The sequence below is a fragment of the Nicotiana attenuata genome, chromosome 5, assembly GCF_001879085.1.
Source record: "Nicotiana attenuata strain UT chromosome 5, NIATTr2, whole genome shotgun sequence".
NCBI lineage: Eukaryota > Viridiplantae > Streptophyta > Magnoliopsida > Solanales > Solanaceae > Nicotiana > Nicotiana attenuata.
The window spans coordinates 45,062,908-45,134,996 of NC_031993.1; the positions used below are offsets into that span (position 1 = coordinate 45,062,908).

General features: G+C 41.7%; 1 protein-coding gene across 3 annotated transcripts in view; it reads right to left on the reverse strand.

The window, feature by feature from the left end:
- The window catches only part of LOC109225746 (MADS-box protein AGL42-like), a 32,979-nt gene extending 32,541 nt beyond the window's left edge, over positions 1–438 (reverse strand). The window contains exons 1-2 of one of the 3 annotated variants that reach the window (XM_019390516.1): positions 253–438; positions 1–69 (exon numbers count right to left, since the gene is read on the reverse strand). The exon at positions 1–69 is cut by the window's left edge and continues 1 nt beyond it. In XM_019390516.1, the coding sequence (XP_019246061.1) occupies positions 1–69; positions 253–271 (88 nt within the window). In that variant the 5' untranslated portion in view covers positions 272–438. Of the gene's footprint in view, positions 70–183 lie in introns of all 3 variants that reach the window. The other 2 variants (XM_019390517.1, XM_019390518.1) reach the window with 2 other exon arrangements.

Here is a 72,089-nt window from a genome sequence, read left to right on the forward strand (position 1 = left end):
AAAGAATATCAAGAAATTGAGATAGCTTGTTAGTATTAAGCTTGGGGACTGAACAAGATCTCGAACAAGCTGACAGTTGAATATCGAACAAAAGATGGTTAGAAGAAGAAATTTTGTGAAAGAAATAGTAAGAGCCCAAAACCCTAAAAATATCTAAATCAAAAACTGAAGCTTCCAGCTGACCTTACAGAAGAAGAATAAAGCCAGAAAAGTTGAAAAACCCTAGCTTTGAGAGTAGAAGATAACATTCACCTTGAAAAGAATGAAGCATAAGAAACTTTACCCAAAAGCAAAAGAAGCCCAAAAAAGGGATTTTGCTGGAAAATGGAAATAGGATGGAAAGAATATATAAGCAACTGGATTCGAAGAAGAAAAAACACTAACAGACGGACAATGACATGAAATTTGGGTTATTCGTCGTTGATGTATCAATCTCTTTATTTTGAGACCAGAGAGAGTCCGATATTTCCTAATTCATCGTATTTCTCTTGTTCCCTTTGTCCTTCACTATCAGTCCTAGCCACAAAAAAGGAAAAGCACAAAAAAAGTAAACATAAGAAAGTCCCAGTCCGAGCAAAAGCACTCATTGTTACCTTGTTTTGGTAAATAAAACAAATAGACATTAATCATACAGAAACGGTATTGTGGAGCCAGAATGGGAGTACCAAATTATTTTATACTGCAAAAAAAAAAAAGGTTCTAACTTCTAAACATAACTAAAAAAGGCAGCCCGATGCAGTAAGCTCCCGCTATGTGCGGGGTCTGGGGAAGGGCCGGACCATAAGGATTTATTGTATTCAGCCTTACCCTGCATTTCTGTAAGAGGTTGTTTCCACGAAATCAAAATGAAATTTTTTTGTTCATTTAAGTTATACTTCTGTAAACGAATTTATACTATGAATGTAATTTAATCAAATATAAAAGGTTTATTTATTTATTTTTCTGGTTAATATACCACGTTTGACATGAAAATTACCCGTCGTTATAGATCAATTTAATCTTATATACTAGTAATATTTCTTACTATGCCTCTATTCAAAACAAGCTAGAGGTCTCTCTATGAATTACGTTACTCCATTTATACTAGTCTTATGCCAATTCAATTTAACCAGGTAATATAAGAAAAATTTCAATATCACCATAAATATTTTTGGGGGTGTTAAATAAAAAAAAGGGTTTATGTATAATTAGTGTAACATCTAAACCAAATAGGAGTATGAATAGGGTGGGGTTTAGAAGTGATTAATTTTTAGGGTGGTAATGGCTTATTGATGTGAACGCGTCAACATCATTGTACCACGATCCGGTGTATCAACAAATAATGGATTGACACGCATAATATCTATTTATGTTTGGCACTTAGGGCCAATGAGAGTAAAGTCTGTCACGTTGCTGCCATTAACTTCGTTTGGTGCGTCCATTCACTTTGGTGCTAAGACTACCCTTTAGTTAACTATGCTATGTTGTGCAGTTGTGCTTTATATCCTAGACCTCAATATTCCAATCCATAGTGTAATCGATAATGGTGGATTGTTGGTGGGCCAAACGGTATTTTTCTTTTACTAGTATGATGTTTCGGTCTGGTTTAGAGATCTCCATATCTTGTTACATGTCTCGTCAAGGGTGAAAAGTGCATATTTTAAATATATTTGTATATTATTTCTTAAGTGAGTTGTTGGAGATCGCATGATTTTTGAAATAAAAATATGCTCATTACTTGTGTTTTTTATGTGTAGGAATGAACTTGCGCGGAAAAGAATTAAATTGGAGAAAAATTGGCGAAAAAAAAGAGCTGGAGAGAAAAGTCTTGGACATCGAAGCGAGGTTTGCTTCGCCAGATCGAGACCGAAGCAGAAAAATCAGCAATTGGGAGTGGCCTGGATGCGCGTCTGGACGCGCCTCCAGCTTCTCTAATCCGAAATAGGAGAAGTCAAATCTACCCCAATTCAACCCTACTTCATATAAATATGATAGTTAGCCACTTTTTGAAGGAGAGAAGACTTTGGGAATCAGGCAGAACACGCTTGGAGCAAGGAGAAGGATTCAACTTCACGTTTTTTCTCTTTCTTCCTATTTTTCCATTGTTATGAATTCTAGTGTTGTATTTTTACATACTAACATGAGTAGCTAATTTCTTATCTAGGGTTTTGATAGAACCTTTTGGAGGATGAGTTGTTGTTAGGTTTTTAAGTAATTGAGTCTTTGAATTTCTTGACTTGTTTAACTAAATGCTTATTTCAGTTGATAGAATGGTCATCTATTGACAATTCCTATTTATTAAGATTGCTTGGAAAATATAACGGTCCGGGCGGTAGTTTTGAGTATTTTAGTCCCGGTTCTCTAATTTATGCTTTCTCTATATTATATTGTGGTTACCTGACTTGTCGGATTTTTTGGTTTTGGTTTCGGGTGAGTTCTGGAGTGAAATAGGACACATAGTCCCTAAGTTAGAGGTTTAAGTTGTAGGAGTTGACCGTAGTTTGACTTGTATGAAGATGACTCCGGAATTGAGTTTTGATGGTTGCAATAGCTCCGTATAGTGATTTTAGTCTTTAAGAGCATGTCCGGATGTTGATTTGGAGGTCCGTAGTTCATTTCGGCATGAATTGGCGAAAGTTGGAAAATGAAAGATTTTGGGAAGTTTGACTGGAAGTTGACTTTATTGATATCGGGGTCGAAATCCGATTTTGAAAACTGGAATAGGTCTGTAATTTCATTTATGACTTGTGTGCAAAATTTCAAGTAAATCGGAGTTGTTTTGGTATGAACGGGCATTAGTTTTAGAATTCGGAAGTTCATTAGTTCTTTAGGCTTGAATCGATGCGTGATTGTGATTCTAGTGTTGTTTGATATGTTTTGACGCTTCGAGCGTGTTCCTATGATGTTTTAGGGCTTTTTGTATGTTTGGTTGAGGTCTCTGGGGCCTCGGGTATAATTCTGAACATGATCGACGCTCGAAACTCGGATGATTGTTGAATTTGGTGCTTCTAGTTTCCTTATACGTGATCGCGAGTGGATTAATGTGATCGCGAAGAGTAGTTCGGCACTGGGGGAAATTTTCTCTATGCGATCACAAGAAGGGGTCTGTGATAGCGGAAGGTTGGCTTCCAGTGAATCGCGAACGCGTGAAAGAGGTCGTGTTCGCGTAGAAGAATTTGGGGGCTACTGGTCCACGCGTTTTGTTCATTGTGATCGCGTGTAGGGAACCACGATCGCTTAGCTGCAGGAGGCAGTGTGTCGCATTCGTTAGTGGACTTTCGCGATCGCGTAGTGTTAATTTGGACAGTAGCATTATTTTTCGTGTTCGTGAAGAGTAAATCGCTGGGCAGCAGACTTAAATTTAAAAATGAGGGTTTTATCTCTTATTTCATAATTTGGACTTAGAGAACTCGGCGGGAGGCAATTTTTCGAGGGTTTTCCAGAGAGATCATTGAGGTAAGGAATCCTAACTCGGTTTTGGTTAATTTACAAGAATCTATTGTTAATTTCTTTATTAAATTAGTGGTTTGAGTTGGAAAATTGGGAGAAAATGGTAGAAACTTCTTTGACTAAATTTTTAAGTTTTGAAAAGCGAATTGAGGTCGGATTTGAGTAATTCTTGTATGGTTGGACTCGATATCGAATGGGTGTTGGGATTTGGTAATTTTGGTCGGGTTTCGAGATGCGGGCCGAGGTTGACTTTTTGGGTTGAGTTTTTAAATCTAAGCAAATATCGTAATTTTATTTTTTGAATTACTTTTCTGTAGTTATATTTATAGTATGAAATTGTTTTGGCTAGATTCGAGCCGTTCGAAGTTGGATTATTGAGGGAAAGGCCTACTAGTGGATTGATTTAGCGTGGTTTGAGGTAAGTGACTTGCCTAACCTTGTGTGGGAGAATTACCCCTTAGGATTGGTGTTGTTTGTGATAATTGTGATATGTGAATGTCGTGTACGTAAGGTGATGAGTGTGTACACGGGCTAAATGTGAAAAATTTATGGTTTAGCTACGTAGATCCCTTCCATGCCTTAGTTGAGTTGTCTTAACATGTTATAGTCATCATTTTTAGTCTAATTTCACACGTCTACTTGTCTTATCTCTTACTTGCTAATTGCTCTACATGTTTAGTTGAAGTTCTTATTTCTTTCATTCTATATTCATTATTTAACTGTTGAATTCTTTACTTGAAATTGCTATTCTTGGAATATCTTGTTGTTGAAATTGGTATTGAGTTGCAAAGTCCGTGATTTCTATTGAGGCAAGGTGTTAAGTTGTGAAATATCATTCTATTAAGTTATTCTTCTGGTTGTTATTGTTGATACTTTGTGTACATTGTGGTTGAGCCGAGGGCTTCTTATTGTGAAATTCTATTACTGTTTGGTTTCTCTGGCAAGTTGTGATAGGCACTTGAGGTGCGATTTGTGATACGTTGTGATATTTATACGCATGTGGTGGTATAAGGTCTGGGAGTTAAACGCATACGGTGCGATAAGGTGGGCTTGATACGCGTGGCTAGTAGGGGAACTACTAGAAGCCATGCGGTGTAATAAGGTTGGCTAAAACGCGGGATGCTATTTTAGGAAAAATAATTTTCAAAACTAAATGTAAAGGCTCTCGCGATGATATAAGGAAAGACTGTGAGTTACTTTTGTGATTTGGGACTACGAGGCTATAAGGCCCCGTAAAAATTTTGCCAAGGAATTTAAGGTTTCGTGGTGCCGAGGTAGGCTAATGGGTTTGAGGATTGTAGAAAATGAGCCACGATACAGACTTTTTGGGTTGAAGAGTGCATTGTAGTGTTGATGGGAATTTTTGGCAGAAGAAGGCGATTCTGCGGTCAACTTCGCGACTGCAAAACTGCTCCGCGGACCGCATAAGCATCGCAGAATGGAACAGAAAATGGGAAAATTTTAAAAAACAAACCCGTTGGCCGTAGAATGATTATGTGGGCCGCATAAAAATTCTGCTGCCCACATGACTATTCTACTGGCCACATAATCAATTCTGCTGCCCACATAATGATTCTGCTACCACATAGTTGAATGACATAATTAACTTCGGAGATCATTTTTGGAAATTTTCTTATCCGAGCCTATTTTGATATAAGGCCTTAGGGGGGCATTTTACAAGGTAAAATCTAATTTTTTCTAGAGAGAGAAGAGAGCTATTCTAGAGAGATAAAGGAGGTCACCAACATCATGCTTCAAATTCTTGCTCAAGCTTTGGAGATTCATGGAAAAAATCCACAAGATCTTCATCTAATATGTAAGGTTCTACTCCCTAGCCCTAAATTTCGAGATTTGGACTAAATGTAGGTCATGAGAAGTATGATTCTTAGGTGTGGGAGTTGATCTTTGTGCATGAATGTACCCATAAGAGTGGTAGGGAGGTTGTTGAACTATTTTTGGTAGATTCTTGTTGAAATTGGTTGAGGGAGGAAAGTATTATCATTGTAGAGCTTTGTAGATGATTTTGCATAGTAGGTGTTTGACAAAATTCCTAAGTGACTTATGTCATGAGAATCCTTATAATTATTATCCAATTTTCACTATCTTCCTATAGATTGATATTGCTAGAGGTGTTGGGACGTTGTAGTACCTTAAGAAAAGCTCAAACAAGGTGTGTTGGCTAAACCACTCTCTTAGAATTGAATTCGATGATGTTCCCGTAAGTTTCAAGTATGGTTGACTCAAGTTCCTTATTCCCATGTTCCGAGTTGTTCCCAATAAATTCGATGATTCCAAGTAAGCAAAGTGTCAAGAGTTACGCATTCAGAACGTGTTGCGAATGTTCTTATCACATTATGTTATCCTTCGGGAATGTATTCAAGAATGATATGTGTATTAAAATGTTATGGCTTTGTGTCATGTTTCTAATGAAAGTTAGTATGCCGAATTGTGGAAGAAGACTCAATGTACTTAAGACTCTTAATTTCTCATATAAGTACCTAAAGTCTTGATTGGAAATGCCTTGTTGTTGATAAAATCTATAAAGATGTTTGGAAGTGAAAGAAGTGGGTTAAGATATAAAGTGTGGCCACCGTGCCAATACTGAAAGTTTTACTTGTGGCCAATGGTGCCAATGAAATGAAATGATGTGAAAAAGGTTATGAAATGAGTCTTGATTCAACTGTTTCAAAATGACTTCGAAAATAGATTTGCTTGAAAGCTTAGGTCCTCAAGTCATGCCACAATATGGCTGTTTTAACTAATGCTATGCTTTGTAAGAATTTCCAATGTGTTTAAGCTTTTACATACTGATGAGTTGAAATTGTGCATTGCCATTTTGGGGGAAAGTATTTCAAGAATAAATGGTATATTACTCGTTTATGATTTAACTTGCGCTTCGATTTCCAATAATTTTACTCCACTTCTTGGAAAGAAATCTGTTGTGTTTAAAGCCTTCGTTACTAATGAACCTAAAGTTTTGATTTGCGGAATATTCTATATATTGACATTTATGATGATTATCCATGAAAGGAAATGTATGAAAGTGTGGAGTATGAAATACGGCCATCGTGCCAAGAATGAAGAATCATATGTATAGCTAAGAGAGACAATGAAATAATAATGTTTGTATAAGGTAGAAATCGATGGCCCGATTTCACGAGCATGACAGCATCTTGAGGGCTTCCAGTGTTCGACTCCGAGAATCCTCGACGGTCGACTTCGAGACGTTACGAGTAATGACCGGCCCCATGACAATATGGATCACCGGTCTCGGCGAATCAAGGTGGAGTTTCCAAGGCACGTGACTAGAGCTGGCAAAGCCTAGTGGACTAGTCTGAAAACGAATCAAGGCATTAGGTGGATATACCTGCCCCATATCTTTGTAATTAATACATCTTGTACTGTGTTGGGATCCCTATTCATATATAAAGGGGATCTTTGTCATTTTGTGAACATCTGTTGCTCCATACTAAAATATACAAGAACATTCTCTCTGCTCTCTAACACAATCTCTTGAGTTCATTACTTCATTTACCGCTTACATTTATTGTGTTCTATCCATTGTTCTTCATTTATTGCTTATTATTGGCGATAAAGAGCCATCATTGATTGTATTATAACTGTTAGTCATCCATCGGTTACCCCCGATAGCTCCCAGCCGAGCATCAGACTTGACCTCGAGGTCCTCGAACAAGCCAGCTCGAGGCTCCGACCATTAGTCATTCGGTTTGGTTATCACCCTGCTCTCAAGCTCTAATCTCGTTTCTAAGTCTTTCACATAGCATCAACTGCTTAACAACTAGCATAAAAATAGATCACGTATTTTTAGAACCTCATATAATCAAATTTAATTGTTATTACCATTTTCACAGTAAACAGTTTGGCCCCCACCGTGGGGCTAAAAATAATAGTGATTATTTTCTTGCTAGTTTCACTACACAAATGCAAGTTATCTTTCACATTTTTTCTTGCCCAAGATCTTTAATTGCAGGTCAAAATGTCTGATTCAGTAAACAACAATCTTAAGAACCACAGAGAAAATGGTGTGGATGTTTCAGGTGCTGGTGTACCACCACGAAACCCTGAGAACGCGCCAGAGCCAATTCCCGTGGACGCGAACTCGCACGACGCCCAACACGTCGATATACGCTCCCACACTAAGAGGAGCGTGCACCAAGGCGACCAACAAGAAGCCCATAAAACCCCAGCTAGGGAAGAACGGGAGGTTAGCCTTCACGTTATTTTTGAAATGTTGCAGGCACAACAGCTTGCTATTGCTCAGCTGCAAAGTCACCAGAAGACTCCTAGCACGGTAGCACCGGAGATGGCTCCCCCAACCGAGTAGGTACCGGAGAGATCAAGCAACAACGGGTTGGCAGCTGACCCCGCCATCGTAAAAATGCTCGAGGACCTCACGGGGAGGATCGAATCGGGCGAGAAGAAGATAGAGGCCAACGATAAAAAGGTCCAGACCTGCAATTCCAGGGTCGACCAGATTCCGGGAGCACCCCCGATCCTGAAATGTGTTAATTCAAAGAAGTTCGTGCAAAAGCCGTTCCCACAGGAAGCGGCTCTGAAACCCATTCCGAAGAAGTTCAGAATGCCAGACATCCCAAAGTACAACGGAACCTCGGACCCCAATGAGCACGTTACTGCTTACACCTATGCGGTAAAAGGCAACGATCTGAGGGATGATAATATCGAGTCTGTCCTGTTGAAGAAATTCGGGGAAACGCTTTCTAAAGGGGCAATGATGCGGTATCACAACCTGGCCCCAAACTCAATAGATTCATTTGCCATGCTGGCAGATTCTTTCATTGAGGCACATGCCGGTGCCATCAAAGTAGCAACAAGGAAATTCGACGTCTTCAAGATCAAGCAGAGGGAGAATGAAATGCTGCGAGAGTTCGTATCTCGCTTTCAAATGGAACAGATGGAACTAGCATCAGTCTCCGACGATTGGGCAGTGCAGGCCTTCACTCAAGGTCTGAATGAACGAAGCTCGGTAGCTTCGAAGCAGCTGAAGCTGAATCTGATTGAATATCCCACCGTGACCTGGTCGAACGTTCATAACCGATATCAGTAAAAAAATCAGGGTCGAGGATGACCAACTAGGAGCCCCCTCGGGGTCGGTTTACCCAAGCAGGCTTCTGGCGAAGGAGCCAAAGCCGAACAAAGAAAGGTACCAGCCATACATTGAAGACAGGAGAAACACCCCGAGGCGCAACATACCCCGCAACGACCGAAGGATGGACCAAGGACAGAATCCTCGGGGACTCGTCAACAGAGCCGGATTTTATAGGCACACAGGGCCAACAGAGGCACCTCGCTTATCAGAATACAACTTCAACGTCGATGTATCAGACATCGTGTTCGCCATCAGTAAAATCAGAGACGCCAGGTGGCCCAGGCCCGTACAATCAGATCCTTCACAAAGAAATCATAACTTAGTATGTGAATTTCACAACACGCACGACCACAGAATCGAAGATTGCCACCAGCTCCGGGAAGAAGTAGCCCGACTACTAAGCAAAGGTCACCTTCGAGAATTTCGCTTTTTGACCGGGCCAAAAACTAGTTCAGGGAAAGAGAGACGACAAAGAAGAATGAGACAAATGAGCCACAGCATGTCATCCACATGATCCTGGGAGGCATCGACAAACCACAGGAACCCATAATCAGAAGAACGAAAATATCCATCGCCAGAGAAAACCGAACTTGGGGTTACGTATCCGAGGACACCCTCACATTCAACGACGAGGACATCGAGACCTTGTCTCAACCTCACAACGACGCACTGGTAATCTCTTTCCTTGTAAATACATTTCTAATTAAACGTGTACTCGTGAATCCAGGTAGCTCGGCCAACATTATCAGGTCGAGAGTGGTAGAGCAGCTTTGCTCGACCAAATCATGCCCGCCTCACGAGTTCTCAACGAATTCAACATGGCGAGCGAAACAACAAAAGGGGAAATCACCCTCCCAGTCAACGTGGCCGGCATAACCCAAAATGCCAAATTCCATGTCATCGAAGGAGACATGAGGTATAACGCCTTGCTCGGAAGGCCATGGATACACTACATGAGAGCTGTACCGTCCACCCTCCATCAAATAATGAAATTCCCAACAAAAGAGGGATTAAAACCGTCTATGGGGAACAACATGCGGCAAGGGAAATGTTCGTAGTACACGATGTAACGCGGACGCCAGTGCTTCTACCCTCGAAGGAGCCAAAAGGATTTTCAAACAGTAAAATAGCGATAGCAAGCTATGCCCTCGGCTAAGTCCGAACCAAACGAAGCAAAGGACCGTACCGCATCCTCATGACAAACGATCGAAACATCGCCGACACATTATACACTAAGGTATGACCGTCTCCTTTCTCTTTCAATTACATTCTACACTGACCTGAGTGCAGTTATTCGATCGAAACGGCCAAAGAACTCTCCAACTCGAAGGCCTTAGGTTTCAGAGCATGCATTGCACTCTTTTGCTTCGACCGGGTTTTTATCCCAAAAAGGGTTTTACCGGCAAGGTTTTTAACGAGGCAACATCCATATGCTACCTAAGGAAGACTCAACGAAGTATTCAAGGCTTCTTATGCAATCAACCTCGAATACTAGGGGGCATCCCCCCCGGAAGGTCACCTACTCGGAGAAGCCAATATACGCCGAATGGGGTCTCGGTAGGAAAATGATGTACCGGGCCAAACGGTCGAACGAACCGTGTCCGTATAGAATAACCAGGACCTTGACGACAAAAACATGTATACTTGTACAAATTAATTGAAGAATACTTTCCAACAAAGCATTTCACGCTTCAAAAGAGACGCTGTATTTTTGCAAAAACGGCTCCTTTATAAAAAACGTCCTGTAAACTCGGGGACTGGCGTCGACAACTCAAAACAATGCGACCCCCGGTCAGAGCTCCTAACTCATAAGCCCTCAATAAGGCAACACTGAGATCACAAAACATCTCCAGAGCCAAAAATGTCCCGAACACTCGGGGACTGGCATCGAAAACTCAAGTCTACATGACCCCCGGGTCGGAAACTCCGAAATCGTAAGCCTTCAATGAGGCAATACCAAGTTTGCAAGTAATGGCTCCCGAGCCGAGAAATCCTCGATAACTCGGGGATTGCCATCAATCGCCATCTCCATCGCAATGGCTCCCGAGCCGAGAAATCCTCGACAACTCGGGGACTGCCGTCAATCGCCATCTCCATCGACTTATCAAAAATCCGAGGCCATAAGACCCCAAATGGGCAGCTTCGGTCTCGTAAGACCTGTATAAGGCAGCAACAATATCTGTAAGACCTCAAGCAAGGCATGAAACACACTTGTACCAAGTGAAAATATGTAAGACCTCAAGCAAGGCATGAACCACACTTGTACCAAGTGATAATATCTGTAAGACCTCAAGCAAGGCATGAACCATACTTGTACCAAGTATCCAAAACTATAAGACCTCAAAGGCATGTTAAACTTGTAAGACCTTACTAAAGGCATAAACGTGATCTCAAAGTTAAGGATATATATCGAACTTGTAAGACCCCTAATAGGCATACCGTCGATATAGACGCCGAAACTACTTCACTCGGGACTAAATGGCTCCGGCCAAACACAAGTGACTACGGTCACAAGGCTGTACTAGCCAAACTAACGCGACACGGGATGCCCAACCGTCGCTACAAAATCACAGGCCTTCAATTATTCGAATCTACTTCGAAAAGAACCGGTTAAACAGGCTACCCTCGACATAGGCAAAAGAGCTTCGACCATATCAGCTCCTAAATACCGGCTTCGATATACTCAGCCTCCGAGCCAAGCCTCCCAAGGTGCTCGATCATCACCATATAACGACTCGCAATCGAGGTTTTTTATTAAACCGTCGATGAGTAAGGCAAACACTTTCAAAAAATCCTTATCGAGGGAAAAATAAAGCCTACATAAAAGGTCGCATCGACCCAAGGCATAACAGCCATTGTCGCCAGCCCAGATAAAAGGTCACAAGACGTAAGAGCCATTATCGCCAGCCCACATAAAAGGTTGCATCGACCCAAGGCGTAAGATCCATTGTTGCCAACCCACATAAAAGGTCGTACCGACCTAGTACGTAAGAGCCTAAGGGCCAGCTTTAAATTCAAAAACTTAAGGGTCTATTGAGCTCGAGTCGAAACCCGATTCGGAGACCGAACCCAAAACAGTTAACTAAATCTGCCTAAGAGCAAAAGCGTAAGAGCCATTGCCGCCGGTTTATACCAAAGGTCGCATCGACCGAGCGCGTAAGAGCCTACGAGCTAGCCCAATGAGCCTTAGGGACATACTACGAATCTAAAGATTCTTTCTAACTCAAAGACCAGTTCACCTGGCTAAACTCAAGGCAAAAAGAAATGCAGGAGAATTGAAACCGCGAGGTCTCCTCTTTATACATACATACGAAAAAACACAAGCTCCATCTGCAAACGTGCTTTGAAAGTACTATATACATAATCAAAAAGTGCAATCTACGTTCCCCTTGGGGACTATGGCCCGTCAGCCTCATCCACGCTATCCTCGGCATCGGACAGGAGTGCCTTAGCACCACGTTCGTCTGCCCTCGCCCGCTTCACCTCTTCCGAGAGGTCAAAGCCCCTGGCACGGATCTCCTCGAGGGTTTTTCCTTCGAGAATTACACTGAGCATATTCCTTGCTCCTGCCCTCGCGATCGAGAACCTTTCTCAGTTCAGCTTGAGCATCGGCGGCATCCTTCAAATAGACTGCCACTTTCTGGTCAGCTGCGGTTCGGCTCATTACGGCTTCAGCCCAAGCATCCACAACCTCGACCTTTATTTTCAAAAGCTCAGACTCGAGCTTCGTAATCATATCTGCTCAAACCGAGTTATTATCACGAACTAAGTGAAGTTGAACCTCAAAAGCGGAGGCTTTAGTCAGAGCACCCTTCCCCGCAGAAGCCTGAACCTCCGCTTGAGCCTTTAACTCATCATACTCGCGCTTGGCTCGGCTAGCTTCGCTCCGATGGCGCTCCAAGTCCTCCGTCTTCTTCTGCAACTGGAAAGAAACAAAACATTAGCCTCAGGAGCTAGAGGAAGGAACATACACTCCCTCGGAACAAAAACTACCTGCTCCTTCAAATAACTCCCATAATTCAAGCCCCGACTCGCATCATACCGTAAGCGCGCCAGATCGACTTCCCTTTCATCGCGAAGGAGCCTAAGGGATTTATCCTCATCCAGAGCTTTCCGCAGCATGGCCTCATGGAGAAGCAGCTCGAACTTAAGCTTGTCAAAAGCCTGCAAAGGAAAACTCAATAAAGAAGGGAAGGCACGAAACTCGAAAGGCCTATGCCAAAACTCACCGTAGAGTGAAGCCGCTAGGCTTCCTCGAAGGTCGAGCGCACATCTGCTAGCCTGGCCCCTTCAGCTCCGAAAGATCCGACCCCGGTCAGGACGCGATCGCTCGGTGCATATGATCCCGGGTTTCGAGTATCCCTCGAAGTACCTCCGACGGAAAAAGATGACGACAACGGAGGAGAAACCCCTTTCCAAAGCCAGAAATTACGGGCGCGGCAGGCTCAGTCAATACTTCCACTACGGGCCCCTGGTCTAGGTTCACCTTGCTTTGAGCACTGTCGCCCTGCAAAGGTATCTCTTGCTTACTGTTATCATTCTTTGGCCCAGAAGCTAGCAACCATCCTCCCTTTCCAAAGGGGCACGACCTCGCCTCAGAGGGCTCCCCGATGCCTACTATCGCGCCCCCTTTTTCTCGTGAAATCGGGTTTATGACATTTGTTTGGGACAACTCTTCCCTTTTGGGAAAGGGGCTTTGCAATTTTGAAGAGTTGCCACCTAACGATCTTAAGGTGCGTTAGGGCACCTATGGGGTTCAACTACGTCTACGTTTGATAACCAGAGATAGGGTAAGGACTTGAAATTATCCCAAGGGGAAGGTGTTAGGCACCCCTCAGGATCCACTAGTGTGGTTCCCGGCTAGACAGCTTTTTTTGTGAATTTGTGCAATTAGCAAGTAAACAAAAAAAGGGTCAAATAATAGGGGATTTTAAATTTAAATACACAAGTGTTTGAAAACGATTAATGAAAGCAAGGTTTTGGAAAGAGTTATAATCTAAGAATGCTGATGAATGTGAAGGGGTCCTAGGTTTGTTTGTAATATGGATCACATCAATGCAATACCCGGTAATCACTCCTCAGAACAGGGGCTACACGTGGTATTAGCGCACCGGTCATCATATCCATATCTACCCTTCCCACCCCGTGAAGGTATTAAAGCGAGGATTGGTCTTGACCTCTATTGCATGCTGCTACCCGTCCCATTCCTATCAGTCCCGGAGGAATTTAGGACTACTATTCCTATAAGAGGGAAGTTCTAAGCTGACTCTTAGGTTTAAAGGTAAAATGCTAAGGCGACATACAAAAACAAGTAGAACTGCATTTAGAGGGGAAACATATGAACAATTAAAAGGCTCATGTATACCTCCGCAAATAGTGGATATAAACAGCATAACTTAAGCACAGTTAAGGTCTGAATTTTAAATCCTAAAGCAGGGTGTTTGAGTCAGAACTAGATTCATCATATAGCTCAGAAAAGAAGTCCAAATCAGGCCTGTCTACTGGTTGTAGCAGTTGATAATTAAACAGAGGCAGTTCCAGTTTTATTTAAGTAATTACCTAAGGCTTGCCTAGGCGTGAACAGGATTCAGTAGTTATTCAGGATTACTGACAGTTGGAGACTATTGTTATTACCTAAACATGTTGTTCTAGGTGTTCAGCACATAGAAATTATGGCCAATTAGTTGTAAAGACTAAATAAAATTGTTTTATTCCTTTTCATGCATTCGTAATTAGCCTAAGTGTGCTTAAGCGAATATAAGTGAGATCCTAAAGACATGGTATATAAATGAAAAGAGGTGCAGAATGATGTATATATGCAGAATCCTAAACAGGATTTCTATATGAAAAAATATTACAGTTACTAGGGCATGCAGAGATGATATATTTGTTAATGTTGTTTAGCCTAGAACAGGATCTCTAGGTGTACATGGCAGTAGGAACATGATTGCAGAAATACCGGTGATTAATACATCTAACGCGGGAATTGCTAAGTGAAATGGACATGCTGAAAAATGACAAGTGCAAATCCTAAGGAACAGGATCTCTAATGCATGAAATGAGTCCTAAGCACGGATTCTATTGCGCAAGTAGGAATGTAAACCTAGTAACATGCTTTCTACCCTTTCAAGAGCTAAAACATACATATTCCCCATCCCTTTTCACTAGCCAACCCCATAATGTTTACAAATTATTACAGACCAGATGATTGAATTACAAAAGAAGTGTAGAATAAGAATTTACAACCAAAGGAAGCCTGATCTTGACTTCCTCTCTGAGTAATGTAATTAATCACTTCAATGCCAACGTTATTCCAAAGACTTTCTCATATCTGGGCATGTCAGAGTTCCCTAAGGACCTCAAGGGGTACCCGGGCAGTGCTCACACCCAGATTTGCATAACCAAATAGAATGAGTGCAGTGTGGAAGGGCCAACTCTTATGTGTCCAAGTTTAGAGGGAGCTCAAGGGTCCCAAGGCAAGGCTCACACAAGAGGGGCAGAACCTAGATTCTAAGAATATAGCGGAAGTGCAGAACACATGTTGAAAGAAATTTATTTAAAAATCTGGACTGATAGTCCATTTTGAAAGCAATTAGTGACAGAGGTGATTGAAATCAGTTGTAAATGAAACTCAAATTCCCAAGATGGGATCACACACAGAATCACAGTCATACAAAGGGGTCGAGGGGTTTGGGACACACATACATCTGACTGTGAACACATAACCCCATTAAGGGTCTTAGGACTAGTTGGACATGCACATTAATAGCTGATACTGGCATGATCACATGCTAGTCAGAAAGAGCATAATCACATTGAGGGAATAGGGACTTAGGATAGCAAGTTCATAGTAAGTGACAAACATAAGGGAGTGCATTAATCTAGAAGGGAAAGGGGATATTACAACATGCTAGTAATGTAACTTGACTGCAGAACCACAAGCAGAAGTACACAAGAATGAGGGAAACTGAAACAATTAAAGAATCATATTGTTGTTGAGGCTTGAAAAAATTAACTAGGACATACCAGTAGAGAAAGCAAGGTGCAGAAAGGTACAATTAGCAGGATTCCACAATCTAGCTTTGGCTTTCAGTCGGCTAGACAAAGCAGTAGCACAAGTAATAATAGAGAAGGAAAGAGTTTTGAGTGTGTAAGTGTGTGTTCTGAACTCAATTGTTCGTCCGTTTGAAAGAAGAGAGGGTAGGGTATTTATAGTTATGAAAACGAGTGAAGAATAAGGTAATAAGTAAAGTTTCAACTCAAACATGGAAATAACCCAATCAGAATCAATTAACACAAGTACTTCCTTTTAATCAGGGAATAACAACTTGAACCGATACTAACAGAGTCAAATAAAGGAAAGAAATCAGTTTGGGACAGATTGATTCTTGCCATATAAGGGGGGGGGGGTAGTAAAAGTATAAGGTAAATAATTGAGTCTAAGTACAAAATATGCTTAATTTTGGGGAAAGGATTCAAGGTAAAAATATCACGGTACTGAAAGGAAGGGAATTAATCAATTTAAACAAAATGAGTAAAAATTAGGGTTTATAAGGGAACCCTTTGTAATCAGTCGTATCATTGAGGAAATCAAGATCAATCAAGAAAGAATCATGACTCTGCTTTTCAACATATAAATAGCAAGGGATGGACAGGTATACTAGACATGCAGGGTCAAACATGTTGTCAAAGAGGAGCAAATTAAACATACAACAGTAGCGGTAGTAAGCTAGCATTCAGTAGTAAAGAAACCTACTCGAAGCACAATAGGCATCAAGGTCAAGTAGTCATGGATCATACGTAGAGCCAAAGTGCAGAAATCAGTCTTAACAGGTAAAGAAAGTCAGAAACAAATAAAGAACTCATAGTAATAAGTGAGGAAAACCCTTTTAAGAAATTAGGGTTTATGCCATAGTCGAGTTAAAAATGGTAAGAACTCAGAACCAGGTAAGTTAAGCAAGAAAATGATTCAAACACAAAGGACTCAATCAAAACAGACATTCATACAAACAAACAAAAGACATCTTCAGAACTCGGTTAAAACCCAAAAGTACCTAGGGTTTCAACACGATGAAGCAGATAGAAGAACATAAGCACATCATTTAAACATAGTAAAACAACACTAAAAATCGGAGAAGAGGTCTTTAAGAAGAGTTTTAAGGAACCCTCATTTGAAAATGAAGATTCACTTTGAAAGGAAATCGAAAAACCTTTTGGAAAACATCAAGAAGTTCATAACATGCATAGATCTAAGACACATCTGAAAGAAAAATCGGAAAGCTCTTAAAGCTAGGGTTTCAGAGAACCCAGAAAAGTGAGAAAGACTTCGAAAGGTTACCAATCTAGCCGGAAAAGCCATGGATTCTACTTGAACGGCCATGGGTGGCCGGAAAAAGACCAGAGATAGAGGTTGAGCAGGGATTGGACCATATCCCTTTGAGATCTATCCATGGAACCACAAAAATAGGTAACCAGGAGACATAGGAGACCGGTACACGTCTCAAACAGCCATGGGAGTCCATGGATTGAGTGAGAATCGAAGGGGATTAGGGTTGGTTTGGGTGGCGGCGGTTAGGGTTTGAGTGAGTTTGCAGAGGGAATTGGAGAGGAAGGGGATTCAAAGGCGGCGGGTTGGTGGAAATGAACTAGGTTAAAGGGGTTTTTTGGGTTTATTTTAGGCAGGTGGAATGGTGGCCGTTGATCTGAATGATCAACAGCCCAAATTAAATGGGGTTGGTGGGGATCCGGGTTTGGGTAGGGTTTAAAAGGGTTAGGGTCGGGTTTAATTAGAAATTGGGCCGGGGAATTGGGGGTTTGATTTGGGCTAGATTCGAAATACAAAAGGGGCTGTTATTTAAATAGCCAGTTTTCCCTTTTTAATTTATAAGAAATAGTAAATGGCTTCTGAAAAATAAATTGAAAGTGCTAATGTGATTTATAACATATAATTAACAATTTAAAAATACAGGATCTAATTTTATGCGTCTAAAACATAATTAAACTTTTAAAATGGCTAGTATTGCAATTATGTGCAATTTAGCTTTAAAAATACTGAATAAAATTGTAAAACTTTGTAAAAATTACTTTAGCCATATTTGGCATAAATATAGAAATACAATAGATGAATTATCAAAAATAATAATTTTGGAAATAATTATTGGGATTTTATGGATAAAAAAGGGAAAATAAATCAATTAACAAAACCCTTTAAAAATATGGAAAAATAATAAAACCCTTGGACATGCTTATATATGTATATATACGCTATTTTGAAAGTATTTCGCATATTGAAAATATATAGGAAAAAATTGGGTGTCAACACCTACAATAACAGGATTAGTACGTAGAACGAGAAAGTGCTTTTCCAATCGAAAAAAGGGAAGGGAACAAATCGCACAACACATACCATGATGTTTTGCCTCCCATCTGCCCCTAGACAAAGCTCGCCGCTTACGCTCATCGCGGGTCGAGTGGGCCGCCAACTCCCGAGCCCAATTTGGCAGATTAGGGACCTCGCACGACATCCATGAAATTGCTGCAGAAGAGGGAAATAGGGCACATTTACGGAACATTCTTTCGCCATAATTAAAAAACTGCGAAGGCATGAGTGTACAACTTACGTGTATAATTCCATTCCTAAGGCAATGGCATAAACTCCACGGGGATAATATCAACAGTCTGTATTCGGACGAATCAACTCATCCACTCCCGATCTCCGTCTTCTTCATCATCAACAAGAAAAGGCGTGGCCGACCGGCATCGTAAGGTTAGTAGACCTCGATGGTGAAAAGGTCGGTACACCTGATAAGATGGCTGAGCGTGAATTCAAGCCCTGCCTTCTCTGCGAAGAACCTCATCATCAATACTATCCGCCAAAATGACGGATGAATCTGTGCTAAGGTGACCCGGTATTTCCGACAGAAATCAAACACGACCCTATCAGGGGGGCCTTGCGTGAAGGGATACATGTACACGTTCAAAAATCCCTCGGCGTGGTCTATGATGCTCTCCTTCGGGCACCCGCAATGCTACCTTTTCCCCCATCCACAGTCCTTCCTCACCAACTCAAGGTGCTCCTCTCCTATTAAAGAAATGAACTTCGAGGCATAATCCCGATAACCTCGAATGTTGGGAGTCTCTTCTGGCTAAAGATTCCTTCCCGAAGCAAAAGCGCCCAGGGGCGGAGCTCTTTTCTCCTTGCCGATCGGATTCGGGCATAGCAACCATGGATACAGTAAAACGAAGGAAGGGGGAAATGAAGACTTGGGCGAAAACTTTGAGTTAAAGGAAAATTGGCGCAAGAAAGGTGAACTCTATGAGAGGGGATAACTGCTCAGAATAGCGGAATCTTCAAAAAGGCGAAGACAACCCTATATATGGGAAAAGCGACGATCACCTGCCTACCGCAAAGGCCGACTAGAAATATTGGCTAAAGCTTTTATCGCTTTGGAAAGATACACCGGCAGAATTGCCTCGATCGTTTTGTAACCATATCCTACACTCGACGTCGCCATACGACGCTTCAAGGTCGAAAACCCCGCGTCAACCAAGTCCCGAGGTGGTACCCGACCTCGAGGACCTCCATCAAAAAGAAGTTAGGCTCCAAGAAGCCTTTGGCACCATTGCAAGTCCCGAGGTGGTACCCGACCTCGAGGACCTCCATCAAGAAGAAGTTAGGCTCCAAGAGGCCATTGGCAGCATTACAAGTCCCGAGGTGGTACCCGACCTCGAGGACCCACATAGAAAGAAGACAGGCTCCAAGTAAACCATTAATATTGCTATAAATCCCGAGATGGTACCCAATCTCGAGGGCCTCCACCAAGAGGAAGATTGGCTTCAGAAAGCCGTCAATGTCATTACAGGTCCCGAGACGGTACCCGACCTCGAGGGCTTCTCTCAAGAAAAAAATAAGTGCTTAAACTCTACTCATATGGGTTTGGCCTCGAGGTACCATCTAAACCCGGGTAAAACCTCATCCGAATCTATCTACAATGCCTTAAGGCTATCTACACTAAGTTCGAAACAAGTTTCCAGGTGACCCGGATTTGAGCAAACCCCCACTCGGGGACTGCTCTCGAAAGCCCTACTCTCATTCAACTCGAAGTCAGGGTCCCGACGACCCGAGTTTATCATTCCAATCCGAACTCAGCCCAAGAAACGGCAAAGGATTCCGCAGGGAATCGGGTTAATCAATCAAAGTCAGAAGAAACACTCGCACCCGGGCTCGATATTTGCACCGATCAGAGGGGCCGGGCACTCAGATTCCTCACAAACGTAGATAAAGGGAAACATAGCATGTATCAGAGACAAAATTGAAGAAACATCTATTATATTCATAAACATATGATTACAAAAGCCCACGAGGGTCCTTACACAGAAACAAAGAAGCAAAAGGTGTACATATATAATTAAAGCCCAGAGCCTAGCCTATTCTCCGGGGAGCATCCTCGGAGACAGTATGTTCGAGCATCGCCTCCTCGACGGTCTTGTCTCGGTATTCCAAAGAGGTATTTCCAAGGGAGAAGATGAAGAGGAGGAAAGTGGGAGAAGCAGAAAGGGATGAAAAATGCCATAACCTACCAAAGGGCAAAGGCTTCTACCAGGCCAAAAAGATTACGGCCCGGTAGAAGACTTGGCGAGCGTCGGCCTTACTCGCATGGCTACATCGAGTCCACTTCTTGGGACATTGTGCCGTGTAAGTTACCAGCCAGAGGTGCCGCTTTTCCCCACGGAAAGCAAAAGGAATAAAGTGCCACACCAGGCCGAGGTAGGAGAGTGAGCAACGATGTAGAATCCAAGTATCTTCCCAAGTCGGAAGAAATCGGCCCCTACATCGTCATCTCGAGGCAACAACAACAACAAAAACAACAACAACGACAAGACGGTGTGATCCCGCTCGATAAGGGAAAGCCCTGAAAAGGGGTCGTGGCCTAACTGGCGAGAACGCCACCATGTAACCTTAAGGCCGCAGGCTTCAAACATGAGAGATATCAATAGATAAGGATGAAGAGAAGGAAGAGGTGGAAGGATATTGAAAAACACTTGAATGAGAAATGGTTCTAGGAGGTTCCCTTTTATAGGGGGTGGCCGCGTAACCGGCGGCCCCATTAATGCCCTTGAAAGACGCATCGGCAGGCGCAATCAATACATTTTTTGGGAACCGAATCGACGGCGATATTGTCACTCTGGAGAATCAGAATCGGCAGTACATTGAATGACACTGAAAAGATAAACCGACGGGACACCTCAGTTATCGTGAAGGCTTACGTCATAAGTATGACATCATCGCGGGAAAGTTCAAAGAGATGAATATCGAAATCGTTTCTTATCGTTCCACTCTAAGAAACACGGGGACTATCTGTATACGGTAGAAATCAATGGCCCGATTTCACGAGCATCACGGCATCTCAAGGGCTTCCAGTGTTCGACTCCAAAAATCCTCGACGGTCGACTTCGAGACGTTACGAGTAATGACCGGCCCCATGACAATATGGATCGCCGGTCTCGGCGAATCAATGTGGAGTTTCCAAGGCATGTGACTAGAGCTGACAAAGCCTAGTGGACTAGTCTGAAAACGAATCAAGGCATTAGGTGGCTATACCTGCCCCATATCTTTGTAATTAATGCATCTTGTACTGTGTTGGGATCCCTCTTTATATATAAAGGGGATCCTTGTCATTTTGTAAATATCTGTTGCTCCATACTAAAATATACAAGAACATTCTCTCTGCTCTCTAACACAATCTCTTGAGTTCATTACTTCATTTACTGCTTACATTTATTGTGTTCTATCCATTGTTCTTCATTTATTGCTTATTATTGGCCATAAAGAGCCATCATTGATTCTATTATAACTGTTAGTCATCCATCGGTTATCCCCGATAGCTCCTAGCAGAGCTTCAGACTCGACCCCGAGGTCCTCGAACAAGCCAGCTCGAGGCTCCGACCATTAGTCATTCGGTTTGGTTATCACCCTTCTCTCAAGCTCTAATCTCGTTTCTAAGTCTTTCACATAGCATCAACTGCTTAACAACTAGCATAAAAATAGATCACGTATTTTTAGAACCTCACATAATTAAATTTAATTGTTATTACCATTATTACGGTAAACAATGTTGTAAGTGTTTGAAAGTACCAATGAGGCTATAAAGTGGTGTGAAAGGTTATGAGGTGTATGTATTTGTATTTCTATGTACTTTGTATGCAAAACAAACAAAATATTTTTGGGAGTATCGTTAGTCACCGAGGAAGGGTAGGTTGAAATAACCTAACCCCAAAACTACACGTGCCGGTGTAGGAGTGCACTGCGATTATTCCCCTTATTTAGGATGAGATAGATGTGATGAGAATATTCCCTTAAATTGGGATGAGATGATTGCTAGCAGAGGTTGATGTGGATCCACACGACATTGTGGTGAGATGACCTAGCCAATCTGGTCGTGATCGGACGCCATACCGCACACATGGTGGTTATTGTGATTGTGAATACACCTCCACCCGCATATATTGGGTTAAGGCGGCAGGGACGCTTTGTGTAGAGATTGTGATTGTGAATACACCTCCACCCGCATACATTGGGGTGAGGCGGCAGGGCCGCTTTGTGTACAGATTGTGGTATTGTGATTACACCTCCACCTGTACATATTGGGGTGAGGCGGCAGGGCCGCTTTGTATAAGTTGGATGTCTTCAGATGAGATGGCCTAGTCGATCAGGCCGTGATCAAACGCCGTGCCAAATTCACGGTGGTATATCAGTGCTAAAGATCTCCCAACCAAAAATAATATTATCTTCATATTTTGATTATCATCTTTACAATATTATCTTCGTATTTTGAAAATTATTACTCCCTCTGTTCCAATTTATGTGAACCTTTTTGACTGGGCACGGAGTTTAAGAAAAAATAAAGACTTTTGGAATTTGTGGTCCTAAACAAGTTAAAAAGGGGCCCAGAGTATTTGTGTGGTTATAAAAGCTTCTCATCAAGGGTAGAGTTGTAAGTTTATACTAAATTATTTCCAAATTTAGAAAGGGTTCATTCTTTTTGGAATGGACCAAAAAGGAAATATGTTCACATAAACTGGATCCGAGGGAGTATGTTTTAGCTTGGCATTTGGATATCATTAATCGTTGCATGTTGTTTCCATGGTTGTCTCTTTCTTATATTGGCATTCTATTTCGAAAGAGGACACTTAGCTTTACATACTAGTACTTTTCCATATGTACTAACGTCCCTTTTGCCGGGGGCGATGCATCTTCATTGGATGCAGGTGGTTCATTAGCGGGTAGCTCTAATCGTCGTTAGCAGTTACTCCCTTTTCAACAGGTTTTTGTGAGCCTTACTCTATTCCGGGCCTGATGTCATTTGATGTTGTACATGGTGTTTTGAGGTATAGCAGGGGCCTTTTTGTCGGCACTTCCATACTACTCTTCTGTCGTACTTAGAGGCTCCGTAGACAGGTTGTGGATGGTGTTTGATGTTGAGAATTGAGCTAGGAGTGTTGGTATTTGGCAAACATGTTTTTCCTTATCTCTATAAACTTGTAATATTTTGAAAATTATAAATGATGTTGCTAATGGTAATGGAATGGGTGTTGTTTATTAAATCTTTTCGATGATTAAATTAATGGAGTACATCTCCACTCTATTCATGGGCAAGGTCGAGTAGAAGGTATCTAGCAGGCTTGCTCGTGCGAGCTATCTCAGTTGAGTGCCGGTCGCGCTCCCCGAGGTCGGGGCGTGACAAACTTGGTATCACAGCCTAAGGTTTTAAAGTGTCCTAGAATGTCTCAAAGACGTGTCTAGTAGAGTCCTTCTTATCGGTGTGTTGTCGGCCACATCTATAATTAGGAAGATATATGGGAATTTAGGAATGTCATCGTTCTTTGGTACTCTAGATCGTGCGATAGAGCTCAAGATGGGAAGCTAATTTCCTCGACATATCTCGTTTTCCAGATGAGTAACCTACGAGTTCGAGGTTTGCTAGAGGAAGTATCCTTGTTCCTATCAATGTCACCGCACCACCAGATCATGTGGTGAGGGCACCTAAGAAACGAAAGAGGATTGTCAGCCCCAGTAAGCCAGATTGTTTGATTTGTAAAGAGCAGCACTTGGGTTTATGTTGGATGACTCTTGAAATATGTTATGGTTGTGGAAAGAGGGGGCACAAGAAGAACAAATTCCCCACGTTGAGTACACCTATCCCGGTATGCCCGATATACGGGCAGGAACATTCTCGTCGTGTTGTGAGTATGCTCAGGAGCGTGTTAGGGGTGGTAGGCTTGGGGAATTCCAAAGGCCCACGCAGCAAACTGGTACAGAGATTGTTACTCCCTCCATGAAGGCTTGTAGGAAGGATAAGGGGGATGCTTATGATATATGCAAAAAGGGTAAATATCAGGTCAGTGGGGCGAGTTAGTTTTACTGACCTCATCCTCATTGCGAGAAGCGTAGGAGATGTCATTCGGGGGTATGTCACTATGGTATCAATGTATGTTATGGATGTGGAGTGGAGGGGCATGAATTAAGTTACTGCCCTGTCAATCTAACATCACCAAGTAAGTCACTCCTTTCCACCTCATTGTGAACACTGCATTATTTTCCTTGTTGTATATGTACATCCATATTGAAGGGGCCTACATAAATATGGTTTTAACCAAAACGCTGAATCACAAAACATTGCATGTACCTACCCTGTGAACGGGATGCATTATTCGTGAAGCCTCTTGATCACAATTCTCTTATTTACGACATCTTGTGGAATTGAGCTCTATAATTATTTTCTTGCATTGAGCTATAACCCTAGGCTAATACTTCCCACTTGCTTCCCTAATATTCTCAACAAGGGACTATATCTGATGATTTCTTATAGAACCTTTTGATTCGAATGAATAACATCTGCTCACTTGTGCTTATGCATGCACCATCGTAAAGTTACCTGTTTCGTATCAAATCCAATGTAAGGCAGCTTAGTGTTGAGATATTTCTTGAGCCACTCTTTTTCTCTCCGGTGTATGTGCCTCCTATGGTTTGAACAGTCACTTTACTCCTTTGTGAATATTATCATGAATGATTTTCACTGTTTAGTAACATGAGAGCATATCTCAAAACCTATCGAATGTGTACATGTCAATTAAAAGGGGTCACTTGTCCGCACAAAGTTTCTGGGAAATTTGATATTTTCACAAATTCGTCAGAGGAAGATCTTTTTGTTTGCCCATCTCAGTATGACTTCATGTCCACTTAGATCATTTCGCAGTAAGTATCTCACTTTGTTCCTAGTATTGTAAGTGCCCATGAAGTGGCATGGTATTGCAACTTGAGAGTTATTATGGCAGAAACAGGTCTAGCTCGTAGCAAAGTGTTCATTCTCTCTAATCAATACAGGATTGTCACACCTCCTTTTTACTATCCCCAGAAGAGGTCGAAGGGAGTTTCTTCCAATTTAAGTGACAATCGAAACGGGATTATTTATATTAAAATCAGAGTCGCCACTTGGGATAATTTATGGTGTCCCAAGTCACCGGTTTAAAATCCCGAATCGAGGAAGTTGACTCTATTTACGGTCTGGGAACACAGAAATCCGGGTAAGGAATTCTGTTAACCCGGGAGAAGGTGTTAGGCATTCCCGAGTTCCGTGGTTTTAGCACGGTCGCTTTGACCATACTTGGCTTAATTAAATTGTCTAATTACTCAGTTTTAGAACCTAAGTGCATTTTGCCTTTTTCAATTAGGAAATTATCTTGAAATGGGTCACGCGTACGTGTACCCATTTGTTTGGCACGTCAAAAATCATGTCACGCGAACGTGTCCACAATTAATAATGCTTTATTAAATATTACGAAAGTTCGGCCGAAGTTGCACGAACACATACTCTGGTTTTGTTTTTAGAAATCGTAATCATGTCACGTGGACGTGTACACAATCACGATAGGTATATTAAACGTGCCTAAAGCGAACGTCGAGCATTTGTTATTTTTTATATCTAAATTATGAAATTAATACGAGGGCCATGTATGATTAAATTAAGATAGCGCACCTCGAACTGTATAATCCTAAATTAATTTAGCGACCTATTAAACCAATTATTAAGCAAAATTTGATCGAAGTTGCGCGAACTCATACTCCAAGTTGATTTTTAGAATTATAATTATGTCACGTGAACGTGAACATAATCACAATTGTATTTTAAACGACCCTAAAGGCTTTTCTACGAATACTTATCCTAATGTCTAATTATATCAGGCGAGGGCCATAGATTAATTTTGATGGCACACCTCAATCTAATTGCAAGAATTACTTTAACCAATGATTTAAGGCCGCATACACAACTACTAATTAAAAGGGGCATGCTGGGCTTTAGGCGTTTGGGCCAAGCTTGTTATAGACATAGTTGGTAGCAGCAATTTAAATGAGGATCTGGGCTCGAAATTAGGCCCAAAAATGATAAAGCATACAATTCCCCCATTTCCAAGTGGCCCCAACGTCCTGGCCCAGAGTAAGCTGAATCTGGTAAAAGGATGAATGCTAAAGGGTATGGGACTCAAGATCGAGTCCCCACAGAACAAGAAAACACCTGAAGCCCAAGGAATCCGGCTGAGCCCTTTGGCTATGAACTGCCTCAAGTGGCTCAAATACCATTAAACCAAATCAATTTCATCAAAGTAAACAAGAAATGTGCATTATCTAATTTAGATGCAAACATGCAAAAAACTGAAACACTATATAGTTAATGAACTACAGGCCCCCCTCGCTTGAACATTGAAACTACTGTCAGTTGCTGTTGAGTTCATAGTAATTTTAACAGTGGATACTCTAGACATCAAGTATTACAATGATCCAATAGCCCTTGAGTTCATTCAATTTTTTAAAACTGAAATTCTACATAGCAAAATCATTGATGAAGGTTAACCTGGAACTTAACATCACTGAGACTGAACCAATTTAATCAAAATCCAAAAAGTAGTTTTACTTATCCAAATTGAATCCATAATATGACAGTACAAACATCCAAGTACTCGGCAGAAATAGTTTAAACCAGGCTGAAATCAAAATAACAAACGAAAATCCAAATACAACCCCAATACAAATTGTAATGTCCATGGCATGAATAAATACAATGAATAATGTAACAAAATAATTTAATGTAGAATAAGGATAAGCTTTTAGTAACACAAATTGATATTCAGCCAAACTAAAGTTTACATCTCCAACATGCTTCAGATTCAAGCTTCACATATTAATAAAGTCCAAAGAGGTACCTGGATATCAAAGTAAACCAAAGAAAATGAAGATTTCAGCAGTAGCAGCAGATTGAATGAATCAGCAGACCAAACACAACAATGTTCAAGCTCCCTTAGACCATTTGTAACCCAGACAACAGAAATTCTTTGAAAGTTTTGAAAAATTCTGACTAACTATGAAGATCAAGAGCAGAACCAAAGCAAATTTCAACCAAAAAATGCAGGAAATTTTCAGTATTTTTAGAGTATCCAAAAGCTACCTAAAAAATGAATGAAAGAGGTCTTTATATAAGCAGCCTAAGGCAGCCCTAGCCTGACTAAACATTTCCTCTTTTAACCATTGAATTCTTGGTTGTTTTACCCTTTTTACCCTTTTAAAATATCTGAAAATTCCCTCCTCTTAACTAACCGGCCCAACCTTATCCTCTAGAAGCTTCTATGCTAACAGAAAAATATTCCCTGAGTTTCGAAATACCCAAATTAACCCTTTACCCCTTGCAATTTACATTCAGAAGATCACATGGGTCAAATTTGACCCAAGACCCAAACCAAAAATGAACGGGCTTCTTGAAATGGGTCAGAGATGACAAAAAACCCAAAGCTGAAACTTAAATCAACCAAACTGAGCATTGAAGCTCAAGCTCTGACCCAGGCTGAACTAAGGTTGAATTGAAAGAAAAGAACAAAGAAGAAAAGAGCCGGAATAAAGGAAAAAGAAGTCTGATTCAAAAAACACTTTAATAAGCTAAGTACTAGTTCAAAATTAATGACTAACCCTAAATAAATCCGGCCAAAACGAAAAATCAAACAGAAAAATCATAATAAAATATTAATCCTAATTATGCATTTAAACAGTTAGAATTACTGATTTTAAGCAAACCAAAACTAATTCAAACCAACAACAAACAAGAATCAGAAAACGGACACGAAGAAAGGAAAAGAAGAAGGAATGGTACTGGTTTTAGCCGGAATAAATCAACAAAGGCGACGAACTTGGCCGGGCGTCAGTGGTCTGGTCAGAAGCCGATTACTCTTGAAATGAGCCAAAACTATCGGTAATCAATTATTCTGAACGAGAACATTCGTTTAACGTAAGTCTTGAGTCAGATCGAGCCTTGGAAACATAAAATCGGAATTAGGGGCGGCTTAGGGTTTTTTTGATTTTCAGATTTGAGATTGAAGAGAAAAGGTGGGGATTTTGGGGAAACTAATGGAAGGTTAGCATTAGGGGGGTATGAGGAGTGTAGGGTGGAAATTTGGGGGTGTTTGGGGACGCGCCGCCGGCGGAGATGGTGGAGGTTTTGGGGGCGGCGGGCTCTAGGGTTTGCAGAGAGGGTGAAGTGAGGAAATGGTTTACTGGGGGGGGGGGGGGAGGGGATCGGTTCCGACCATTAAAAACTTAGGAAGCCTTAGGTCACAGCCGTCGGATCAAATGAGATCAACGGCTGTGATGGAACGAGATAGAAACGACGCCGTTTTGTTGGTTTGACAAGCTGGACCGGGTCAAAGGGATTGGGCTGGGTGGATTGATGGAGAAAAGGTTGGGCCTTAGCACTGAACTGGCCCAATTCCGGGTCCTTAAATCAAATTTCTCAATTTTCCTTCTCTTCTATTTCCTTTTTATAATTGCTTTCTTTTCTTTTCAATTAATTAAAAAAAAAACTAAATTGGACTATTAAATTAAACTAAGCTGTAAAATTAAGTTGATTATCTACTAAGATATTTATGAAAGTTAATTACTCCTAAATTAAAAGAAAAATTACTAATTTAATACTAAAAGACTAAAAATACAAAAATAAACCACTTTTTTTTTTTGATTTTTTCAATTTTAATAAAGTGAATAATTGACTAATTAACGTAAAAATATAAAAAATGACCTAAATGCAATGCATGGTATTTTTTGGCTTTTTCATGATTTTAACAAAATAAACATGCACAGAAAAATGCAAATAATTAGCACAAATTTCCACAAAATCCTATAAAATTTTAAAAAATGGAAGAAATTGTTTTTTCTTGTATTTTATGGGAGTAATTCACATAGGGCAAAAATCACGTGCTTACAGCTGCCCCTCTTTGCTCGGAAACATGAAGAGTTTTCGTGCAAAGATAAAGTGAGCGGATACGAGCGATTTTTGCCAGTTTGAATACTCCGTGGGAAGCATTTTTGAAAGATTTGATCGCACCCTGCTTCCGAGGTTGCCTACATATCCTTGGTTATAATGGAATTATGTCAGTGTAGTTCGGGAAGTTTTGGTAGCTGGGACTACCAGGAAGCTGTGATTTCACTGTTGCTGCTGCTGCTACTGCTTGCTGAACTCCTTATTACACCAAAAAATAAAAGAATCTAGGCTAAACTTATGATCTATGAATTACAAGAATCCTAACTACACTTCTTCAGACTTGATCTTGCAGTTTTTGCTGCTCTGTTGACTTGTACTCTCTAGGTGAGCTTCCTTTGTTGCTGACTTGAATTGTATTTTGAGGTGCTTTCCCTTTGTTCTCCAGGTGGGCGTCTGATTTCCAACACTTGCACTGCTTTTCCTCAAAACTTGATTTGTTTTCCCTTTATTTTCCAAGTGGACGCCTGATTGCTGAACTTGAATCGTATTCCTTTCCTCTGAAACTTGAGTTGTTTTCCCTTTGTTTTCTAGGTGGGCGCCTGATTTCCAAGACTTGAACTGTTTTTCCTTGAAACATGGACTGCTTCCCTTTGTTTACCAGGTGGGCACCTGATTTCCAAAACTTGAACCGCTTTCCTTTGTTCTCCAGGTGGGCGCCTGATTTCCAAAACTTGAACTGCTTTCCTTTTGTTCTCCAGGTGGGCGCCTAATTACCAACACTGGAACTGCTTTCCCTTTGTTCTCCAGGTGGGCGCCTGATTTCCAAAACTTGAACTGCTTTCCCTTTGTTCTCCAGCTGGGTGCCTGATTACCAACACTTGCAATGCTTTTCTTTGAAACTGCTTTCCCTTGACACGCGAACTGTCTTCCCTTGTTCTCCAGGTGGGCGCCTGATTGCTGAACTTGACCCGCTTTCCTTTGAAACTACTGTTTTCCCTTTGTTCTCCAGGTGGGCTCCTGATTGCTGTACCTGAACTGCTTTCTCTTGAAACTGCTTTTGTTTGAACTGTCTTCCCTTGTTCTCCAGGTGGGTGCCTGATTGCTGAACCTGAGTTGTCCTCTTCTTGAAACTGCTTTTCTTTTGAACTGTCTTCTTTTGTTCTCCAGGTGGGTGCCTGATTTCAACAAAACAGACAAAACAAACGAAATTTTTTTGCCCCAGTTTGGTAGCTTGGACACATCTGTGAGTGTTAATTGAATCGTGTTCCCAGAAAATCTCAAAGAAAAGCTAGATCCCATTATCCAGGAGGGTCCTGAAAACTCCCAGTTAAATATCATCTTAAAAATGACAGCTTTAAAGCTAAATTATATTTCCTAAAGGTATGACTTCCGCTAAATCTTGTTATCTATGAAGGTCGTAAAACTAAATCCCATTATCCAGGAGGGTCCTAAAAATTTCCAATTGAGTCTCGTCCTAAGAATGAAAACTTTAAAACCAACTTATATTTCCTCAAAGTAGAGCTTATGCTAGATCTTGTTACTCATGAATGTTTTGAATTTTAACTAAGTCCCATTGTCCAGGAGAGTCCTGAGAACTTCAAATTAAATCCCATTATCGAGGCGGGCCCTGAGAATTTACGGTCGAACCTGTCCGGTACATGCTTTCCCCACGGAGGATTCCTCGGAATAAATGAAATTTCCTGCCCCTGTTTTAATCAAAGAAAAATCTTGTCAGTTTAAAAATGTGGTGGTTAGTTTGCGGCATTCTTGCTGAAGGTGTCCCTTTCGCTGCCGTGATTTGCTTTGACTGTCCGCCTTGAACTGGCCAAGAATTGTTTGCCTTTCTGACTGAATTTCAACCACAGGACCTTGGATGACCCGAATGTTCTACATCCAAATCGTTGTTTTATATTTTTTACCTTTCTACCCGAACTTCTGTATCTCCCACAAGATTCCCAAACCATTCGCCCAATGGAACTTTCACTGACACCTTATTTTCACTCTAGTATGTTTTGGCCGCACTTTGCTTTGTGCAATTTTAGAAGTTGGTAGTAAGCTTTGCAATCCATTCTTTTGCTTTGCAAGGCTAACATTGAAAAAGCCTTAGAGAAGTAAACCCAAAAGGAAATGAAATACAATGACTTCGGAAGTTATGAATAGAGAAAAAAAACCAAACAGAAGGACTATTTGAAAAAGGAAAAAGGACTTATCTGAGTAAGGCTGCTGGCATCAATGATCATGACATGCATTTTGGATTAATTAGCCTAGTCCATTCAGTCAATCCTCTTTTAGTCTTCACACATTGGGCCTGGGGTCCCCATAATCCGATTCCTTTGCAAAGTCCACAACCTTAGTCGGCTTGCGGTGCCCTGACGGGTTTTCACCAGCAAACCTCTCTCATTTATTCATCTCTCAACTCACTGTCGCCCTACGGTGCCCGTGAGGGTTTTCACCAATAAGGCTCTCTCATTTTTTAATTTCTCTCAGCTTTCTGTCGCCTTACGGTGCCCGTGAGGGTTTTCACTAATAAGACTCTCTCATTTTCATTTATCCTGATCAGAACAGAGTGTTGCCCCTGATATGAATCACACCTTTACTTGCTCGACCTAGCATCTTTCGAAGACTGATCGGAAGGTCTTTCTTTGGACTGTAATGTGGGCTTTTGGATAGGGTTAGAAAGAAAAGATATCAAAAGGCTCAAAACAACTTGAATGGGTTCAAAATTATAACTCTTGGAGTCAGATTTCTTACAACAACCACAACTTTCTGCCCCAGTTTCTTTGCTTGGGGACTTTTGGGATTTTTATTTTGATGGGACCGAACCGTGAAGCTGCCTACGTATCCTTAAAAGGAATCAGGTCGAACGTAGTTTATGACATAGGAATTGCTTTGTTGTTGTTACTTCTCTCTTTTCTTTTCTTTTCTTTTCTTTTTTCTTTCTTTTCCTTTTTTTCTTTTTCTCTCTTTTCTTTGTTTTCCTTCTTTTTTTCCTCTTTTTCTCTCTTTTTCTTTCTTTTCATTCTTTTCCACCCTTTCCTTTTCTTTTTCTTCTCTTTTCTTCTTTTATTTTTTACTTACCTTTGCGTTCATGTTTCTGAATTTTGCTACTGATTCCAAAAGAGTGGTATGAAAGAAGATAGATAAGGCTCAAAAGGGGTATCAAAGGTTAAAGTGTTTGAATAGCAGAATAAAATGCTTTCGTCATTCCAATCTTCGAAATATGCCAAGTACAAACAACAATTTAAACCAAAGAAATCATACATAATATCTTTTACTGCATTAGAATTGATAGCCATGTCTACACATTTGCCTTCTATGTCTGTTAAATATAAAGCACCATTGGACAATACTCTTGTTACAATGAACGGCCCCTGCCAATTTGGAGCAAACTTGCCTTTCGCTTCAGCCTGGTGTGGAAGGATGCATTTCAATACTTGCTGACCCACTTCAAATTTTCGCGGACGGACCTTCTTGTTGTATGCTCTCGCCATTCTCCTTTGATACAACTGGCCATGACATACTCAATTGCTCCAAACGGGCTTTGACCCATTCATCATCATCAATTTCTACTTCAGCAATAATCCGAAGGGATGTAATTTCAACTTCTGCGGGCATCACTGCCTCAGTGCCATATACCAACAAATAAGGAGTTGCACTTACTGAAGTGCGAACAGTAGTGCGATAACCCAACAACCCAAAGGGCAACTTTTCATGCCATTGCCCGGAACCCTGCACCATTTTCCGAAGTATCTTCTTTATGTTCTTGTTGGCTACCTCGACTGCTCCATTTGCCTTGGGGCGGTATGGGGTGGAATTGCGATGCTTAATCTTAAACCGTTGACACACTTCTTTCATCAGATGACTGTTAAGATTAGCGCCATTATCTGTGATTATCACCTTTGGGATTCCGAACCGACAAATGATATTTGAGTGAACAAAATCGACCACTGCCTTCTTGGTCACAGATTTAAAAGTTTTAGCTTCAACCCACTTAGTGAAATAATCAATGGCCACCAGAATGAACCTGTGCCCATTGGATGCTGCTGGCTCAATCGGTCCGATGACGTCCATACCCCAAGCAACAAAAGGCCATGGTGCGAACATTGTGTGCAATTCAGATGGCGGAGAATGAATCAAATCTCCGTGTACTTGGCATTGATGACACTTGCGCACAAAACTGATGCAATCTCGCTCCATGGTGAGCCAATAATGACCTACTCGGAGAATTTTCTTTGCCAGAGCATACCCACTCATATGCGGCCTACAAACTCCGGAATGTACTTCGGTCATGATAGTCGTGGCTTGCTTAGCATCGATGCACCTCAACAACCCAAGATCTGGAGTTCTTTTTTAAGAAATTACCCCACTGAAGAAAAATCCACTTGCCAAACATCGAATTGTTCTCTTTTGATCCCCTGTGGCTTGTACCGGATATACCCCCATTCTAATGTATTCCCTGATGTCGTGGAACCACAGCTCACCATCAAGTTCTTCTTCCACCATGTTACAGTAAGCATGCTGATCGTGGACTTGAATATGCAGAGGGTCGATATAAGCCTTATCTGGATGATGTAACATTGATGCCAGAGTAGCCAAGGCATCAGCAACCTCATTATGGATCCTAGGGATATGCCTGAATTCCACTGATCTGAACCGCTGACAAAGATCCTGTAGACATTGTCGATATGGTATGAGCTTCAAATCTCAGGTCTCCCATTCTCCCTGAATCTGGTGCACTAACTGATCTGAATCTCCCAAAATCAGCACTTCCTGGACTCCCATGTCCACAGCTAATCTTAAACCTAAAATCCATGCTTCGTACTCAGCCATGTTATTGGTACAATAGAAACGAAGTTGAGCTGTGAAAGGGTAGTGGTGCCCTATTTCAGAAATGAGCACAACTCCTATCCCAACACCTTTCATGTTAGCAGTCCCATCAAAGAATAGTTTCCAACCGGGCTTCTCATCCTACTCGACCTCCTCAATATGCATTACCACTTCATCAGGAAAATAAGTCTTCAACGGCTCATATTCTTCATCCACCGGGTTCTCGACCAAGTGATCAGCCGAAGCTTGAGCTTTCATTGCCGTCCGAGTCACCTAGACGATGTCAAATTCCATGAGCAAAATCTGCCACTTTGCGAGTCTTCCTGTGGGCATAGGCTTCTGAAAGATATACTTCAAAGGATCCAGGCGAGAAATGAGGTAAGTAATATAGGATGACAAATAGTGCTTCAACTTCTGTGCCACCCAAGTCAGGGCGCAACATGTCCTCTCAAGAGGAGTATACTTAACCTCATAGGATGTGAACTTCTTGCTGAGATAATAAATGGCTTGCTCTTTCCGGCCAGTGATGTCATGTTGACCCAACACGCAGCCAAATGAATAATCCGGGGCTGTCAGATAAAGAACCAACGGTCTCCCTGGTTCCGGCGGTACCAATACAGGTGGGTTTGATAAATACTCCTTGATCCTGTCGAATGCTTCTTGGCACTCATTGGTCCATTTGACCGCATCATCCTTCTTTAGCAACTTGAAGATGGGCTCATAGGTTGTCGTCAGTTGAGAAATAAACCTGCTAATGTAGTTCAACCTCCCTAACAGACTCATCACCTCAGTCTTGTTCTTTGGCGGTGGTAATTTCCTGGATAGCCTTGATTTTTGACGAGTCCAGCTCGATGCCCCGCCGATTGACTATGAAGCCTAACAACTTGCCTGACGGAACACCGAATGCACACTTTGCAGGGTTGAGCTTAAAATTGTACCTGCGGAGCCTCTGGAAAAATTTTCTCAGGTCCCTAACGTGGTCAGACTGCTTCCTGGACTTTATGATTACATCATCCACGTAGACCTCAATCTCCTTGTGTATCATGTCATAGAATATGGTGGTCATTGCCCTCATGTAAGTTGCCCCAACGTTTTTCAAGCTGAACGGCATGACCCGGTAGCAATATGTTTCCCATGGTGTGATAAATGCCGTCTTCTCTGCATCTTCCTCATCTATGAAAATCTGATGATACCCCGCATAGCAGTCCACGAAAGACCCAATCTCATGCTTGGCACAATTATCAATCAAAATGTGGATATTTGGCAATGGGAAATTGTCCTTTGGACTTGCTTTGTTGAGGTCACGGTAATCAACAAACACTCTGGTCTTACCATCTTTCTTCGGCACAGGCACAACATTGGCTAACCACGTGGGATACCGCATGACTCGAATGACTTTTGCATCAAGCTGCTTTGTGACTTCTTCTTTAATCTTCACACTCATGTCAATTTTGAACTTTCTCAACTTCTGCTTAACGGGAGGGAATGCTGGATCAATTGGCAATTTGTGGACCACCAAATCGGTACTCAAGCTTGGCGTGTCATCATACGACCATGCAAAAATATCCTTATACTCGAACAACGCTTTAATTATTTCTTCCCTGACTTGCGATTCAAGATGGCACTTATCTTAGTTTCTCTGACATTATCTGGGTCCCCTAGATTGATTGCTTCCGTATCATTCAGATTAGGCTTGGGTTTTTCTTCAAAATGATTTAGTTCCTTACTAATCTCTTCAAAGGCATCATCCTCATCATATTCTGATTCATCATCGCACCCTATTTCTTGGATTATTATTTCAGAATTAGATTGACTTTTAAGACTTGGCCGGGGATTCCTCATGCATGTCATGTCATTGAAACCAGCATAAAAAGAACTGTTCAAAGAAGAAAAGAAAAACAAAAATAAGAGCTATCAGGAATGATGGAAAAGGGAAATTGCATTTCATTGAAAATAAAGGATAACAGGGTTTGTACATCAACAAGCGGAAAATAAAAATCTGGGTCACAACCCTGGAATGACCGAAATAGAAAGGAAAACAAAACAAACTACCAAGATTCCTTCCGGGTAGGGAGAGGAGTAGCCTTCCAATTGTTAAGCTTTACATTCGGCCCGACGAACTGCACGTCTGCTTTGGTAGAACCTTCTCCAACTTCTACCATGTTCACATCATCAAACAACCTCTGGAACCTTTGAACTAACTCTTTATCAATGTCAACCACAGAACTTGGGACTGTCGTCACTGGGCGTTTCCTGGCACCGGGCTTGACAAAAGACTTGGAGAGACGCGGGATAGGCTTCGGAAGTGCCCACGCCTTCTATTTCAACCTTTTAGCCCTTTTCACATCTGCTGCTGTAGGTATGAATCCAAGACGGAACGTACCTAAGTTTTTAGGGAGGGACACTGGCTGTATGATACCCTGCAGAGATGCACCCAGACCTTTACCTGGCACAAAACCATTTTCAGCATTTCAGAGGCCACCATGACGGATACAGAGGCTATCTTTGGAGTTGGAACATATTTCCCTTCCAGAACTTTCTCAACCGGCACTGTTTCAAAAACTTGGTAAACCCAAGGCCCTTTGCCATCTTCAGCCTCAATAAACGGGATGGAGGCATCACTGTGAGCACACAAATTCTCCTCGCCATGCACAACGATCTCCTGTCTACCCCATTCGAACTTGACCATCTGGTGCAAAGTGGACGGGACTGCTTTGGCGGCATGTATCCAAGGCTGACCTAACAGCAAGTTGTAAGAGACGGGTACGTCTAGTACCTGGAACTCCATGGTGAATTCCACCGGTCCTATTGTCAATTCAAGCACTATATCACCGACCGAGTCTTTTCCTCCACCGTCAAACCCTCGGACACATATGCTGTTCTTGTGAATCCTCTCATCATTAACTTTCAACTTGTTCAGAGTAGAGAGAGGGCAAATGTTTGCACTGGAACCATTGTCAACTAACACCCTGGTAACCACAGAATCTTCACATTTTACCGTAAGATAGAGAGCTCTGTTGTGTTCAGTACCTTCCACAGGCAACTCATCATCGGAGAAAGTGACCCTATTCACCTCAAATATTTTGTTGGCGATCTTCTCCAGATGGTTCACTAAAATTTTGTCGGGGACATGAGCTTCGTTCAGAATTTTCATCAGGGCCCGACGATGCTCATCTGAGTGGATCAATAATGATAGCAAGGAAATCTGAGCGGGCGTCTTTCTCAGCTGCTCCACGATGGAGTAATCTTGTACCTTCATTTTTCTCAAAAATTCCTCCTCTTCTTCCTCAGTGACTGCTTTCTTCACTAGAACTGGATTATCTCTGGGTGTTTTAGCTTTTCTCAACTCTTTCGGGGCAAAGCATCTTCCCGAACGAGTTAACCCTTGGGCCTCATTGACTTCTTATTTCAGTTCTTTCCCCTTGTAAGTCACTATCACCCATTCATAGCTCCAAGGGACATCCTTGGTGTTGACTACCGGCAACTGGGTTACAGGCTTGATGATGACAGGGTCCGTGCGGGCACCCTCCACAATTATGATAGGCTTGTTTGCCAACCCCAGCACAATCACTTTTAACTTTGCATCACTTGTGGATCTCTTCTCGACTACCTCAGAAGGTTCACCTTTTGTCATGCTCAACTTGTTCACTGATCCTTCAACCGTTGGTCTTTTGACTGGCTTGACCTCACTGAACCGGATCATCATGACGGACAATGAGGGATTCTGGGGCTCCCCTCCCTTGTGTACTATCTCGATCATGTTTGTCTCCTTATGGGTTGGCAGTGGGTTATGGTTGATGTTGGGTGCCTCCGGAGTTTGGACTTCATTCCAGTTTGTGTCGATGAGCTCCTGGATGGCACTTTTCAAGTGCCAGCACTTCTCCGTATCATGCCCCGGAGTACCAAAACAATATTCACATCTTAAAGAGTAATCAAGATTCTATGGAGGAGGGTTTGGCAATTTCGACTCAATTGGCCTCAGCATATCCAACTGCCTCAATCTATGGTATTAACTGGTATATGACTCCACCAATAGGGTGAAAGTTTTCTTCCGCTGCGACCTCTCATTTTTGAATGCTGGGTTGGGTCGGAAACCTGGACCGGCAGGGTTTCGGTAGGCTCGTGGGGGTGGGTAAGCATTTTGTGGAGCCGGGTAGGTGTTTTGTGGGGCTGGGGGACGCCATTGTGAGTAGGAAGGGGGTTGAGTATATGACTCGGTGTGGTGGACAGAAATCTGAGGGTCTGGTGATGGGAAGTAATGCTGGGCTGGATTATATGGGTTTGGGTGTAGGCTCGGTGATGGGGTCGCGGCTGGGTATAATGGTGTGACGGGCCTCTCGGTCCAAACCATGATCCTGAATCAACTGTTGCCACATCTTTTTTCTTCTTCTTTCCATTCACTCCTCTAGTACCGTTCTGGATGGCTTGGGTGGTTGCTTTGATGGCCGAGTAACTCATGATTTTGCTCGACTTAAGCCCTTCTTCCACCATGCCGCCCATCTTTACTACCTCGTTGAAAGACTTGCCTATGGCTGATATCAGATGGCCAAAGTAAGTGGGTTCCAAGGCTTGCAGAAAATACTCTACCATTTCGTTCTCCTCCATCGGAGGGTTAACTCTTGCCGCTTGTTCTCTCCAGCGAAAACCATATTCTCTGAAACTTTCTCCTGGATTCTTTTCTATCTTAGTTAGGGACAAACAATCTGGGACGATCTCTATGTTGTACTGGAAGTGCCGTGCAAATGCTTGGGCCAGATCATCCCATGTATACCATCTGCTATGATCTTGACGTGTATACCACTCGAATGCCAGGCCACTCAAACTCTGGCTGAAGTATGCCATTAGCAGCTCATCTCTTCCACCAGCTCCTCTCATTTTACTGCAGAATCCCCTTAAGTGAGCCACCGGGTCCCCGTGCCCGTCGTATAAGTCAAATTTAGGCATCTTGAATCCTACAGGCAACTGAACATCGGGGAATAGACACAAATCTTTGTATGCTACGCTCACCTGGCCTCCCAATCCCTGCATGTTCCTGAACGATTGCTCCAGGCTTCTTACCTTCCTGAACATCTCCTCCTATTCTGGGTTTTTTGGCGATTTCTCGGTCTCAACAGGGAGCTCGAAATGAGGAGTATAAGAGTGATGATCTGGGGCCCTGAAAGTAGGCTCTGGGGGATAGTACTGATTGTCTTGGGTATGGAACAATGGCTCACTGGAGGATCGATGGAGTGTAGCTGGCGGGGGCACCACGAAAACATGAGTGGTTGGTGGAGGGGGGTACGGGATTATTTTGGCCGGTGGTGCTTGGGTGGTTTGGGAAGTGGTGCCTTGATAATGGTGGTAGTGGGCGAAGCCTGGTGCATTTTGTGGGGATGAATCAGCAGTGATAGGTTCTTTGACTGAGCCAGTGGTGGGATGAAAGCGGGGTTGGCACGGTATGATGGTGGGGGATGCCCTTTCACCCAGGCTTGGTACATTTCGGTCATCTGATGTTTCAACTTGTACAGTTCTTCTTTCAGATTAACCTCAGACTCTTCCCCCTCTCTTGACGGATCAATAACACTTGCATCTAATTCTTGGCCAGCCATAATCAACATGTCTTTGGACCTGGTGTTGTACGAGTGAGTTACCAGAGTGCCGAACAAACTAACCACCTGCCTGTACTTGATGACAACAAGCAAACTCGTTAGCGATTAGAGCTTAACAGATAGGCAACCACACGTTGAGGATGTAATGCACCTAAACAATTGACCATTTCTAGTATGCATTGAAACAGCTGCTTGCGTCATCCCGACTTTCACTAATTTTCATTTTGCAACTTCTCTCTCTTTCTTTTTCTCATTCCTGCTTTTCTTTGCCTGATTCTTGTTTTTCCTTTTATTCTCTCATTTTTCCTCTCTTGTTTTGCCATTATTTCTCTCCACAGTTTTCTTGTTTTCTCTCTCTTTTTTTCTTTTTTTTCTTTTTTTTTTCTTTCTTTTTTTCATTTTCATGGTTATGATCGAATCCTATGGGGATTGCCTACGTATCATGACACCGCATGAATCAAATCAAGCGTAGTTCTGGGAACACGTGCGAAATAAATAATAAAAATAAAAAAAACATTTTTTGGGGTTTTCAAATTTCATAAAACAAAATAAAATAAAACATCTTGATTACGGCAACTTCCCCTACAAATTTAAACATAAAGACTAACAGACTCGATGAGTGGACCGACAACTTCAAAAGAAAGCCGAAAATACAGACTCGAAAATGAACTAACAACTGACAATACAGACTCGAAAATAAACTAACAAAAACAGACTCGAACAAACAAAGTCAAGAATACATAAGTGTTTCAAATGCTGCTCCAGTTGGCCTTGTTGCGTGATCGCAGCCAACTCCTAACTACTAATAAGTAGCAAGAGAGGGTCGCAATAGCTTTTACCCGATTTTGGGTCGGGATTGAATCCACAGAGAGCTAGGATTAGAATCGAGTATCTATCTAGTTTAGGATTGCGTATGTGTTCTTAATTGGTCTTCTACTCATTTTTGGTTTTTCTTTATATTCTACTATGATCAATCTACAAATTATAATTGCAACTAAATTATACTAAGAGTAAATTGCTACAAGCTGTATCTAATGGTTTGAAAAGGCACTAGGGTAGTGACTTTCACCTAGGTGGCTAATTGACGGGTAATTGCATCTAAGGCACGATTGACATGACTGGGGAAATATGTTATAACCGTTGCTCAATACTACCCACTCTACACCTCTCGATAGAAAGAGTGGTTTTGCCCAATTGACTCTCTCAAGACCAATTAGGTATGCATATTTGCCCAAGCAACTAGGGTTCAAGTCGGGTATTACTCTCTCGAGGTTTAACCCTTTAATTGAGACTATCAAATCTCTTGAGTCCATCCCAATTCCTTGTTGAGTCAATTTTGGAGACTTAGGCTCTCTTTCTCAAGAAGAGCCTAAGTCAACTTAGCACAAACTAGAGTTTGCAACCACTAATTCATAAATTAAACTATAAAATTGACCCAAATAACAAACACCCATAGTCAATCTAATCTTAAATCACAACACCCATCAATTACCCACACTAGGGTTGAGCCACAACCCTAGCTAATGGGTCTAGCTGCTCATGCTTGAAGATAAAATCAGAGAAATAGATGAAGAGAAAGAAATATTAATTAATTACTAATGTAAATACAAAGATTCAACGATTAAAACTAAGTAAAAGTGCCCAAAATGGCTAAGAAATGTCTTCTCACGAGCGCAGCTAAAGTCTGATAATATCTGATACCCTAAAAATGGAAAAAGATTCTATTTATACTAAGCTGGAAAAACTGGACAAAAATTCCCCTGCGGGGTCAGTGCGGACCGCACAAAATGGTGTGCGGCCGCAATAGGCTCTTGAACTTGAAATTTCGACTCTCTGAACCCAGGCTCCACGGACCGCACAGAATGGCCTGCGGTCGCGGAGGCTTCTAGCGCGGTCCGCACAAAGTCGACCGCGGACCGCACAGGCTTGAATCTTTCCACTTGGCATCTCTCAGAACCTTGCCTCTACGGACCGCACAGAATGGTAGTGCGGCCGCGGAGGTCCACCGCAGACCGCACAAAGTTTAGTGCGGCCGCATTGCTTCGAAGCTTGAAATGCTGAGTCTCTGAACCTCTCTAGTGCGGACCGCACAAAGTGTAGTGCGGCCGCACTAGGCCTGTTTTTCCTGAGTTTGTCTTGTCTTTTGGTACTTGTGCAGGTTTCACTCCTTTTGAGCTGATCTTTGACATCTTGTCACTTTGTTGATCAAACCTGCAATCAAGCACAACTTATGAGCCTTTTGGGACTATTTTGTATGAATTTATAATCAAAGCATAAGCACAAAGGGGTATAAAATGCGTCAAAATCCCTAGTTATCAGTTGCATCCACAATTCGATTCTATTATGCTGACACTTTATCTCTATCCCCTTGAATGTCTCCCAAGCTTCGAAGACTATTTCAGTGTCCTTCTAGCAGAAGTTGTGGATTTCCCTTCTGATTTTCACTATTTTTGCAGCTGAGAAGTATTTGTCGAGGAAAATTTTCATCATATCTTCCCATGTCCTGATCTAACTCGTCGGTAAGCTACGAAGCCAGTGCTTCATTTCATCCTTCAGTGAAAAAGGGAATGCCCTTAAGTAGACTGCATCTTTGGAAACTCCATTATACTGGAAGGCGTTCATGATTTCCTAAAAGTCCATCAAGTGAGTGTTAGGATCTTCATTTGCCTTCAACCTAAAGACACAATTGTTCTGGATGGTTTGAAGCAAACCTTGCTTCAACTCAAAATTATTTGTTGCTACAGGTGGAGGTCTGACACTTGACAGTCCCTGATTGTAGACTGGTCTGGCATAATCACCTAATGCTTTTCCTAGCCTGAGAGCCATATTTTCGAACTGGTCTTCAACCAACGGTCGATTTTGATTGAATCCTTGACCCCCATCATCTTCAATAGTTTCCTCAACAGTTCCAAGGGCTGCTTCAGGTGCTATCGGTGCAGCTTGTCTCTCTATTGTGTTGCCTCTCTTGTAGCTAAGTCTACCTCATCATCACAGTTCTTAGCCATGTATTCTTGGGTTGAAGGTTGACCCAAGAATTTTTTTGGTGAGTTCTTTATTTTTCCTCAACTGTCGTAGATGCTTTTGCACCTCTGGACTGTATGGAATCAATTTTTTTGAAGAATATCGAGTCATACACCAGAGAAGTTAACCTGTTGCCTGCATACAGAAGAGAAAAATCGTGAAGAATAAAAAAAAATTGGTTCCTGCATTAGCCCAAAAACTATTTTGAACACTATTGATTGCAATCCCTGGCAGCGGTGCCAAAATTTGACGAGCGCAAAACACAACACAAAATTGATGCTCGCTAGCCAGAGATAGTATAGTTTAATTATCGTATCCACGGGGATTGGATTTAAATAATGATAAAGTAATTTCTAGCTTAAAGCTATTCAGGATGATTAACATTTTGGTTAGGATTTAATTATAAAATTAACAACGAAAACTAAAACAAGTAACAGATGATCACATAAAGACCAGAGTTGAGCAACACCGAAGTAATCAATGAGAGAAATAAGGGTCGTGACAGGATAGGTGCAAGATAGCTAATAGGGACCCAATTCTAGTTCAATTCACTCTAATGTTCTAATGATTCTCACGAATTCACTCGATTATTAGTTCAAACATGTAGCCAAGATTCCTATCTAGATAAAATCTTAACTCTACGAAATGAACTAATATAAGCATTGAGAAAATATGTAAACATGCGTCAGTGGATTAGTCATCAGGAAAACATCTCTCGAATATTCTCCTAACTTGATTTATTCAACAATTTAACATGCTCTTTCAATTACATAAAAGGATGACCAAATTAAACGAAACATAACAATGCAAAGATAATCACCAAAATATTTCTCTTTTGATTAAATAAACTAGTGAATAAAGTTACAAACAATTCAGAACTCCATAAACGAATTCAAGCAAAGAGCTAGAGTAAAAATCCACAAATATCAATCAATACACCATATCCGTCAAAACCAAAGGGAAACTACTACATAATCATGGAGAAATTCATCACAATTAAAGTTGAATAATAAGAAAACATGAATTCAATCCAAACTCGTGTGTTGAGTTGAGGAAAGAATGATGAATCCTTGTGCTTTGAGTCTTCAATGCTCTTACAATCTTCCGTAGGTCAAAATCCCCTTAAAAATCGTATTTTTGATGTATTTATACCATGTAGGAATAGCCCCGAACGAAACTATCCTTTCCAAGCCGAAGTGGGACAAAACTCTAAGAAAATTACACAAGCGTGACGCCTCATGACGCCTATACACCGCAACAGTGGGAAAGTTTAGTGAGCAGGTCTTTTTCACTCTGCAGGAATTTTGCACTGGCACCTTGTGCCCCGCGACACGCCCCGCGGCGAGGTATTGCAATTTATCCAGAGTAATCTTTTTCTCAATTTTTAAAATCCTAACTTGATCGTTGAGCCCCGAACATGATACCGGCTTAATTCTTTGGGGTTCTACTCAAACTTCAAAGCTCTAAATCATCCATTTTATCTTCAAACTTGCTTCTTCACTCGAAATCTCATCCTATACAACATAATATAGTAAATAACTACAAAGTACTAACAATTAGGCTCAAAAATAATCAAAGTGTAGTAATTAGAGTGTATAATGTAGCTAAAATACGAGTTCCTTGCCTACCATCAACTATGCGTAGGACTGCTAAAAGATCTCTGAGCCCAGTAAACCTAAATACTAACTTTTTGGACTGCTAAGGCTTTCCTTTTTGCGCATCAACCGTGGAACTACATTTTCAACATTCAAATAGATTACTAGTCTTAGTATTCTTCTTGAGTAAGTTAGTTAATATGTTTTAGGAATCGAGTTATAATCAAGTGTCATACATAATCAGTGAGTTGAAGTAATTATTTGAGTTTGCAAGTTAGAGTAACTTGTAAGTAAGAGTGAGTGTTTGGGCAGTTCGGATTGGATATGAAAATTTCAGTTCGAATTTTCAATTTTCTGATTGAAAAAACGACAATCCAAATCCAATCTAAATAAGCTCAGATTGGATCAGATATTTTAATTTCGATTTCGAATTAATCGGTTTGGATATTTTGGATGTTCAGTTTTGAGCTTATAAGTTGAGAGGCTTCTTCTTTTAACAAAAATGATTATCTAAATGAAGTACTCGTGTTAAATTGTATGAAAAGTTCATTATCACCGCAATCATACAAATAAAATATTCAAGTAATGAAATTACTATCAAGAAAATATAATAGAGACATTACCACCGCCGATAAGAAGTAGCAATAGTAAAACCATGTCCCAATGATAAGTATTCTGAGAGTAATTTGTAACTAATGTTGAATATATGAGATAATATCTAGTGAGTAGGATATTTGAACTTATTACAATTGGCATGGATAATAGACTAAATATTAAGTATAAAAATTTTGAATTTTCAAATATCCAAAATTCCAAAGTACTAAATCCAATATCCAATCCAAAATTCAAAATTTTTAATAATTAAACGCATAATCTAATCCGTAATTTGAAAAAGCCAAACCAAAAATCCAAAAAAATTAAATTTCGGGTTTGTCCAATCTATGCCCACCCCTACTTGTAAGTCAAATAGTTGAAGTAGGAAAGTTGGTGGGTATTGATTCACAGGTCTTGTAATCGATACATTTGGATAATTATTTTAGTGACGTTGAAGTTAAAATCCTAAGTGGTAGGCCGTGGTTTTTGCACCTTTGAGCCGTGTGATTTCCATGTAAAATTTGTTGTGTTTTTTTACTATTTATCTTGCTTACGCTTAAGGAGTAAGTTAAAGAACCAAGTTCTTTAGTAATTCAAAAAGGCACTTAAACTAAAAATTGGTATCGGAGAAAGTTCTCTCACACGTGATTAACACCTAGAGAGATCTTGGAAGCAAAATGAATGCTCCAAATGGTATTAAAGAAGGACAGTCAACTACACCACCTCTGTTAAACGAAAATACTATAGTTGGTGGAAGGTAAGAATGGAGGATTTCCTGACAGCCTGAAGACTATGAATTATGGACTATAGTGAACGGAGGTCCACGAATTCCACTTAACAAGATAGGAAAAATGAAATTGTTACTAAAGACCCCTCTGAATTCGTAGTAGCAGATTTCAGAATAATGGAGAAGAATGCAAATACCTGTCACACCTCCTTTTTACGCACCTAACCCGAAGGATAAGTGTATAAGGGAGTTTTTCCATTTAAAGTGACATTATTCGAAATGGGATTATTTATTTGATTTTTAGAGTCGCCACTTGGGATAGGACGGGCTTTTGGTGTCCCAAGTCACCGATTTAATTTAAATCCCAGATCGAGGAATATTTCGACCTCCCAATTGGAGTCTGCGAACCAGAAATTCTGTGTAAGGAATTCTGTTGACCCGAGGGAAGGTGTTAAGCACCCCCGGATCCCGTGGTTCTAGCACGGTCGCTTAAATTATCATAAATGGCTAAAATCTGATTTTACTACAAGCTCCAACCCATTGTGCAATTTTAAGAATTATTCAACCGCTTTTAGTTTATTTTTACGGAAGTGAACGTCGTTTAAGAGCGTGCTTTTGGATCACGTCACATGAAATGCACCCGGATCCTCAACACCTCNGTAATTAGTGTCTCTAAATGGTTACCCATTGATTTTAACTATCTAATCTATAGTTAACCTAAAAATTAACAACCCTAAATCTAACTCTATAGAAAGAAAAAAAAAATGAGAGGAAAAGAAAAGAAAGCGAGAAAACAACAATTTTAAACTAAATTAACAAAATTAAATAAGTAGAAAGAAGTGTAATGTTACCAGTTATGAGATGAAATGAGCTAATTAATTCCAGAAGTTAATTACGATCAGAAGAAGCTATGAATAATGCTTTTTCTTAGTGTGAGAGTGAAGGGTTCGAAAAGGGTAAAAGGAGGCCCTCAGAGACTATTTATAGAAAAAGTCCTGGGGCCCATTCTCACCTACCAGTGCGGACCGCACAAAATGGACCGCGGTCCGCACTGGGCTATTATGTTCAAGTCCAACTCAATAACCCACCATGGTCCGCACAAATGGACCGCGACCGCGGTGGTCCACCGCAGACTGCACCAAATCAACCTCGGTCGCGGTGGCAAACTTCAGAGAGCAATTTTTGTCACTCTTTACCAGTGCGGACCGCACAAAATGATAGTGCGGCCGCACTGGAAACTTCAGAGACCTGTGCAATTTTTCAATTATGTCCTGCACTACATCAACTCAATCCTGTAACATCTCACAACCAGTTAGCCCAAAAATCAATCCTATACTACAAAGAAAATCAAAGAAAACAAAAAGAAAAAAAAACATACGGGTTGCCTCCCAAGAAGCGCCTGATTTAACGTCGCGGCATGATCACACTCAACTATGTCTATTAAAAGACTAAGCGGGCGTTGCAAATATAATCCGGGGTATTATGCCCAGAGTCGAATCCCGCAAGGAATTAACGTATCAATTGTAGTCTTTAGAGTACTAAATTCTTATTAGTCAACCTTCTCAAACTTTGTGAATGAAAATTGATGGTTTATTTAATAACTAAGATTGAAAGTCAATAAGCAGATGTAAACTAAAGATGCTTAAGTTGTAAACAATAATGAGAAAGTTCTAAGGCAGTGATTTCCCCTATTGATGGAATCCCTTCTGTTTATGTTTCATACAAATTCACCAACACATTCTATCAATCATGAACACTCTTCTTACCGTAAATCTCTCCCGAGTAATCACAGTAATGTACTAAATGCACTCTCCCGAGATACACTAGCTAGCTTTGTTTATCACAGTTCACTTAAGATTACACCCAAGGCTTCGTTATCCCTAATGCCACATTTAAACCCGCAGTTATAGATCCCTCTTATACTTTGGGAGTGGTGTTGTTCAACAATAACCTAAATATGCACTCTCTCCCGAGTTATGCACACTACATAGGCACAACTAATTGAGGATCCTGTCAATTAACTACAACAAACACATAGTTGAACAAATAGAGATTGAAACTAGCAATTTGTATTCACATAAACAAGAAGTTCATCCCTCAATAGGTTCCATCAAAACCTTAGACAAAAGATTTAGCTACTCATAACTATGGGTAAATAAACTAGAATAATGTTCATCATGAAAATTTCAAGAAAAATTAAAGAAGAAGAAGATATGATGTTTTGGGTGATCTCTCACAATTGTTTTCCTTCCAAAATACTCTCTAAATCAATCCCTCCTCCTTTGGGCGAAGTCTAGTATTTAAAATAGGATTTTTGGGCTAAAAATCCCTTGTTTTGCACTTAAGTCCCTGAACTTTTCCGCCTCTGCCGCGGTTCTGCCGCGGTCGCGGTCAAACCGCGGCCACACACCTTCTCTGAATCTCAACTTGTCCGCGACAGTCTTCTACCGCGGTTCTGCCGCGGTTCCACCGCGACAGTCCTTCTTCAGGCCTGGCTTGAGCTGCTTCGCGTGGTTCACTTGGCAGAATTTTACGATTGGCCTCTTTTTCTCCATGTTTGATCCCAAAAGTACTCCATAGCCTTCTCTTGTCATATATCACCTGCAAAGCATGAAAAGCACTAATCAGAGCATTTTGTTATCACTTTTATCATCAAAACTATACAAGAAGGTGGTTCTTTAGGGCCTAATTATAGTTAAATTCACCTATTATCAACACCCCACACTTAAACCTTTGCTCGTCCTCGAGCAAGTTAAACCACACTTCTAGGCCTAACCGTTAGATGCATTGCCCCAAGTTTATGCCACACCCGTCATTATGAAAGAATAACCTAAGCAGTGCAACAGTCACACTCAGATGCAGACTCTAACGCCATGACACACTCGTGCTTACTCTAGTTACTCTAACAGAGGTGAAAACTCACTTTTTCTTCCTGAGTCACATGCCCTCACATCACAAATCTGAGAGAAGTTCCACACACATAAAATTAAGCAACAAGGAACCATAGATAGACAAAATTCACTCACTCTCAGCAAAGAACATTCACATGCCACACAGATACACCATAGGCTTGCCCCTAGTGTAATACTCTACTAATCGAGCTGTTCAGTCAAAGATCAAGAGGTCTTTATTTGGTTGTAATGTAGGCTAAGGGACGGGTAGGATATATTTGGATATAGTGATTAACCTCCCTAAGCACTTTTAATACAAACTTCCTTTTGTTTCAATTTCTATGTTCAGCCCAATCATTCTCCCACATTTTGTTTCATAGTTGCCCCCCACTTTTCTTTAGGTGCACTGGCCTTTTTCTCTTTTTTTTTCTCATCTCTCTTTTGTTTTTTTAACCGCCATTGCACCATTCAAGTATTTCTTTCCTGATTCCCCTTTTTCCACTCCTCTAACACCCCACACTTTGACTTTTGTATGTTCTTTAATAATTCAAGTGCTTCTAGGAGGTACAGGTTCAAGCAGTCAAACTACTCAAACACAGGGATGTAGGTTATTATAGGGTTATCAAAGAACAGGCTTCAGGCTCAAAGGGGTTAACTATGACAATATGTACAGGTGGATTCACAATTATACAGGCTATACAAAGAAATGCTTCAATCATCTCTAAAACCAAACAACTTCTATTTCGCTTTGCAAACACACAGGGCAAGTTCTAGGTATCACATGCAAGCACAAAATGCAAGTAATAGCTCACACACACTTGGCATGTAACTCATTTCGAATCAGTTTATCAACACACTCATACGAGCGTTCAAGAAAGACAAGATGTGCAAAATTAAGGCATCAAAGTATGAGTCTACAAACGAGCCTAGACGTCGCACCCTCAGTTCGTTTTTGTTATTCTCAGGTGTGTACATCTAGGGTTGCATTCTAGCCTTCACCCATCTTGGTCCTAAAACTACAAAAGAAAAATCTACCTAACCCGGTTCAAGAAAAGCCCTTGGAAAAGAACCGTGGTCAAAAGAAAAACCAAGGGAGAATTACTACACTACCTAAAAAAATAAAATAAAATAAAGAAAAATCTACCTGGACTACTTCCCTCAAGAGTACTGTCCAAGTGGTCCGTCCTCAGGAAGAGTCCTCTACAATTTTTTTTTTATATATCTGACTTTGACCCTCAAGAGACCCGTCGACAAGTGTCCGTCGTTGGGCCAAGTCAGTTACTTCTAATGTGAGTACAGTCAATTATACACAACAACATCAATCTAATATTACAACATACTCAATGTCTATATACACTACAATACACTACCAAAGCAAGTCTCCCACCCCACACTTAAAATTATGGCATGTTCCCATGTCATATCAAAATAAAGAGCAGAAGGGTAAGAAGACTCATCATGGTGTTGGGGCTTCATCCTCATCATCGATCTGAATGGTGGCAGGTGCATCTCGGCCCACTCTGATGCCTGATGCTTTGAATGGTGCTTTAGCGGGCAAGGCTCCATCAGTAGGATTGGTGGGAACATTTTTCAGCAAGCACAACCTCGTCACCGATGAAGGGAAGTAGAATCCCTTTGACAGCAGCGGAGACCGCAGGATCATTTCATCACCAATTATTCGCGCCGCATCAAAGTTTTTCTTAGTGACGAAGCACCACGTCAATAGAGCTCTTTGATAGTTCACGTCAGTCGTGTTACCTGTGGGCAAGAACCGGCTGCAAATGACAGTGAACCAACATTTAGCCAAATGTGTGAATGACTTGGAGTTCAGGGTGATATTGTCCTGTATCCAGCGTGGTTGACCCCCTGCGCATAGTATTTCAGTCATATTCTCCCAAGTGACTCCTTGTGGTTCCTGGTAATAGTCGATGTCACCAGTGAACCCGGGCAGCCTCAACACCTGGCGAATCTTTTCAATTGAGGCATCTACCACCCTGCCCCGCACAATCACCTCCCGCAACATGTGAGCTGGGCAATTTGCATAGAACTCCCTCACTAGCATGACGTTCACTGTCTCAGGTTCATCAAATAAGAACTCCATCTCCCTCCGCCGGATTTCCTCATACATCTCTTCCTTTTCCGCACGGAGGGCCGCCCTGTCAATAAGAATCTCAAGGGTGAAGCTCTTGGAGGCCTTGGCATGAAAGTCGTCCTCTGCCTTCTGTGATTCGAACCTGGAGGCATCATATATAGGCTCTTGGGAAGTGCCTGCCGCATTCTTTTGCCTTTTACGAGCCATATCACCTGCAAACAATTCAGGAGAACCATCAAATGCATCCTAACTATTGCCACTTGGATGGGTACTCAGACTTCGCCACCCGATGGCACCAAACAGGATCCCCCATTTATTTCTTTCTTACAACTATGCCAAGCCCCCAACTAGTAAGGTGCTCAAGGTTAACAACCCCCACAATGGCCCCACAATAGTACTAACTCACAATTATTGGCATACAACACCCCACACATGCTCCTTCAAGTGGTTTATGCCAAATACAACACCGCCACAACCTAATGGGGGCACAAAGTGCTCCAACATATCACAACAAACCTCCAATTTTTGGCCAAACGGGCCTTTCCACCAAACTACGTCACACAAATTATTTCTAGGCCTCCAAATCATCTAAATATCCCTACAATTGAAGCACAATAAAGACCCACACATTTAAGCCTCACACAAGTCCACAAGAAGCAAATACAACAATAAAAATAGAAAAAGAAGCAAAGATTTAACAAAAATTAACACTATTCCTACCTAGGGTTTAATCAATCTAATGTAGGCTACATGACACTAATTAGGATAAAGAATTAGAGAAGGAAGAAGAAAAAAATAACTTACTTGAATGAAGGAGGGAAGGGGTGGGTAGTGGTGATGGAGCTTTGAAGAAGATGACAACGAAGGATGAAGATGGGGGAGTGAGATTTTGAGAGAAGAGAGGATTGTGTTTGGGGGAGGAGGCGTGTTTTGGGTCTGATGGGAATGAGGGGTTTTGGTAAGGGTTTGGGTTAATTAAAAGGGGGTAAAAAATAAGAATCATAAAAAAAATCAAAAAATTTCGCGTACCTGGGCCGTCTGGGTCTGCCGCGGTTCTACCGCGTTTATGGTGGAAACGCGGTAGACGGGTTTCAGAAAGGGCTTCTCACCGCGATTTGACCGCGTTTACGGTGCAACCGCGGTGGACTAAGTTCCGAGGGGGTATCTGACCGCGGTTTCACCGCGGTTACGGTGGAACCGCGCTCTGGCCGGTATTCTGATACTTCGTTTTTTTTTTTAAATTAGTGTGTTACACTTACAACAATGTCGTGGGTTGCCTCCCACGTAGCGCCTGATTTAACGTCGCGGCACGACGCAGGATGAGCGCATTTAAGGCTTGCTCGACCTCTGTGGTTCAGTCAGGTGCAACTCAGACACTTCCTTTGGCTCGCTCATGCCTACATATGGCTTCAATCTTTGACCATTGACTCTAAATGTACGAGAGTCATTCTCTGTGGAAATTTCAACAGCCCCTGAAGGGAAAACTTCAACTTCTCGAAATAGTCCGGACCATCGTGACTTAAGTTTACCTGGGAACAAACGTAGTCTTGACTTGTAGAGCAATACCATGTCCTCGGGTTTGAAATTCCTCTCAACAATGTTCTGGTCGTGCAGCCTCTTCATTTTCTCCTTGTACAACTTTGTGCTCTCGAAAGCAAGATGTCTGAACTCCTCGAGCTCATGCATTTCAGTGATTCTTGTTGTGCCCGCAGCTTCCAGATCCAAGTTCAGTTGTTTCAATGCCCACCACGCTTTATGTTCAAGTTCCACTGGCAGATGGCAGGCCTTCCCAAACACCAACTTGTATGGTGACATACCAATTGGTGTCTTGGAAGCAGTTCTGTAAGCCCAGAGTGCATCATCTAGCTTCCTCGCCCAATCAGTTCTTGTTGCGTTTACAATTTTGGTTAACACACTCTTGATTTCTCTGTTGGACACTTCAACTTGTCCACTAGTCTGCGGGTGGTAAGGAGTAGCCACCTTGTGGCGCACATCGTACTTAGCAAGCAACTTTTCAAAGGCTCTGTTGCAGAAGTGAGTGCCCCCATCACTGATAATTGCTCGTGGTGTCCCGAAGCGGGTGAATATATTCTTCTTCAAAAATCCCACTACCACTTTTGCATCATTGGTGGGCAACGTAGCAGCTTCCACCCATTTGGACACATAGTCTACAGCAACAAGAATGTATTTATTGCCATAGGAGCTGACGAAGGGACCCATGAAATCAATCCCCAGACGTCAAACACTTCCACCTCTTGAATTGGGTTCATGGGCATCTCGTGGCGCCGGGAAATGTTCCCGGTGCGCTGACATTCATTGCAACCCTTCACCCATAAGTGAGCATCTTTAAACACTGTTGGCCAGAAGAATCCAACCTCTAGCACCTTTGCCGCTGTCCTGACCCCTCCAAAGTGTCCACCATACGCCGATACGTGACAAGCCTGCAAAACAGAAGATTGCTCTATCTCGGGGACGCATCTCCGGATCATATTATCAAGGCATATTATAAACAGATAAGGCTCGTCCCAGTAATATTGGCGGCCTTCACGATAAAACCTTTTCCTTTGGACCGATGAAAGGTCGTTAGGAACTATACCACTGGCCAGGTAATTAGCAAAGTCTGCATACCATGGCGCTTCCTGAAGAGTGGTGGCGAGTAGCTGCTCGTCTGGAAAAGTTTCCAGAATTTCCTCAACCTCAACTGCCTTTTCAGCTCCCTCAAGTCGTGATAGATGATCAGCGACTTGATTCTCAGTGCCCTTACGGTCACGAATTTCAAGATCGAATTCTTGCAGTAGCAACACCCAACGAATCAGGCGTGGCTTAGATTCTTTCTTTTCAATTAAGTACCTGAGAGCTGCATGGTCAGTATATACAATTACCTTGGACCCTATCAGGTAGGATCGGAATTTGTCTAACGCGAACACCACAGCTAACATCTCCTTCTCAGTCACAGTGTAGTTCAACTGGGTGCCACTCAACGTTCTACTAGCATAATAGATTGGGTGCATCAGTTTGTCTTTCCGCTGGCCCAGCACTGCCCCCACTGCGTAGTCACTGGCATCACACATTAGTTCGAACGGTTGCTCCCAGTTGGGGGCAACAATGATGGGTGCTGTGACCAGTCTCTTTTTCAACTCCTCAAATGCTACCCTGCAATCATCAGAAAACAAAACGGGTGATCTTTTTCTAACAACTTACAGAGAGGGTTGGCAATTTTGGAGAAGTCTTTTATGAACCTCCGGTAAAAACCGGCATGCCCAAGGAAGCTTCTGATTGCTTTGACTGAGGTTGGGGGAGGCAGCTTTGCTATTACATCCACTTTCGCACGATCCACCTCAATTCCCTTGCTTGACACCCGGTGCCCCAAGACTATGCCTTCTTGTACCATGAAGTGGCACTTCTCCCAGTTCAGAACCAAGTTAGTCTCGATGCACCGTTTCAGCACTCGCGTCAGATTTATCAGGCACTCATCAAATGAATTCCCCACCACTGAGAAGTCATCCATGAACACCTCCATTATGTCCTCTACCATGTCAGTGAATATGGCCATCATGCACCGTTGGAATGTGGCAGGTGCATTGCATAGGCCAAAGGGCATCCGTCTAAAGGCATAAATGCCATACGGGCAGGTGAAGGAGGTCTTCTCTCTGTCCTCCGGTGCAATGGAGATCTGATTGTACCCTGAGTACCCATCCAGGAAACAGAAGTGTGACCTCCCTGCCAGTCTGTCCAACATCTGATCAATGAAGGGAAGTGGGAAGTGGTCTTTCCGGGTGGCAAGATTTAACTTCCGATAGTCCATGCAAATTCTCCAGCCTGTGACGGTTCTTGTAGATATCAATTCATTGTTGTCATTTTTCACAACCGTCATGCCACCCTTTTTAGGAACACATTGAACTGGGCTCACCCAGCTGCTGTCAGAGATTGGGAAAATAATTCCCGCATCTAACCATTTTATTACCTCCTTCTTCACCACTTCCTTCATGTTGGGGTTCAGCCTCCTCTGGTGTTCCCTGGAAGGTTTGTGACCCTCTTCCAGCAGAATCTTGTGCATGCAGTAGGCGGGGCTGATCCCCTTGATGTCTGCCATGGTCCACCCAATGGCAGTTTTGCACTCCTTTAGTACCTGTAAGAGTTGTTGAGCCTGCACATCTAACAAGCTAGATGAGATAATAACAGGTAATGTGGAGTCAGGCCCCAGAAATTCATACCTGAGGTGGCGGGCAAAGGCTTTAACTCCAGCTTTGGTGGTTCTTCAATAGATGGCTTGGCTGGAGGAGTTTCCCTCTTTTCTAAGTGCAAGGGCTCAAATTCTAGATTTCTATCCCAGAACCCTCTACCTTCTAATGCCAACACCCATTCCGCTAGATGCTCCCCATTCACTTCATGTAAGTTCATCACACATGCAGAAAGGGGGTCCTCAATAGTCAACACCTCATCATCAGACTCTACTATTACATCCACGGCATCAATAAGAGAGCAATTGGCGAACTCGCTTGGTCGCCTCATAGACTTCTGCACATTGAATGTTATTTCTTCATCATTGAGCCTCATCTTGAGCTCCCCAGTCTCACAATCAATCAGAGCTCTCCCCGTGGCCAAGAATGGTCTTCCTATGATTATAGGAATTTCTTCATCCACTTTGCAATCCAAGATCACAAAATCTGCAGGGAACACGAATTTCCCTACCTGAATCAGCACATCATCAAGGATACCAAATGGACGCTTCACAGTTCTGTCGGCTAACTGCAACAACATGGAGGTGGGTCTAGCTCTCCCAATGCCCAACCTCTTATAAATAGCCAGAGGCATAAGATTAATGTTGGCCCCTAAATCACAGAGCGCCTTAGCAAAGGCGAAATTTCCAATAGTGCACGGAATTGTAAAGCTCCCTGGGTCAGACAGCTTTTCTGCAATTGGTCTAGTCACCACTGAACTACAGGTCTGAGTAAGTGTAACCGTGGCCAAGTCTTGAAAATCAAATTTCCGTGACATCAAGTCCTTCATCATCTTTGCATACCCAGGCATCTCTTTTAAAGCTTCAATCAATGGTATGTTTACCTGGATTTGTTTGAGCATTTCAAAGAACTTTTTATACTGCTCCTCCTTTTGATGCTTGGCCAGCCTCTATGGAAAGGGTGCAGGAGATCTCTTCTTCCCAATCACTTGGGACTGCTCTTTCTCAGCTACTATCTTAACTACTGGCTCCTGCACTGGCTCATCTACTTTCTCAGTCTCTTGCTGAATGCTCTTTTCTTCCTGAGCAGGCTGAACTGTCACCTCTGTCAGTATCGTTGACTCATCCAGCTCAATGGGCACTGGTATGAGTGTCTCAGCCTGAATATTTTCTCGAGCCCTCTCTTGTTCTAAATCCAGATCCCTGCCATTATGGAGACTCACCGCCATCAGCTGCTTTGGGCCCTGATCTTTTGGATTTATTTGTGTGTCTGCAGGTAATGTCCCTTGAGGACGATTGTTCAGAGACATTGAAATCTGGCCCATTTGCACTTCAATATTTTTGATTGCTGCATCGTGTGCATCGACTCTCTCATTGATTTTGGCATTGGACCCAATAACTTGCTGCATCATTGCTTCCAGTCTAGTAAACCCATCTTCTTGTCTTCCACCATGCTGCCGCTGAGGTGGATGATACCCTTGCTGCTGCTGAGGTGGATGATACCCTTGCTGCTGATTGTGATTGTTGTACCCCTGTGGCCTGGGATAAGGTGCCATATTGTTGGGGGGTCTCATACCTCCCATGTTTCCTGTGTTAAACTGTGGCTATGCCAACCTGTATTGCTGCTGATTTTGCTGGCCCCAGTTCTGATTGCCCTGTCTCTGGCCTCCATAGTTGGACACATAGTTCATGTCCTCAGGGTGTTGATGCTGATGATCATGTTCTGCGTTCCAAGGATTACCAATTGGCTAGCTAATGCAAGATGTGCACAAGCCCCCGTTTGTAGTGTCTACAATATGTACTTGCTGTTTCTGCCCTAATTCCTCCACCTTTTTGGTGAGTATGCTCATCTGTGTCAGGAGGGTCGCCATATTTTCAGCCATGGTATTTGAGGGATCAGGAGGCACTGAGTGCACCACTGGAGTGATAGGTGCATTCCTGGTCGTCCACCCCGAATTCTGTGCCATCTTGTCAAGCAGATTCTGACCTTCTCTCCAGGTTTTGCTCAAGAATGCCCCACCAGCTGAGGCATCTACAATATTCTTCATGCTGTCTGACAGTCCCATGTAAAACCATTGTCCCAACATCTATTCTGGAACACCGTGGTGGGGACACATAACCAACATTCCTTTAAACCTGCCCCATGTCTCATGCAGTGTCTCCATTGGTTTCTGTTTGAAGCTCACGATCTCGTCAATTTGTTGAGCAGTTTTGTTGGGCGGGTGGAACTTGTTGTGAAATTACTTGACTAACTCATCCCAAGTTTCTATAGAGTTTATGGGGAGTGAGTTTAGCCAAACCTGAGCAGCTCCTGTCACCGAGAATGGAAACAATAACAGCTTGATTGCTTCCGAAGTCACGTTGGGTTGCCTTTGAGTTTTGCAGATAGACAGGAAGTTCTTCAAGTGCTGCTGAGGATCTTCTATTTGTGTCCCAGAAAAGAGTCCCTTGTTTTGCAACAAGTGCAGCATGTTATTTGTGATCTGGATCGATTCAGCTTGTATTGCGGGCACAACAATGGCAGTGGACAGATTGTCAGTTGTGGGTTGTGCCCAGTCATATAGTGCACCCTCAGGCACAGGAGGTGCCATTTCTCTGGCATTTAAGCCAACTTGCTCATTCCTGACGTTTCCGTTGGGGTCGTTTACGTCTCCCATGTCAATTTTGAATTTGTGTGTTTGTTGGGATTGTTGAAGTCTTTTGTTGGCACGGTTCAATGTCCGGAATGTTTTCTCGGGGTCTGAGAGTCCTTCAAGTAGTTCTCCAGTCCTCATAGAATTTCTAGGCATACACCTGTGCGACCAGATCAACAACCGTCAAAATTTCAATGAAAAATTGGGTAGAGAGAAAACTGACCACACTAAGAATTTTTTTATATTTCTATCAATGGTAATTGATAATTCTGTTAATTCCCCGGCAAGGGCGCCAAAATTTGGTCACGCTCAACTGTGTCTATTAAAAGACTAAGCGGGCGTTGTAAATATAATCCGGGGTATTATGCCTAGAGTCGAATCCCACAAGGAATTAACCTATCAATTGCAGCCTTTAGAGTACTAAATTCTTATTAGTCAACCTTCTCAAACTTTGTGAATGACAATTGATGGTTTATTTAATAACTAAGATTGAAAGTCAATAAACAGATGTAAACTAAAGATGCTTAAGTTGTAAACAATAATGAGAAAGTTCTAAGGCAGTGATTTCCCCTATTGATGGAATCCCTTCTGTTTATGTTTCATACAAATTCACCAACACATTCTATCAATCATGAACACTCTTCTTACCGTAAATCTCTCCCGAGTAATCACAGTAATATACTAAATGCACTCTCCCGAGATACACTAGCTAGCTTTATTTACCACAGTTCACTTAAGATTACACCCAAGGCTTCGTTATCCCTAATCCCTCCTTTAAACCCGCAGTTATAGATCCCTCTTATACTTTGGGAGTGGTGTTGTTCAGCAATAACCTAAATATGCACTCTCTCCCGAGTTATGCACACTACATAGGCACAGCTAGTTGAGGATCCTGTCAATTAACTACAACAAATACATAGTTGAACAAATAGAGATTGAAACTAGCAATTTGTATTCACATAAACAAGAAGTTCATCCCTCAATAGGTTCCATCAAAACCTTAGACAAAAGGTTTAGCTACTCATAACTATGGGTAAATAAACTATAATAATGTTCATCATGAAAATTGCAAGAAAAATTAAAAAAGAAGAAGATATGATGTTTTGGGTGATCTCTCACAATTGTTTTCCTTCCAAAAAAATCTCTCAATCAATACCTGCCTTCTTTGGGCGAAGTCTAGTGTTTAAAAGATAGGGTTTTGGGCTAAAAATTCAGTGTTTTGCACTTAAGTCCCTGAACTTTTCCGCCTCTGCCGCGGTTCTGCCGCGGTCGCGGTCAAACCGCGGCCACACACCTTCTCTGAATCTCAACTTGTCCGCGACAGTCTTCTACCGCGGTTCTGCCGCGATCGCGGTGGAACCGCGGCAGTCCTTCTTCAGGCCTGGCTTGAGCTGCTTCGCGTGGTTCACTTGGCAGAATTTTACGATTGGCCTCTTTTTCTCCATATTTGATACCAAAAGTACTCCATAGCCTTCTCTTGTCATATATCACCTGCAAAGCATGAAAAGCACTAATCAGAGCGTTCTGTTATCACTTTTATCATCAAAACTATACAAGAAGGTGGTTCTTTAGGGCCTAATTATAGTTAAATTCACCTATTATTAGTGTTGTTACAAGTTAGTGAGTGATTAAGTCTTTGTAATAGAGTTATTACAAAGTGTCTTGTAATAGTGTAGTTACAAGTTATTGAGGGATTAAGAGGTTAACTCCTAGGTTACAATAGTTTGTAATCTAAAAATTGCTCAGTAGTAAAGCTGAAATCCTCAAGGGTAGATCGTAATTTTTAATCCCGTTGAGCTAGGAGTTCTCCACATAAAATTTCTCTGTGTTCTTTATTTACTGCCGATTTATTGTGGTAACAAATAGAGAACCTGATTCCCTATACTGACAGTCTGTTGCTTACAATGGTAACTGATAGATAACCCGGTTCTCTATACAGTTTGGTGGACGCTTAGTTTCTATCAGGGACTCTTGTCATTTTATAAGGGACATACATCCTCCGCTTTTCTCGCCTAAACGTGTTCAACGATTACTCTACATATTTATTGCTTGTTCATTTATTGTTCTTCATTTATTGCCCATTATTAATAGCAAAAGGCTATCTTCTAAGCCTTCGTTATCATTGTTTCTTCATCAATTGTTCATGGCTAATTGCCCTAACTAGACCTCGAAACCCATGTTCCAGCCAGCTGGAGGTCCAATCTTGTTCTCTTTACTTACACTTAGCAGGTGTATCTATTGCCAAACAACTAGTATTAAAATAAATTAATATTTTTAGAACCGAAAAATTAAATATAATTGTTAATACCATTTTCATATGTAGAAAGAGAATGGAGAAAAGAGAGAACCACTCTAGAATAGCCATATATATAACTAATATAAGCATCCAATACGTCCTTACAATCCTCATCTCTGGATTTATTCCATTGAACCACAAACTTACTGTCCTTCCTTGCTATTGTAGTTTTTCGTTATACCTTAGTGGCAAGTCTAAACAGACCACTCGGGCATCTACCAAAAAAACCATGCTTTTTGAAAAAAATACCTCCCTGAATGGAAGTGCATGACTTTTTATTGCTCTTTTACTAGAGCGCCTATATTTTAAGATAATAGTATTTTTCTATGAATCTCAAAACAGATGCACTAGCATCACTAGCATAAAAAAATTTTAATTGTCAGACAGTGAATATCTGACAACATGCGATGAGATCTGTTCTAATTTATATTTGATTCACAGCTTCAGTAATATTTCAGTACCCATTACATGATTTAGCCTTTTTCAGTTTATTAGACAAGGCCCGTGCGATGAGATCTCGTCTAATTTATATTTAATTCACAGCTTCAGTACCCATTACATGATATAGCCTTTTTCAGTTTGACACACGGCCCCACTAGAGAATTTGATACTTTTTTCTTCGTACAAAATAAGCTGCAACCTGTGTTCGTTTGTATTACCGCCTCATTTTTATGTGTGCCCAACGTGTACCATCACATTTTTCATGATTTTGTGCGTATAATGTGCCGTACAGATGCAGGTTAGAGGAAAAATAACATGCACTACTGATAAAAGGAAAAAAGGCAAAATATAACCATGTAGAAAAGATCACTAAACTAAAAAGACAACTAGACATTCAATTTAGACGAACTACACAACATATGAAACCAAAAGAGACAAACATAGGGCCTGCCCAGACTACATGATCCCCAATACGATAGTACCTAGCTGAAGCTAATATAAACTAGAAAGCTGAAAACACATAGGAAAAGAAAAAGACCCTTTTATTAACACAGGGAAGAGGACCAGAGGATTAAAAGACTATTGTCTTCCTCAACTTGTTTAGCTCTTGGTATACTTTGACTCGTCTATCTCTATTCCTTCTCGCTGCGCACGCTCCCCACCAGCTTCTTCGCCAGTGGTCAAACCTCCCTTGCGTCCCATTTCCTGGTAGCCTTCAGTTCCCAACTGCTCCTTCCTCGTCTGCCCTCCTCGGCTCCTCCCTAGTAAAACAAAAATAGCAGTACATATGTAATTAAGGAGAAGAAAATGAGTACGAAAGAGTGAAATTGTTAATAGAAACGTTTATATATTACCCTCAGCAAGGTGTTCCTGAGCTTCAAGACTTTTCCCACCGGTGCCACCTGTACAGTTTTCCTTCCTTTGCCCTACCGGTCAGCTCGACCTTTCTTGCTGTGACGCCCTATTTTCTTTTTTTCTTCCTTTCTTTTATTTTAGAACTATCACGTTGTGAACAGAAACAAAACAAAGTACGTTTTTCACTTACTACAACATGTGATGACGAAAATGGATAATTTTGGGCTGCACATTTATAAAAAGCGGGAGCAGGGCAGATAATGGGCATTGAGCAGTTGACGCGTGGAGGTTAACGCGGCGCTTCAGAGAGAAAAGACGAGAGCAACTCAGCCTTGATGTAGTAGGAAGAATGACACGCGTCCGGAAGAGTGATAGTATGCTCACACGCTGTGGCTCCGATTGCTTAGCTAAGCCTAAAAGCACCAAAGCACGAGAAGGTTATAGAGATTGGAGATAATATCCAACAAAATGCAAACCGATCAAGGAACTCTTGTGTAGTTGTTAACTTGTTATATTACAATTAGCACCTGACCTTTTGTGTCATTTCCAACCGTCTCTATTCTGTTCTAGCAGCAGTGACTTACGCAATATCTTTTTCGTGTCTATCTGTTACTATGACGACAAGTAATTAACATATTATGTTTTAATTTAAGTAAATTTTTGATTGAGTATCGAGTTTATGAAGGAAATAATTTTTTTCAAATGGAGATATTTTAAACATATCATGAAATTATATGACTGTAAAAATTTAAAATTTTGTGATGTTAAATATAATATTATAATATTATTTGTTTACTATAAAAGTTTTTCACTGAAGTATAATGGATAATTTAAATTATTATTTATTACCAAATTTTAAAAAGCGATCACTTTTTACTTGAACAGTGAGTAGTACTAGTAAAACTTGAACAGAGTACTAGTTAAAAGAATTTTAAAACTTCATTCTTATTATTTCAAATTAATAGGTATTTTCGTTATTTTAAAAGCACATTGATCTATTAGATATACAATCTTCTAAAAATTACATATGTGTGTATATTTATATAAATTTCGGATGACACAACTTAGTTGAAGATCTTTCTGTCACCGCCTAACCATACCGTCCCAAAGTTACATCTGCTCTGATGGATAGTGGGTTCAATGAACCTACGGGGTGTAATGATCCGATTGGTCATTTTGAGCAACTGCACTTCGCTCGGTTGCTTGAGAGCATGAGTAGCTCCGTATGATGTATTATGGCTTATGTGATTCGTCTTTTTTGGTTTTCAGGTTATCCGGAAGTTATTTTGGGGAATGGTCTCAGCTAGAAGCTTTAAATTTGAAATGTTTGACCCAGTTTTGACATTTCAGTAAACAATCTTGGATTTGGATTTTTATGGTTCGGTTAGCTCCATTAGGTGATTTTGGACTTGGGAGCGCGTCCGAAATGTAATCTGGAGGCCCGTAGTAGAATTAGGCTTGAATTGGCAAAATTTGGAAATTTGGCGATTTTTGGTCGGCAGTGAAAAATATGATATCGGGGTCGGAATGGAATTTCGGAAGTTGGAGTAGGTTCGTAGTGCCATTTTGTGACGTGTGTGCAAAATTTAAGGTCATTCGGAGGTGGTTTAGTAGGTTTCGGCGTAGTTTGCGGAATTTGGAAGTTTAGAAGTTCTTAAGCTTGAATCCGAGGGTGATTTGGTGTTTCGATGTTGTTTTGAGTGTTCCGAAGGTTCGACTAAGTTCGTATGTTGATATGTGACTTGTTGTTATCATTGATTGAGGTTCCGAGGGCCTCGAGATGATTTCGGTTGGTTGACGAATTGGTTTTTGGTGCTTGAGAGTTGATGAAAATTGTTGGTGTGATTCTGCTGTTGTTTCCGCAGAAGCGGAAAGAGGATCGCAGATGCGGGTAGGAGTGGCTTGGGTCAGATGCATAGGTGCGAGTATTAGAGCGCACCTGCAGGAGCGCATGTGCGAGATGTTGGGCCCATATGCGGATTAGGAGGAGTAAGTGGTATCCGCACCTATGATGCTTTTTTCGCAGGTGCACCGTCGCAGAAGCGGGTGTTTTGACCGCAGATGCGGTTTTGCTGGGTAGAACCTATAAATTGAACCCTTCGCGGATTTTGCCCATTTCCACCATTTTTTAAGGCGGGATTGGAGCTTTTGGGGTGATTTTGAAGAGGGATTCAAGGGATTATCAGTGAGATATGTTACTTGAGCCCTAGTACTCGTTTATGTGGTGATTTTCCGTTGTTTAATCATGTAATTAGTGAAGATTAGGGGTGAAAATGAGGGGTTAGGGCTTGGGATTTTGGAGAGTTTGATTGAGGATTTGAGGGGTCAAATGGAGTCGGATTTCGATAAATCACGTATGTATGGACTCGTGAGTGAAAGGACTTTCGAGTTTTGTGAGTTTTGTCGGATTCCGATACGTGGGCCGGGGGTGCTGGGTGTGAGTGGATTTCGGGATTTGTGCCTAATTTGATAGTTTTTCTTGTGGAATTCATTCCATTAGCGCATTTTGATGCTATTGTTCTAGTTGTGAATAGATTCCGAGTGATTGGAGGCCGAGTCGAGGGGCAAGAGCATCGCGGAGTAGAGATTTGACCGGTTTGAGGTAAGTAACGATTGTAAATCTGGTCCTAAGGGTATGAAACCCCGGATTTTTGTATCGTTTTACTATTTTAAGGTTACGCACATGCTAGGTGGCGAGCGTGTGGGTGTGCACCGTTGGGGATTGTGACATGGTCTGTCCCGTAGCAACTATAAAGTTGCGTATTTGGTTGAAACTATATTATACTTATATGTTTTAGAAAGAGTTTTGTATAAATTGGGCTGAATGCCATGTTTGGGAATTGTGCCACAGCTGTTTGGACCCTTAGGGGCCTTTTTCTTACTAGCCTCTCATTGTTTTGATTGAAAATCGATACTCAGTTATGTAATATTTATTGATTTCATAACTCAGTCTTTATTACTCTGTTTTGATACATATGAATGTTGTTTTGGGCTGAGTACCCTGTTTTAATGAGAGCCCGAGTGGCTTGAGAAGTGTATGACTAAGTGAGGCCGAGAGCCTGATTTATGAGAATATTATGGGATCGGGTTGCACACCACAGCATGTTGTTACTGATTCATGATTGAGTGAGGCCGATGGCCTGATTGATTTATGCCACGAGGCGGCTTGTTATAGCTCTTGGGCTGAAGGAGCCCCTCCGGAGTCTGCACACTCCCAGTAAGCGCAGGTACCTATTGAGTGATGTTTTGCCCGAGGGGCTGTATATGAATGATGGTGAAGTATACCCGAGGGACTGCATACGAGTGATTGTGAGGTTTGCTCGAGGGGCTGTATATGAGTGATGTTTTTCCCGAGGGGCTGTTTATGATTCCATCATTTTGCTCACTCTTGCATTGAGCCTCTATTTGAGAACTATTGAAAAATATCTTCAAATAATTTTATTGAAACTGAGTTTAAACAAAATGATTTGATTCAACCTATATTTTTAAAAGCCTGATGTATTTTTCTTTTTACTGAGATTTCATGATCTGGACTTTATATGCTTTATTGCTTGTCACTACTTCTCATCCTTATTTACTTAGGTTACTTACTGAGTTGGCGTATTCACGTTACTCCCTACACCTTGCGTATAGATTCAGGTATTTCTCGCCCGGTAGCGGGTGTTGATTATTCAGTATCCTGGCGATCGCAACCCTGCTTTCCTCCATCATCATCTTCCCTTAGTTGTTTTTCAGTTATTTCCAGACTATGTTAGTCTCGATATTATCAGACGGTGCGATGTCGGGCTTTCTTTTCTGCACTTTTGTTTTTGATTTGCACTCCTTATGAAGGTTTTATATTAAATAGCTTTAGGAGTTATCTTGAAAATGAAAATCTCGTTTTGTTTTGCTAATGTGTCGGCTTGCCTAGTACCTCGATAGGCGCCATCACGATAAGGTTGGTTTTTTTATGTCGTGACAAGTTGGTATCAGAGCGTAGGTTACATATGTCTTACGAGTCATGAGCAGGTTTAGTAGAGTCTTGCGGATCGTTACGGAGACGTTTGTACTTATTTTTGAGAGGCTGTAGAACCTGTAGGAAATTCCACATTCTTGAATTCTTATCGTGCGATATTGATTCAGCTTGATGTGTAACTCTTTGAATTCCTTCCACGCATTCGCATGCGCACATGAGCGCTCGGTATCAGTTGTTCACGACGACTTGTGATTCCCTGGATGAGGTTCGAGATGTGATTTCTATGTGTTGATGTTGGGCCAGCCTGGAGGACTTGAGGCCTGGTTTTGACTGTAGCTTGAGCACTGAGGTGTTGATTATGTAAGCATGTGCTTTTCTATTTATATGTCCGATAGTGTCCCTATTAGTGGAATTGATGGCTGGATGGCTACGTGATGAGTATGATGCAACTGTGAGATTTGTTCACATGATTGAATGTGATGAGAAGGGTCTGCGTGAGGTGTAGAAAGAACTATTTGGTGCTCGATTTCTATCTTGATTTGAAGTATAGCCCCGGGTTATGGGTGTGTTGAAGGATCTTTTCATGTTGTTTAGTTGGGGAGTGAAGTAGATTTCATGTCGTGATAGGAGTTCAGACTCAGGAAGATTAAGTGATAGCGTGATGTTTAGATGGTGGAAGGATATAAAGAGATGTTAGTCTGAGGTGAAGCAGGTGGGTTATCTCCTGCGGGGGGGTCCTGAGGGCGTGTGATCCCTATGTTGTTTTGTAGCGAGTCCTCTTTTACCAGTGAATTATATGTGCTGCAGTTTGAGTTTGGAGCTTAGGAGAGTTGTCTAGACTGTTACGAGGATGAATATGAGCTTTGCAAACGATTTGAGGTATTAGATGGGTTGTGTTGCATTAGCTTATGAAGGATTTAGTTGAATCTCACTATGGCAGTATGGTAGTAATAGAGTGTGAGTATCGTGAGTTATTGGGTGTTTTGATCTATGGCTTTGAGCCAAGTGGGGGAGTCTAATACTAATCAGTTGATTGCACGATTATGTGTTGTACTGGTTCAGTTTGAGGCATACTGGTGAATCAGTTGTAGCTTACAGAGGTTAAGATCGAGGATGACTCGAGTAAAAAAAAATTTGGATAAAGGTTGTGTTATGCTTTATGGGTATATGAGAAACATTGGATGATTTAGTTGTTGTTCTAAGGGATGTAACATGTATGGAGTAGGAAATCGCTCGGCTGCTTAGAAGGATGCGTTACTTCCATAGGTGTTGCTGTACAAATGGGGCACAAGTCGTTCGGTTTGTTTGATCAGTTTAATTGAGACCTGAGTATAGTGGATGACTCCCGAGAATGGTTCTAATGGATTCAAGGCTTATATGTAACAATTGGGGATCTTCAGGATGTGTATTTGGCTAGAAACTGAAGTTTACATTGGAGGGTATCAAGACTTATGGCATTTCTATATCATTATGGATTCTAGATATCAGTATCATGAAGGTGAAGGTAATGGCTTTAGATTCGCAGGAAGTCTTTTTAGGGTAATAATCATGTAATTAGTGAAGATTAGGGGTGAAAATGAGGGGTTAGGGATTGGGATTTTGGAGAGTTTGATTGAGGATTTGAGGGGTCAAATGGAGTCGGGTTATTAGCATTGCATTGTAGTGGTACTGGTTGAGCTTGCAGGACGACTCTCTCATTGAAGTCATTTTCTATATTTGAGTACATTTGAATTGTTGCGTATTGGTGCACAGATTTCGCGATTTGTGGCTCTGGGTAGTATGGGTGTGGCATGTCAGTAGAGTATCTTGTGTTTGATAAGGTGAGGTTGTCGGAGCTAGAATGGATGCTATCGAATTTGATTGCGGTATATTCAAAAAGGGTAATGTCGTTGATCCGCTTAGAAATTGGCTATAGTTTTGTCGAAGGAGAGGGAGTTTCACGACTGGCTAATCTGATGAATGGTTATGAATTGATGCGTGTTTCTTTTATCGTTAGCAGTATAAGAAGGTATTAGAACGAGGCTCTGTTTGATAAGAGGTTATTACCAGCGTTTAGTTGTGTTAGGCAGCTCCTATGATTGGAAATCATCGCTGTGAGTGTTTGAGTTATGCGGTATATCATGTGATTTCATCTTGGGTCATGGCTATGACTGGATACAGCTTGTTCGGACTTATACATTGTGTAGATGCGAAATTCTGATCTCATAGAAAATTTCGGATGTGGAAATTGGATTCTAAGGCTTATGGGCTAGGTTGGATTAAGAAATTTCAGTCATGTTGTGTTAACAGACCTATATGGGATAGGGTGACATTGGATCACCCCCGGGTATGTGCATAGTGAGATTATACAGTGACTTGATGGCTTTTGGAACGACTCTAGGCACGTTCGAGGACGAATGCGTGTTTAAGTGGGAGAGGATGTAACGACCCGACCGGTCGCTTTGAGCAATTGCACTTCGCTTGGTTTTTTGTGGGCATGAGTAGCTCCGTATGATATATTAGACTTATGTGAATCATTGGTTTTGGTTTTCAGGTTATCCGGAATTGATTTGGGGGAATGGTCTCAGCTAGAAGCTTTAAATTTGAAAGGTTTGACCCAGTTTTGACTTTTTAATAAACAATCTCGGATTTGGATTCTTATGATTCGGTTAGCTCCGTTAGGTAATTATGGACTTGGGAGCGCGTTTGGAATGTAATTTGGAGGCCCGTAGCAGAATTAGGCTTGAATTGGCGAAATTGAAAATTTGGCGATTTTTGGTCGGCAGTGGAATTCGACATCGGGGTGGCAATAGAATTTAGGAAGTTGGAGTAGGTTCGTAGTGCCATTTGTGAAGTGTGTGCAAAATTTCAGATCATTCGGAGGTGATTTGGTAGGTTTCGGCGTAGTTTGCGGAATTTGGAAGTTTAGAAGTTCTTAAGTTTGAATCCGAGGGTGATTTGGTGTTTTGATGTTGTTTTGAGTGCTCCAAAGGTTCGACTAAGTTTGTATGTTGATATGTGACATGTTGGTATTATTGGTTGAGGTCCCGAGGGCCTCAGGATGATTTCGGATGGTTGACGGATTGGTTTTTGGTGTTTGAGAGTTGACAAAAATTGCTGGTGTGATTCTGTTGTTGTTTCCGCACCTGCGGAGTGGGAACCGCAGGTGTAGGGTCCGCAGAAGCGGAAAGAGGCTCGCAGATGTGAGCAGGAGTGGCTTGGGCCGGATGCGCTGGTGCGAGTATTGGAGTGCACCTGCGATGCTGACCGCAGATGCGGATTAGGAGGAGTAAGTGGAATCCGCACCTGCGATGGTTTTACTGCAGGTGTGGTGTCGCAGAAGCGGGTGTTTTGACCGCATCGATTTTGCTGGGCAGAACTTATAAATTGAACCTTTGCGGATTTTGCCCATTTCCATAATTTTTGAAGACAGGATTTGAGCTTTTGGGGTGATTTTGAAGAGTGATTTAAGGGATTATCAGTGAAGTAAGTTACTTGAGCCTTAATACTCATTTATGTGGTGATTCCCGTTGTTTAATCATGTAATTAGTGAAGATTAGGGGTGAAAATGAGGGGTTAGGGATTGGGATTTTGGAGAGTTTGATTGAGGATTTGAGGGGTCAAATGGAGTCGGGTTATTAGCATTGCATTGTAGTGGTACTGGTTGAGCTTGCAGGACGACTCTCTCATTGAAGTCATTTTCTATATTTGAGTACATTTGAATTGTTGCGTATTGGTGCACAGATTTCGCGATTTGTGGCTCTGGGTAGTATGGGTGTGGCATGTCAGTAGAGTATCTTGTGTTTGATAAGGTGAGGTTGTCGGAGCTAGAATGGATGCTATCGAATTTGATTGCGGTATATTCAAAATGGGTAATGTCGTTGATCCGCTTAGAAATTGGCTATAGTTTTGTCGAAGGAGAGGGAGTTTCACGACTGGCTAATCTGATGAATGGTTATGAATTGATGCGTGTTTCTTTTATCGTTAGCAGTATAAGAAGGTATTAGAACGAGGCTCTGTTTGATAAGAGGTTATTACCAGCGTTTAGTTGTGTTAGGCAGCTCCTATGATTGGAAATCATCGCTGTGAGTGTTTGAGTTATGCGGTATATCATGTGATTTCATCTTGGGTCATGGCTATGACTGGATACAGCTTGTTCGGACTTATACATTGTGTAGATGCGAAATTCTGATCTCATAGAAAATTTCGGATGTGGAAATTGGATTCTAAGGCTTATGGGCTAGGTTGGATTAAGAAATTTCAGTCATGTTGTGTTAACAGACCTATATGGGATAGGGTGACATTGGATCACCCCCGGGTATGTGCATAGTGAGATTATACAGTGACTTGATGGCTTTTGGAACGACTCTAGGCACGTTTGAGGACGAATGCGTGTTTAAGTGGGAGAGGATGTAACGACCCGACCGGTCGCTTTGAGCAATTGCACTTCGCTCGGTTGTTTGTGGGCATGAGTATCTCCGTATGATATATTAGACTTATGTGAATCGTGGGTTTTGGTTTTCAGGTTATCCGGAATTGATTTGGGGGAATGGTCTCAGCTAGAAGCTTTAAATTTGAAAGGTTTGACCCAGTTTTGACTTTTTAATAAACAATCTCGGATTTGGATTTTTATGCTTCGGTTAGCTCCGTTAGGTAATTATGGACTTGGGAGCGCGTTTGGAATGTAATTTGGAGGCCCGTAGCAGAATTAGGCTTGAATTGGCGAAATTGAAAATTTGGCAATTTTTGGTCGGCAGTGGAAAATTTGATATCGAGGTTGCAATGGAATTTCGGAAGTTGGAGTAGGTTCGTAGTGCCATTTCTGACGTGTGTGCAAAATTTCAGATCATTCGGAGGTAATTTGGTAGGTTTCGGCGTAGTTTGCGGAATTTGGAAGTTTAGAAGTTCTTAAGTTTGAATCCGAGGGTGATTTGGTGTTTTGATGTTGTTTTGAGTGTTCCGAAGGTTCGACTAAGTTTGTATGTTGATATGTGACATGTTGGTATTATTGGTTGAGGTCCCGAAGGCCTCAGGATGATTTCGGATGGTTGACGGATTGGTTTTTGGTGTTTGAGAGTTGACAAAAATTGCTGGTGTGATTCTGCTGGTGTGATTCTGCTATTGTTTCCGCACCTGCGGAGTGGGAACCGCAGGTGCAGGGTCCGCAGAAGCGGAAAGAGGCTCGCAGATGTGAGCAGGAGTGGCTTGGGCCGGATGCGCAGGTGCGAGTATTGGAGCACACCTGCGGTGCTGACCGCAGATGTGGATTAGGAGGTGTAAGTGGAATCCGCACCTGCGATGGTTTTTCCGCAGGTGTGGTGCCGCAGAAGCGGGTGTTTTGACTGCATCGGTTTTGCTGGGCAGAACATATAAATTGAACCTTCGCGGATTTCGCCCATTTTCATAATTTTTGAAGACGGGATTGGAGCTTTTGGGGTAATTTTGAAGAGTGATTTAAGGGATTATCATTGAAGTAAGTTACTTGAGCCTTAATACTCATTTATGTGGTGATTCCCGTTGTTTAATCATGTAATTAGTGAAGATTAGGGGTGAAAATGAGGGGTTAGGGATTGGGATTTTGGAGAGTTTGATTGAGGATTTGAGGGGTCAAATGGAGTCGGATTTTGATAAATCTCATATGTATGGACTCGTTATTGGAAGGGCTTTCTAGTTTTGTGACTTTTGTCGGATTCCGAGACGTGGGCCTGAGGGGTCGGGTTTAAGTGGATTTCGAGATTTGTGCCTATTTGATAGTTTTTTTTTGTGCAATTCATTCCATTAGCGCATATTGATGGTATTGTTCTGGTTGTGAATACATTCGTAGCGATTGGAGGCCGAGTGGAGGGGCAAGAGCATCGCGGAGTAGATATTTGACCGGTTTGAGGTAAGTAACGATTGTAAATCTGGTCCTAAGGGTATGAAACCCCGGATTTTTGTATCGTTTTACTATTTTGAGGTGACGCACATGCTAGGTGGCAGGCGTGTGGGCGTGCACCTTTGGGGATTGTGACTTGTTCCGTCCCGTAGCAACTATAAAGTTGCATATTTGGTTGAAACTATATGATACTTATGTGTTTTAGAAAGAGTTTCTGTAAATTGGGCTGAATGCCATGTTTGGGCCTTGTGCCAGAACTGTTTGGACCCTTAGGGGCCTTTGTCTTACTATCCTCTCACTGTTTTTGATTGAAAATCTATACTCAGTCATGTTATACTTATTGATTTCATAACTCAGTCTTTATTACTCTATTTTGATACATATAAATGTTGTTTAGGGTTGAGTACCCTATTTTACTGAGAGCCCGAGTGGCTTGAGAGGTTTATGACTGAGTGAGGCCGAGGGCCTGATTTGTGAGAATATTATTGGATCGGGCTGCACGTCGCAGCATGTTATTACTATTTCATGATTGAGTGAGACCGAGGGCCTGATTAATTTATGCCACGAGGTGGCTTGTTATAGCGCTTGGGCTGAAGGAGCCCGTCCGGAGTCTGAACACGCCCAGTGAGCGCAGGTACCTATTGAGTGATGTTTTGCCCGAGTGGCTATTTATAATTCCATCATTTTGCTCACTGTCGCATTGAGCCTATGTTTGAGAACTATTGAAAAATATCTTCAAATGATTTTACTGAAACTGAGTTTAAACGAAATTATTTGATTCAAACATTCCTTTTTAAAAGCCTGTTGTATTTTTACAGAGATTTCATGATATGGACTTTATATGCTTTATTGCTCGTTGATAACTAGGGATTTTGATGTGTTTCATGCTCCTTCTGGCTTACGCTTTGATTACAAATTCTTACAAAATAGTCCCAAAAGGCTCATATGTTGTGCTTGATTGCAGGTTTGATCAACAAAGTGACGGGATGTCAAATATCAGCTCAAAAGGAGTGAAACCTGCACAAGTATCAAAGACAAAGACAACTCAGGACAAACTAGCCTAGTGCGGCCGCAGTCCATTCTATGCGGTCCGCACTAGGGAGATTCAGAGACTGTTTTTTCAAGGCATCAAAGCAGTGCGGCTGCAGTAGATATTGTGCGGCCCGCACTGAAGACACCGCGGCCGCACCACCATTCTGTGCGGTCCGCGGAAGAGAAGATCAGAGAGATGTAATTTGCCAAGGTTCAAGCCAGCGCGGTCCGCGGTCATGTTTGTGCGGACCGCATTAGAAACCTCCGCGGCCGCGGTCCATCCTGGCAGTCCGCGGAGCCTGAGTTCAGAGAGCCAAGATTTCAGGTCCAAGAGCCTAGTGAGACCGCAGTTCATTTTGTGCGGCCTGCACTGACCCTGTAGGGGTATTTTTGTCCAGTTTTTCCAGCTTAGTATAAATAGAACCTTTTTTCCCATTTTTAGGGTATCAAATATTTTAGCACTGTAGCTACGCTCGTGAGAAGACCTTTCTTAGCTATTTTTGGCATCTTTACGTAGTTTTAATCATTGAATCTTTGTATTTACTTTAGTAATTAATTAATATGTCTTTCTCTTCATCTATTTCTCTTATTTTATCTTCAAGCATGAATAGCTAAACCCATTTTCTAGGGTTGTCGCTCAACCCTAGTGTG